The 72,089-nt window shown below is 34.0% G+C and overlaps 7 protein-coding genes and 1 pseudogene across 8 annotated transcripts; 4 read left to right on the top strand and 4 right to left on the bottom strand.

The window, feature by feature from the left end:
• Positions 1-13,188: 13,188 nt before the first annotated feature.
• LOC112040581 (pentatricopeptide repeat-containing protein At4g21065) lies at positions 13,189-16,084 on the top strand. Of its 2 annotated transcripts, XM_024073471.2 has the most exons (3): positions 13,189-13,264; positions 13,719-13,815; positions 14,566-16,084. In XM_024073471.2, exons 1-3 carry the CDS (start codon positions 13,237-13,239, stop codon positions 15,737-15,739), a joined length of 1,299 nt encoding a protein of 432 aa, XP_023929239.2. In that variant the 5' UTR covers positions 13,189-13,236; the 3' UTR covers positions 15,740-16,084. The 2 variants fall into 2 exon arrangements, with proteins under 2 accessions (XP_023929239.2, XP_023929238.2); XM_024073470.2 differs by having other exon boundaries at positions 13,248-13,264; positions 13,719-16,084.
• Positions 16,085-19,788: 3,704 nt separating this feature from the next.
• On the top strand, positions 19,789-29,743 carry LOC112040582 (probable phospholipid-transporting ATPase 8). Its single transcript, XM_024073472.2, has 11 exons — positions 19,789-21,037; positions 22,449-23,785; positions 24,826-24,936; positions 25,026-25,302; positions 25,512-25,600; positions 25,683-25,791; positions 25,871-26,080; positions 26,207-26,332; positions 26,834-26,932; positions 27,216-27,407; positions 28,296-29,743. The coding sequence occupies exons 1-11, from the start codon at positions 20,645-20,647 to the stop codon at positions 28,896-28,898; spliced, it is 3,546 nt and encodes a 1,181-aa protein (XP_023929240.1). The 5' UTR covers positions 19,789-20,644; the 3' UTR covers positions 28,899-29,743.
• Positions 29,744-30,064: 321 nt separating this feature from the next.
• LOC136062502 (protein FAR1-RELATED SEQUENCE 5-like) lies at positions 30,065-30,736 on the bottom strand. The gene has a single exon (XM_065761591.1). It carries the CDS (start codon positions 30,734-30,736, stop codon positions 30,065-30,067), a length of 672 nt encoding a protein of 223 aa, XP_065617663.1.
• Positions 30,737-34,327: 3,591 nt separating this feature from the next.
• Positions 34,328-34,858, bottom strand: LOC112040612 (protein FAR-RED ELONGATED HYPOCOTYL 3-like). Its single transcript, XM_024073498.2, has one exon. It carries the CDS (start codon positions 34,856-34,858, stop codon positions 34,328-34,330), a length of 531 nt encoding a protein of 176 aa, XP_023929266.2.
• A 9,132-nt stretch (positions 34,859-43,990) lies between these two features.
• Positions 43,991-44,863, bottom strand: LOC111994131 (uncharacterized). The gene has a single exon (XM_024025987.2). It carries the CDS (start codon positions 44,861-44,863, stop codon positions 43,991-43,993), a length of 873 nt encoding a protein of 290 aa, XP_023881755.1.
• A 121-nt stretch (positions 44,864-44,984) lies between these two features.
• LOC111994130 (uncharacterized) lies at positions 44,985-46,136 on the bottom strand. The gene has a single exon (XM_024025986.2). It carries the CDS (start codon positions 46,134-46,136, stop codon positions 44,985-44,987), a length of 1,152 nt encoding a protein of 383 aa, XP_023881754.2.
• A 16,094-nt stretch (positions 46,137-62,230) lies between these two features.
• Positions 62,231-63,178, top strand: LOC111994129 (putative pentatricopeptide repeat-containing protein At3g05240; annotated as a pseudogene).
• A 433-nt stretch (positions 63,179-63,611) lies between these two features.
• LOC112025139 (cytochrome P450 705A22) lies at positions 63,612-66,063 on the top strand. The gene is made up of 2 exons (XM_024057800.2): positions 63,612-64,613; positions 65,224-66,063. Exons 1-2 carry the CDS (start codon positions 63,663-63,665, stop codon positions 65,875-65,877), a joined length of 1,605 nt encoding a protein of 534 aa, XP_023913568.1. The 5' UTR covers positions 63,612-63,662; the 3' UTR covers positions 65,878-66,063.
• Positions 66,064-72,089: the final 6,026 nt, after the last annotated feature.

Raw genomic sequence — 72,089 nt, 5'->3', positions numbered from 1 at the left:
AAGAATTTCTCATCTATTCTTTGCTGATGATAGCTTGGTATTTTGTCGATCATCATTGAAGGAATGTAATGAGCTACAACGAATCTTTTCCCTATATGAATCTGCTTCAGATCAGCAGCTCAATAAAGCCAAGACTGCTTTTTTCTTCAGCAAGAATACCCCACGTGCATTACAGGAAGAGATCCAGACTAGATTTAGGGCCCAAGTCATTCGCCAACATGAAAAATACCTGGGCCTACCTTCTTTGGTTGGAAGATCCAAAAAGAATACTTTCCATGATCTCAAAGACAAACTTGGCAAAAAATTATCAGGGTGGAAGGAAAAGCTATTGTCGAATGCGGGTAAGGAAATACGAATAAAAGTAGTAGGCCAAGCAATTCCCTCTTACACTATGAGTTGCTTCAAACTACCGGATTCCTTGCGTGATGAGCTTACTGGAATGGTTCGAAAATTCTGGTGGGGACAAAACAATGGGGTGGACAAGATGGCTTGGCTTAGTTGGGAGAAGATGTGCACGGCTAAGGAGACTAGCGGTATGGGATTCAGGGACATCAAGGCTTTTAACTTGACATTACTAGCCAAACAAGTGTGGCGACTTCAAACATGCACTAATTCCCTATTTTACCGCGTTTTCCAAGCCAAATATTTTCCAGATGAAGATTTCTCTTATCCACCTTGGGCACTAAACCGTCGTATGCTTGGCGAAGCATATTCGCTGCACAACAAATTGTCCGAAAAGGAAGCCACTGGAGGATAGGAAATGGAGCAAAAGTTCGAATATGGGGTGACCGTTGGCTTCCCTTGTCATCTACCTACAGAGTAGTCATGCCATGCCCAGGTGCGGGTGCTAACTCACTAGTGGTAACATTAATTGATTACCAGAGAGGGGAGTGGGATTTGGAAGCCCTCCAAAGCACCCTCGTGTCCAAAGATGTCGAGTCTGCCCTCTCCATTGCACTAAGTCTGACTTTGCCTGAAGACCATCTCATTTGGGCCCTTACTTCCTCGGGAAAATTCAGAGTGAAATCGGCATATAGACTTGCACCGAATGAGAGAACTGGCCATGGAGCAGAGGAAAGCTCAAATGCTACGTGCATGAAGGAGTTATGGAGGTTTATTTGGCGATTGAGGGTCCTTAATAAAATTTGGAGCTTCACGTGGCGTGCATGCAGAGACATTCTGCCCACGAAAGCCAACCTTTTCCGTCGAAAGATAACACCAAACAACATCTGTGAGGTGTGTGGAAAGTTTGAGGAAACGATAGGTCACGTGCTCTGGCACTGTTATCATGTGAAGGAAGTGTGGAAGGAGGTTGGTTTGGACACGAACAAAGTCATGGACAAATGCCCTGAGTTCCTGGACTTGGTGTGGTATGCCCGAAATGTGAAACATTGGTCAGAGGAGGACATTGGGTTGATGGTGATGACGACGTGGGGTATTTGGACAAACCGGAATGAGGTGCGCCATGGAAAGAGTAGGAAGCCTGCACCTGTTCTTGCTTGGTGGACAAATAACTACTTGGAGGATTATTTAATGGCCAACCATTCCACTCGGCCCTACAAAGAATCAACGGATGCATCGTGGCAACTTCCCAAACCTCCATGGTACAAAGTAAACATGGATGGTGCAGTATTTGCTTAGCAGAGGGAGGCCGGCGTTGGGGTTTTGATCCGAGACCACTACGGTGCGGTGGTGGCGGCATTAAGTAAGAAGCTGAAAGCTCCTCTTGGTGCTCTTAAGGTGGAAGCTAAGGCAATGGAGGAAGCAGTTTCATTCGCATGGGATATGGGGATCCAAGACTGCATCTTCGAAAGTGATTCTCTAACAATGGTGAACGCTATGCTTCGCCTCACAGACCCACCCTTGGCCATAGCTAATAATGTTGCTAGGTCCTTGTCCTTTCTTTCCATGTTTTGTGCTGTCAGTTTCAGTCACGTGCCTTGGTCTAGGAATAAAGTTGCCCACATGTTAGCACAGGTTGCTAGAGGCTTGTCTGGTTTGCATGCTTGGGTTGAGGAAACACCGGGTTGTATTGAGAACTTGGTAACCAGGATGTATTGTTTTTGTCATAGTTTGAATAAAAGTCATTGTTTTCACATCAAAAAAGAATTACGACACCTACTCATTAAAAGAAATTCACTAGAAGTGTTTTTACACTATTATTTGTTATATAAAAATAATTGACTTAACAAACATCTTGAGTTATTTAAAATTTTCCATAATGCTTATTTATGTATAAAAAAAATAAGTGAACTCCCTTCGAGATGAGAAAGAGTTGGTCTATCATAATTTCATGATTGTGATCTTCTATTATTTTATTTTATTTTTTCAAATTCTTTGTGAGATAGAAAAATAGAAATGATGACCGCCAAGAGATTTGAGGGGGAGTGAATATCTCGGGGGTTTAGAAGTATGGGATTGTATCGGCTAGTTTACTATGAGGCGTTAGGCATCAAGTCTGAGGGGGAGTGATTGCGACACTGGGAAGAGAGTTCGTAAGGAAGTAAAAGGTCAACTATGACGGGTATTGGGTGGATTTATTATATTTACTTCTTTTTTCTTTTCTTTTTTTAAGAATCTTTTAGATATACAGATTTACAACAAATGGGGAATTTGCTACCTTAATAAGGTGAAGGGGATGGTAACGATGATAGACTAGATGAGAGAAAAATGGAGGAAAAATATATTAAATTATGTTGTACAAAGTTTAGTTACAAAATTAGTTGTAATCTAAGGTTTTTTTCTCAATTTGAAATATTTAGTAATGTTAATGATACTGAGTAAGGTTTTAGTCTTAAGTTACAACCAATTTTGCAACTAAATTTTGTATAATTATATTTTTCCATCCTAGATTATTACCCTGATTACCCTTATCTTCCTAAATTATTAAACGCACAATTAAACTTCCAAAGTTAGAACTATGTTTCAATGTCTCATATGCCATTTGTTTTAGTGTTAAGTATGAAAAAAAAATTTAGCATTTAAAAACTAATTTATCCTTCTCCAAAATGAATAGCAGAATGGTAAATTGGTCTTTCAAACGTTAAAGGGTTAAGTGTAGTGTATTTTTTAAATTGGGGGTCAGTTATGCATTTTAATAATTTAGGAGGTCAAGTATAGCTATAATCAAGGTGATAGTCTAGAGTGAAAAAATGTAATTTGCCCTATTAAAAATACAAGTTTTGAAAACTATAATATGTTTAAAGAAGAATTTGAACTTACATATCTATACATACATATTTAGAATTTGACAAAACAAGAAAGATAAGAAAAATTAATTTTTGTGTTATCCCTTTTTTGAGGTGAAGAAAATTTACATGAGTAGGCCAAGGTATTTTGCTATACCTACAATGGGATTTGAACTCAAACATAAGGTTCAAAACAAAAATAAGAAACATTTATAAAACAGGCTAAAAAATTTATTAAAAATTATTTATCTGAAGAAAAAAAAAAGGAATTCCAATAAAAAGGACATTGATCAATAAATTGGCTAATTAAAGTTTCCTATGATAATCACTTACGCTTTTTAAGAAAGATGGTAAAGATTTTGTAAAAAAAATTAGGCATAAAAGTATAGGACGGTATAAGACAACTATCAAAAAGTTTGAATATTGAAAACCACAAGATAATGTTGAATGTTTATTGAAGGTGTTGGATTTTTCTTCTTCCTTTTAATTATTTTATTATTACTTTTTTTAGATTTCAATTTTATATGCAATAAGTTTACTACATGTAAGTGATCACACAAGTAGTGGCATTTGAATTACAATTTTGCTACCTAAAGTTTTGTGTAATATGATAGGAAATATTATCTCCATATGAATAATTGTTGGTTCCAACATCACCCCCACTCAGATAGTAGGATCCATCGCCAATACCAATACATGAATGAGTGATTATTTTGAACTTTGAAGTGTAAAAATGACATTGATATAACGATCTTTTATTTCTTACTCAATACAAAATTATAATTATATTACCCCACATTATATACTTAAGAGATAAGTTTGTCTTCTTCATTTATTATTACTATTATTTTTAGCTTAGTTTAGAAGCATATATCAATACTAAATATAGCCCACCCCCTGAGTCATAGTTTAGAAGCATATATCAATACTAAATATAGCCCACCCCGAGTCTTGAACCCGAGACTCCCTTAGCCTTAGGTAGTTGCTTAGGGAGGTGCCATTAGACTAACATGGTCATTGGCATGTAAAAATACATGGCGAAAATACTATTTTTGTCCTTACCTTTTGACTCTATTCCCGTTTTGGTCCCAACTTTTTTATTTTACCGCTTTTAGTCCCTAAATGAAAAAAGCATTTCATTTTTGTCCCTACCATTACTCACTTAATAGAAATATCCTATATGACAAATAGAGTGCACTGTTGACACAATAAATGCTGATGTGTTCATTAAATGAAAAAAGCATTCTATTTTTATCCCTATGGTTACTCACTTAACAGAAATATCATACGTGACAAATGAAGTACACTATTGACACAGTAAATGTAGATGTGTCAATTAAAATAATATTAAGAAAATTTATTTGGCTTTTAAAAAATGCCACATCAGCAATTTAATTTTTAAAAAGTCAAAAATTAAAAACTTATAATCTCTTAATTTTAATTTAAATTGAAAAAAAAAATCAGTTTTAAAGATTAGGAAATTTTTGTTTGCATAACTTTTTTAATTTTTTAGAGACTTTCTTGGTAACCAAACACAACATTAGAACTCAAGCTCATATTAACTTCAATCAACAATCTGACCCAACTCATATTTTCCAAGCTCTCTCTCTCTCTATGAAATACTCCAAGATCTCACTCTCTCTACAAAAATCTTCAATATCAAATGGAAATCTCTCTTTCTCTCTCTCTCTCTCTCTCTAAGTCTTGGCCAAAAACCCAGCTCTCTCTCTCTCTAAACCCACGGTCTAAAACCCAACCCTCTCTCTCTCCCTCTAAATCTTGGCCGAAAACCCAACTCTCTCTCTCTAAACCCATGGACAAAAACCCAAACTTTCTCTCTCCAAATTCATGGCTAAAACCAGGAATGGCTTTCTCTCTAAACCCATAGGCTAACTAAATAGGCAACTTCAGATCTAAGGTTAAAAGTGGTGTGTTGGTTGTTGAATTTAAGGTTGTGCAGTTCAGGGATGGACTCAGGTAGGGGCCCAGTCCCCCTGGCGGAAAAAAAAAATAGTAGGTTAATTTTTAGATACAAAAATGAAAAAACAAATGAAAAAATAAAATAAAAATGAGAGGCGAGAGAGACCTAGAATCTGAGACCAATCTTGCTGCCACCAGCAAGACCCATCTCCCTGCCCTGACGTAGACCCAAACGGCCACACCAATGCCACCACGCAAGACCCATCTTGCTGCCGATTACTCGATTTGCCCTGTCCAGCTTCGTTGCTCAGCCTTCACAGTTCACACTCAAGTATTTAATCTATCCTTCAAAACCTAATATAATGATTGTGAATCTTAGAATCTGTTCTTGTGGTGTTTGTGTTTTTACTAATGAGCGTTGATGGTGATTGTGAATTGAATACATGAATTTGTGATTGTGTTTGTGACTCTCTGTCTCAAAGAGTTTTTTTTTTTTTTTTTGATGTTTGGGTTTGTGAGTAAAGTTATATTATATATATATATATATAGAAGAGAGAGAGAGAGAGAGAGGAGCGTAAGAGATTAGAGAATATATTAGTATTTGACTATTTTTGTATGGTAGTGTGAGCAATAATAGGAGACAAGTGACAGAAAGATTAGTGATTCAACTTTCAAGAAAAAAAATGGTAAAGTTAGAAGACTGGGTGAATGATAGAAATATGGAGCCAAAGACAAAGAGATAAAGGCAGAGATACAAAGACAAAGATAGGAAACAAAGACAAATCGTGTGATATAATAAATTGTCACACAAATTTAAGAAAATAACAATGATTCACTTGCGCCTATTCAAAATAACCTTCATAACAAAATGAAAAATTATTTTTTTACGAACTTTCTGATGTTATACACTGAAAAGGATATAGTTTTGGCATTTGGTTTGGATTCAATCATAAATGATTTTTAAAATTTAAAAGAGCGTCGAGTTCCCTTTTCATGGATAATGTATTAAGAAACAATAGTGTTTTGTGTTTTTTATTTTTGTTGGTAGATGATTGCATCTTAGTATATTAGGAAACAATAATTTTTGTGTATTTGTCTTGGTTGATACTTTGTTAATACTATATGGATGTGTATTTGATTTTTTTTTTTCTTTTGCTTATCTTCAGCCCCCTAGCTTGAAATCCTAGGTCTATTCCTGTGGCTGTTTGTGGTTTCTAATATGGGGTTTTGTTCATTGATTTGAGATTTGAGTTTNATATTAATAAAAAAAAATATATATATATATATACACACACTTAGGCGCTCCTTACTTTGTAGCTTGGGCCCTCTCCAAATCATGAACTATTAACCCAGCCCCAGTAAATCTTAAAAAACAAAAATGTAAATCCAACAAAATGTAAACCTAGTCTAAATGAAAAAACAAATGAAAAAAAAAAATAAAATAAAAAATTGAGAGGCGAGAGAGACCTAGAATCTGAGACCAATCTTGCTGCCACCACGCAAGACCCATCTCCCTGCCCTGACGTAGACCCAAACGGCCACACCAATGCCACCACGCAAGACCCATCTTGCTGCCGATTACTCGATTTGCCCTGTCCAGCTTCGTTGCTTCCACCCTTTTGTTCATTGATTTGAGATTTGAGTTTTGTGTTTGGTTTCTCAAAAAACATAAGAAAATATGGGTTGAGTTTTGTGTTTGGTTGTGCCTGGAGGCCAAAAATTTGGGTTTGAGTTTTGTGTTTTTGTGTTTGGTTTCAAAGCATAAGAAAATCTTGTTAAATGTCTTTGTGTAATTGTTGAATGTCTTTGTGTTTTGTAAATTTTTATGGTCATGTCTTTTTATTTTGTAAATCTGAGTGATTTTATGGGTTTCGTTGCTAAGAAAATGAAAGAAAATAAAAGAAAGTCTAGAATTTTTAATTTTATGGGCAAGGTTAGTTGGGGAAGAAAATGAAAAACACATGTTCTGAGTTCTTCAAAAAAAAAAAAAATATTTATTTATTTTTTTTTAAAGAAGGTTAGAATTTTTTTATTATTTTATCTGATGTGGCTTTTTAAAATATTAAAGTGCTAACGTGGCATTTTTTAAAAGCCAAATAAATTCTTTTAATATTATTTTAATGGACACATCAGCATTTATTGTGTCAACAGTGTATTTCGTTTGCTATATAGGATATTTTTGTTAAGTGAGTAATGATAGGGACCAAAATTGAACGCTTTTTTCATTTAGGGACTAAAAGCGATAAAATAAAAAAGTAGGGATCAAAATGGGAATAGAGTCAAAGTGTAAGGACGAAAATGATATTTTTACCAAAATACAATGATAAACCTCGTGGTTCTTAGCTTCCTTATGATTGTTGGCCATCAAAAATAATTAGATAAGTAAAATATTACATCTTATTTACTAATAGCAATCCACTTTCACAAGAATGACAGTGTCTAGAATTGATATGAAAACTTTCCTTCTTCATGTGATATTTCCCATTGCATTGGATTATGGCATTTCTCTTTTTTCGATTGCTACTCTAACCTTAATCCACACTCACTTATCTTTGTTAATTCAAAGAAAATACATTTTATTCCCAGTATTTATTGATAACTCACTTTTCCTCCACCTCCCTTAAAAGTTACAATGACTTTTAAGTAGAGTTGTGATGTGTCTTTGTATTAAAATCTATTTCTCTCTCTCTTGTGTGTGTGTTTGTTTGTTCCTCCAAAAAAAAAAAAACTCACTTTACCTCCTTAACTTTTAGAACATTGCACTAGACCCCTTAGAGCATTCTAGTTAAGGATGCTAAATATGCTAAAAGCTAATTTTTAGCACCAATACACAAAAAAAAAACCCACTCCATCAAAGATTTCAAATGTCAAAAATTTTGACACACAACTACAGTGAGCTGTTATCAATAATAGTTCACTGTGGCACGATTGTAATTTTTCTTATTTTATATTCTCATGTCTCTTTCTTTCTCTCTCTCCATGTCTCTTTTCTTTTTTCTCTTTGCCTCTCTGTCCTATTTGTCTCCCTCTTTCTCTATTCTCTCCGACTCCCTCTTTCTCACAGCGACAGTCTGCCTCGCCAGAGCCACCGCAAGCCTCGCACTCTTCAAGATCTCCTTGGCCCACCCCGCAAGATCGCCTCACCGGCTCTTCAAGGTTGCCTCGTTGGAGCCACTGCAAGCCTCACACTCTTCAAGATCGCCTTGGCCCACCTCGCAAGCTCGCCTCACTGGCTCTTCAAGATCGCCTCGCTAAAGCCACGCAAGCCTTGAGTCATGGGTATGAGTGGGTGGGTTTTGTAAAATCGGATCTGGGTTGTGAGTGGGTTTCGGCAACCTTGAGTGGTTTTATGGTCGTGGTATGAGTTGATTAAGTGGCTTTAGCTTATAGGTTGTGGTTGATTGATTTGGTGGTTGGTTGTTATGGGTTGTGTCGTGGGTTGAGGTCGTGTGGTGGGTGGTTTTTATTTTTATTTTAATGTGCTGTTTGTGGTTGTGGTGGATCTGGCTGGTGGTTGGTGGCGATGATGGTGGGTGGATGTGTATGTTTTTTTTTTTTTTTTTGGTTAGTTGGGGCATGGGTGGTAGGTTTGTGGTAGTTGTGGTATGGGTGGTGGGTTTTTGCTGGGTGGTGAGTTTTGTGATGACAGTTGGTATTGTGGTGGGTGGTGCTGAGAATAGAGGAGAAAGAGAGAGACAGAGGACAGAGAGATACAAGGAGAGGAACAATAAAAAATAATAAAGAAAGAATATATTAAATGAAGTGTAAAAAAAAATAGAAGTTTTGATGTAAGCTATATAGTAAGTGATGTGTTATATGTTATAAAATTGGTTTTTTAGATACTAAATGCTAAAAATTTTAAGATCTTTGGTGGGAATGCTTTTATATTTCTTGTTCAAATTGACAGAGTTGGAAATAAAATAACATAAATACCATTTTGACCTTTCAATGCTTCAATCACTTAATAACATTTTTTTAAAACAACAAAAACAGAGGTCTAGATGGATTCCACCACTGCATGATTTTTTTTTTTTTTTTCAAACTATGATGGAGTGGTTTTCCCTATTGAGAATAGATCGCGCATAGGCATGATGATTCGAAATAATAGGGGTCTTGTTATGGCATCCCCAGTACAACAATTACCCCAAGCTTATCAAGCTATTGAGATTGAACCCATGGCAGCAAGCAGAGCTATGGAGTTTAGTAGGGAGATAAGAGTAGCCAAGGTTATTGTTGAAGGAGATTCGACAATAGTGGTGAAAGCTCCATGTTCTAGTGATACAAGTTTGGCCTCATATGGCTTATTGGTGAAGGATACTACTCTTTACTTAGTTTCTTTTCAGAATTGACTTACTCTTATACTAGGAGAGAAAGCAATAGAGTTGCTCACAGTTTGGCTAGACAAGCTGTGTTTTTTTGAGATAGAATAGTGTGGATGTAGGATGTTCCACCCATTACTTCTTATTTTGTTTAGGCTGATAAAGCCACCTNTTGATTAAGTGGCTTTAGCTTATAGGTTGTGGCTTGATTGATTTGGTGGTTGGTTGTTATGGGTTGTGTCGTGGGTTGAGGTCGTGTGGTGGGTGGTTTTTTATTTTTATTTTAATGTGCTGTTTGTGGTTGTGGTGGATCTGGCTGGTGGTTGGTGGCGATGATGGTGGGTGGATGTGTATGTTTTTTTTTTTTTTTTTGGTTAGTTGGGGCATGGGTGGTAGGTTTGTGGTAGTTGTGGTATGGGTGGTGGGTTTTTGCTGGGTGGTGAGTTTTGTGATGACAGTTGGTATTGTGGTGGGTGGTGCTGAGAATAGAGGAGAAAGAGAGAGACAGAGGACAGAGAGATACAAGGAGAGGAAAATAAAAAATAATAAAGAAAGAATATATTAAATGAAGTGTAAAAAAAAATAGAAGTTTTGATGTAAGCTATATAGTAAGTGATGTGTTATATGTTATAAAATTGGTTTTTTAGATACTAAATGCTAAAAATTTTAAGATCTTTGGTGGGAATGCTTTTATATTTCTTGTTCAAATTGACAGAGTTGGAAATAAAATAACATAAATACCATTTTGACCTTTCAATGCTTCAATCACTTAATAACATTTTTTTAAAACAACAAAAACAGAGGTCTAGATGGATTCCACCACTGCATGATTTTTTTTTTTTTTTTCAAACTATGATGGAGTGGTTTTCCCTATGAGAATAGATCGCGCATAGGCATGATGATTCGAAATAATAGGGGTCTTGTTATGGCATCCCCAGTACAACAATTACCCCAAGCTTATCAAGCTATTGAGATTGAACCCATGGCAGCAAGCAGAGCTATGGAGTTTAGTAGGGAGATAAGAGTAGCCAAGGTTATTGTTGAAGGAGATTCGACAATAGTGGTGAAAGCTCCATGTTCTAGTGATACAAGTTTGGCCTCATATGGCTTATTGGTGAAGGATACTACTCTTTACTTTAGTTTCTTTTCAGAATTGACTTACTCTTATACTAGGAGAGAAAGCAATAGAGTTGCTCACAGTTTGGCTAGACAAGCTGTGTTTTTTTGAGATAGAATAGTGTGGATGTAGGATGTTCCACCCATTACTTCTTATTTTGTTTAGGCTGATAAAGCCACCTTTGATGAATTTGAATAAATGATGTCTTTCTTAAAAAAAAAAAAAAAAGTCACTTAATAACATATAGGATTTTTATGGGCAACTAAATAAACTTCAATGCTTATTAAGTTTAAGAAAAAAGATTTAAATTGTTTTTTGTTTAATTTTAATTAAGTTTTGAATTTTCATCGTCAAGCATGACAATTCTGAAAAACATATTAGATGTAGAAAGCAAATGAAAAAAAAAATGAAAGGTATATTTTGTCATTTTAATATCATATTTTGTCAATTTAGATAAATATGAAGTTGTAATCTAGTCCAAAATAAAAGGGTTGAGTGTAACATTCTAAAAATCAAGAAGGTAAAATAATATTCATTTTAACCACAAAAATGAATTTTTTATTTTATTGATTTACTTTTGCCTTTGCTTCTTTAGTATTTATTTTAAAACTCAGAATGGTTCACTCTTTCTTGGTGGTAGCAAATTTGCAATTTATTGCAATGAAAATTAACTTGTACCATTTTCTCTCTCTAACACTTCTAGAAGCCATAAGTCGATGGATCATTCCATTCTTTCCTAGGAATACAATTTTGTGTTTGACATACATTGTCAATTGAGTTACTTGCGTTTTGAAACTCGGACCGGATCGTACAGTCCGACCAGAAAAACCTTGAACCGCTCATTTTTGCAGTTTTTTAGCCTCAAGAACCCCTCTATAGGAAAAAGCAGGGACCCGTGCGAACCGGGTCGGACCTTACGGTTCTGGGAACCATGATTAGACCACTTCTCACGGTTCCCTACTTCCCTTTGAATTTGAACCTTAAAAAAAAAAAAAAAAAAAAGCTTTAAATTTTGCTCCCTTCAGAGTAGGAGTTGATGGTGGAGAGGGCTAATTGTTAGAGCGAATGGTTTTTGTAGAGGAGATCAAAGGAACAAGGGATTTCGACGGAGGAGGAAGGACGACTACTGCCGAAGCTTGCGTCTGAGTCTCGTGATTGGTTGAATTGACGAACTGCCATTTTTCCCCCCTAAAAAATGGTGGTCCAAAAGAACCAGATCTAAAGTCACAGCTCACTATGGACTTTGTTCTTCACAGCACAGTTCCACAGTGGACTAGATGACATCTTTACTTTGTGATTTTGGTCTAAGAGGAAAGAGGAACAAGAGATTTAAAGGAGAGAGAGAGAGAGTTTGGGCGAGATAGGAGCTTTTTTTTGTTTTTTGTTTTTTTTCAAAGGTAGTGTTGATACTTCATTTTTCAAAAGCCACGGTTAGATGCTCAAATGCCTAACAGCTAGCCACCTTGAAACTTTAAACCTTGAGATTTGGAATTATCATTTATTACCCCTTTAAAATTGTACCGTTCCTAATTTGTTCAATGGTTAATAAATAGTTAAAATATTTTAAAGGTGCTGTACATCACTCGTTAATGTGATAAAATTTAAAATAAAGTATTCACATTTTTTTAGGGATATGGAAAAAATTGAATATATATTAAATGTGGGTTAGTTTAGATAGAGAAAGTCAAATTATTTTGTAAAATCATAGCTAAAAAGTAAAACTTTGCCAATTTCCTATGCAGTTGGAATTTGTGATAGATCATAAATGAACCACAGCTAGTTCATTAACAGGTGCTAGCCGGCACCTGTTAACAAAGTCTATATTTTAATGGTATAAATCATGGCTTTTAAAGATATTGTTATGTTGACTAATGTACAAATTTATTAAAATATTATAAATGATAAGAAAATACCTATTTAAAATCCATAATAAACTATAAAAAATACATTTTATTTTTAGTAGTCTCCAAATACTTGAATTTCTTTAAATGTTTAGTCAAGATTATTAATTTTTATACATTAATTTTTTATTTATTTCATATTAATTAATTATTAAATTAATTATTACGTTAGCACGGTTCGACTTCAGTTCAAATTCAATCCGACCTCAAAAACCTTGAACCTCTCCCTTTTACAGTTCTTTGAATGGCCTGAGTTTCAAAACCATGCATTTCATATCCTTTATGATTGAGAGCTTTTATTCAAATATCAAACTAATATGTTATTTTCAATAGATAAAATTATAATACTTAATAGCACCTTGATTGCCTACAAAATTAGTCTTATATAAAGTTACTTAGATAAGTTAAACTTGGTGGTCAAAAGCTTTATAGCTCAACTGACAATTTTTGATATTTTCAAAGGAAACATCCAGGATTCGAATCTGTCTTTTCTCGTTGTAATTATTGTAACGAATTATCCAAACAAAGGAAAAAAAAAAAGGACTTAGGGGCTTTAGTTTAACAAAAAAAGAAAAATGAAAAAAAAAAGAAGGGTAGGACTGGGTGGGCCTTAATAGCATCCATCAAAATGAACACTAGTTGTAAGGCCAACCCAGCCGAATCGCTATTCACTATTCTCCTACATCGTTATTTTTGGGCCTTTATTAAGCCCATTTCCCACGCTATCTCAGCCTTTTACAGTGTTCTTTTTTCAACTTTTTTGATCACAGAACAATGTTGTTGTTCGCATAATGTTTGTTCCGCCAACAAAACGTTCAGGTAATTCAAACTTTCACCTTAGCCGTCTGTTTGGTTGCCTAGAAATTTGAGAAGAGAAAATAAATATTGATTCTTCCGAATTTTCTCGTATTTTTCTCTCAATTTTGATTGCAATCAAGTGGGTCGTGAGCTTGCATTGCCCATTTAAAGTTTGTCCATTTCTTGTTGGGTGCTTTGATAGGTTAGGATTATGCATCAAAATCTGAAATATATTTTTACAGAATTCGAAAAAATTTATATTATTTGGTAGTATAAAACTAAATTTCTAGCCGTTGATAATATTCATGGTATCAGCACTTTATTTTTTGTTGGCAAAGAAGGTGCTTGTTGAAATGCTTCATATAGTTTAAGTACGTCAAAACTTGTTGTACATTTGTGTGTGTGCGCGTGTGCTTTAAATGTTAATGTGGTGCTGAAATTTGATTTTTCTACTTGGGGGTTTGGATTTGGTTAGAATTTTACAGTGGCAGGATAGGTGCATTGCTAGACTTACTGGAAAGCCTGCCTTTGAAAGAGTTCTGGAGAGGACGAAGAGGAGCGCGAAAGGTGGAGTAAGTGTATTCTCTACACATACTACTAGCCCTTTTATTATAGAAACATAATCTGATGCACTCTAACTGGTCCTCATTTGTTCGCTCATCCATATTACATTATTTGACACCAACCTTAGCTCACAACACTAGGAACCACTTATCTTCCTTGCCAAACTTGAAACAAACTTACACAGAAAACCCAGTACCATACATTGTCAAGAAATGCATTGCTCACTTGCAGTTATGTGCCTCCTCCATATTCAAACTGAAGCAAATCCATGCCTTCTCAATCAGACATGCTGTCCCACTGTCAAACCCAGAGATGGGCAAACACCTCATCTTCACCATTGTGTCCCTCTTAGCTCCCATGTCTTATGCCCAACACATATTTGGACAGATACAGGGTCCCAACATTTTCACATGGAATACCATGATTAGAGGCTATGCCGAGAGTGAGAACCCGTGGCCAGCCATTGAACTTTATCACCAAATGCACGTGTCCTCCATAGAACCTGACACACACACATACCCTTTTCTTTTAAAGGCTGTAGCCAAGTTGACTGCTGTTAGAGAGGGGGAAAAGATACATTCTATTTCTGTAAGGAATGGATTTGAGTCGTTGGTATTTGTTCAGAACTCATTGGTTCATATGTATGCTGCTTGTGGACATGCCGATAGTGCCCACAAGATGTTTGATTTAATGGTTGATAGAGATCTTGTGGCTTGGAATTCTGTGATTAATGGGTTTGCTCTTAATGGGATGCCCAGTGAGGCTCTTACACTTTTCAGGGAAATGGGTTTGGAGGGTGTCCAGCCAGATGGGTTCACCATGGTAAGTTTGTTGTCTGCTTGTGCTGAGCTTGGAGCTTTGGCATTGGGTAGGAGGGCCCATGTCTATATATTGAAGATTGGTTTGAGTGTAAACTTGCATGTTAATAATGCCCTTTTGGACCTTTATGCAAAGTGTGGGGGCATAAAAGAGGCTCATAAAGTATTTAATGAGATGGAGGACAAAAATGTGGTTTCTTGGACTTCTTTGATTGTTGGGTTGGCTGTTAATGGGTTTGGTAAGGAAGCACTTGAGCTCTTCAAGGAGTTGGAAAGAGAACAGTTGGTGCCAAGCGAGATAACGTTTGTTGGGGTCCTGTATGCTTGTAGTCATTGTGGAATGGTGGATGCAGGTTTTAAATATTTTAAGAGGATGAAAAATGAATATGGCATTGTGCCTAGGATAGAACACTACGGTTGCATGGTTGATTTGTTAGGTAGGTCAGGGAAAGTGAAAGAAGCATATGAATATATTCAAAACATGCCATTGCAACCCAATGCTGTTGTTTGGAGGACCTTGTTAGGAGCATGCACAATTCATGGAAATTTGGCTCTTGGGGAGGTTGCAAGGGCCCAACTCCTACAATTGGAGCCTGGACATAGTGGGGATTATGTACTCCTCTCAAATCTTTATGCGGCAGAGCATCATTGGTCAGATGTGCAAAAGGTTAGGAGGATAATGCTTACCGAAGGAGTGAGGAAAACTCCTGGGTATAGCCTTGTTGAGTTAGGGAATCATGTTTATGAATTTGCCATGGGTGATAGTTCTCATCCTCAAAGTAAGGATATATATGCGATGTTAGCAGAGATCACAAAGTTGTTGAAATTGGAAGGTTACATGCCTCATACAACAAATGTGCTTGCAGACATAGAGGAGGAGGAAAAGGAGAATGCTTTGTCTTATCACAGTGAGAAAATTGCAATTGCTTTTATGCTCATTAATACAGCACCAGGGACCCCAATTAGGGTTGTGAAAAATCTGAGAGCCTGTGCAGATTGCCATCTAGCAATTAAACTCATATCAAAAGTTTTTAAGCGAGAGATTGTTGTGAGGGATCGTAGTCGGTTTCACCATTTCAAAGATGGTTCTTGTTCTTGTAGAGATTACTGGTAACTGAAGGATACTTTGTAACTGTTGGCTAAAATCATATGGTAGAGGTTTGCATTCATATAAGAAAGATTTTTTTGATAAGTCATTCACATGGATGAGATGAAGCTGCTGCTGGAGATATGCCTGTAAACTTCACTCACTTGTTACCCTCTCCTCGTGTTTGTGTGATGCCAATCTATGCTTAACTTGGAGATTATTGCTATTTCTGATGGTAATTGATGCCTACTTTCTTTACTTGTTAGTACTCAACATTGTTAAATTGTGAAGGAAAACATCAAACTTCTACCTTGATTGTTAATTTGTTTGTCCTTATCCTAATAATATCCACAAAGTGATGTTATGTGTCAAGCTTTAATTATAATTTTTTTTTTTAAACTTTGATCTGCTGCATGCATTAAGTCAGCAGTTATAATTGTAATGCTGCTACTATCTGCCTTTGCAACAAAACATAATGCCATTGTACTGCATTAGACTAATATTGAGGACTGCATCATTCATTATGGTCAATGATGTTCTTGCTGCAATAATTTGTTCACAAAGCACACTTCAAAAACTCTTTTGTCATGGATTTTGGAGATTCATATTGCAATAATTTGTTCATAAAGGAGAAATTATGCATCTAGCAATATTTGTACTCTACTGTTTCCTACATTTTGACTTTAGAGAAAGTCTTGTTCATTTAGGGATATTGAATTTGTGGAGGAATGTTAGTCATTGGACAAATAGTATGAGTGATGGTGTAGTTAATAACCTTTTTAATGGTAATGCTTTACTATAGAAGTTTAAATAGAAAGAGATTCATCTTCTTTGAGTGCTGTGTCGCACGCTACTTTTTACTTCGGAATTAGTGGGAATCTGCCCAGAACCATGATCATCAGTGAACAATTATTGCCTTATGAAAGCAATGGGGTATGCACAGTTGGGAGTTCTCAGCATATTTTTCATAGAGGTATGATCTTTATAAGGTCAATTACGAGCAAGAGATGATGAAATAAATGAATGGAAAACTCGATGGAGACTATAATTTTTATTTTTATTTTCATTCTGGTTGTAAATTAGATTTCCATTAGTAAATATTGTGTTAAAAGTTGTTAATGAAACTGGTAGTGCTAGCAATTTAGCACAAATATAACTGGGCAACATGAAAACAGACAAGATGTATTTGATGAGTTGCAATTTTCTGTGAGAAGAGATATATTTGTAATCTGAACTATTCAAACATGGGACTTTTTCCTTGAAGTCTTGTACTTTACATTTTATATTTCCCAAGAATAAACGATGGTAAAATTTATACTACGAGTAGTACAAATTTTGGAAGTTGGTATTTGTTAGTATCTTATGATTTTGTTTCCTCTGAACCCGGAAGAAAACAACACAAGTATTATATTTCTTAGTATGCAATAATTTTTGTAAACATTATAGTTCAAGCTTGAGATAAGTTTTTTCAATATTTTTTATTAAATAGGGTAATGGAAGTCAAACTCCTATTTATTATATATAAATGAGCTAACAAAACTATTAAATATAAATCAAATACCTTAATAGGATATTAATAATAAAAAATAAAATAAAATAAAATAAAAATATAGCTAGTAATATTAAATAAATAAATATGTAAATAGAATACAAACATTTTTAAAAATACATTATGTGCCTTCATGTCTTATTTTTGAAATATATTTGTTACAAGTTATCCTTTTTCCTTTGCAGGAAAAATTAGAGAAGCTTTACTTTACGTTCCTCACAAGTGCAATCACTTAGGTGCGATTCTGTGATTATAGGGTCTACCTCTACCCACTGTCATAGGAAGTGCCAATTGCTACACAAATAGTCAAATAAGAGCATCACCATCAGGTCTTCGATAAAAAATGCAATTTTGACACATCAAAAACTTATTTATTATTTTAACACATCATTTTACAATTCACCATTTATCAGATGTTCTATTCTACAATTCAATGCATTAAAATAATATTAACACAATACTAGCCCAAACAGCCACCAACCAAACACCACTGCCATGACTAGTTGCCACCAACCAAACACCACTGCCACAACCAGCTGCCACCACCCAAAACTACCAAAATGAAACCCCAAAATCAACCCCCACCACACACAGCCTGCCAGCAACACCACCACCACCCACAGCCCACTTGCAACCACAACCACCAAAAACTTCCAAATTAAAGCCCAAAATCAACCCACCACCACCACCCACAGCCCACTTGCAACCACCACCACCCAAATTAAAGCCAAAAATCAACCTAAAAAAAAAAAAATACAAAAACAAAAAATGTTGAGATGAACCCGTAGCTGGGCAAAAGTAGCTTGGTGAAATTGGCCTCGAGGCATGATCGGTCATTACTAGCGAGATCGGCCTCGAGTTGAGCAGTGGCGGTGAGATCAGCCTCGGGCTAGGCGGCGGCAGCTTGGTGAAGTCTGCTACTCGGTGAGATTGGCGGTAGATGAGGACTACGGTGTGCTCTAGAGAAAGGAAGAGAGGAGAAGCTTAGAGTGAGAATGAACGAGGAAGAGAGACTCAGCGCAGATGTGAGAGAGAAAAGATAGGTTAGAGAGGAGAGAGTAAAGTAAGAATAAAAAAATATAAAAAATTTATACCATTTTTGTCCGTGCCGTACCACACATAAGAGGGTACTGTAGCATGTCTCAAAATTTTGACACATTTAACATATCTCATGATGCTCTTTTTTGATGTTTGGTGTGTCAAATGCCAAATATTTGGCATTTGGCACAGTTGATGATGATGCTCTAATGATTTTTTTTTTTTTTTTGTCGATATGACCAAATAATGCTATTATTTTTATCTTTCGCACATAGTTTCTCATCAAGTCACGACTATTTTACGTAACAGATTATAATTGATTGTTTGTTATTATATATGGACTCATTAATTTTTCTCCCATTACTTATAGTCTAATATATAAGATAATTATGACAACGTGTATGATACTAATATTATTGATTATTATCAGACTTTAGAGCTACACATATTTCACATGTGTAGTGTCGAGGGAACAAACTAGCACAATACATCTTTTGGCATAGTTTGTTAAGAGAATTGATAGTTATATAATTTGAATAGAGGAAAATTCTAATATAATTGGGTCTACATTGACTCAAGATATATTAATTTATCTTATTCTTAATAAAGTTATTATATTCCTATAAAAAAAAAACATTATGAATTTTCACCGAGGCAAAGATACACCATGAACCACAAATATGTCATATATATATATACACACACACACACACACACCAAGAAATTTGGAGTTTTGGACCATTTCCGCTAGTGATACATTTTAATATATACTTTTTTGAGGGGATATTAAATTTTTTTTTTGAGAAGAATATTTTAATATTTTTGATGTGGAAGAAGAGTCCTATTAAATTAATACAAATCTTTTTATAATTATATTATCACTATTTTTATTATAAACAAATCACAATAAAATACAACAAGAGTTATTATACAAAATTCATATTTATAAATTTAATCAGCAAACTTAACGTACAATACCCAAACAATTATAATGTAAAGTGTTTTACACGGATGTTCCCATACTTGTTTTTTCATTAATTGTCGTTTTACCATATGTATAAGATACTTATTTTTTTGGTAAAAGTATAAGATACAAGTACTATAGACTATAGTCAAAGGACAATGTATCTACTATCTAGTACTCTAGTGTAGCAGCCTTGTCCCCAAAAATTGTACACAATCAATATTCATTTCAGCTAATTACCAAAAAAATGACTTGTATTTCATTTTTTTTTTTTTTATGGATGTATTTCATTGATAAAATAACCCAACACAAAATAAATTAGAATTAATAACTAAAAAAATAAATTCAGATTAAATTTGCTTTTATCTTCAAATGCAATTTTTTATATATCAATATTTATCAATTAAACATATATATATATATATATATTATTTTTTTTTTTCTCATTTCGTATCCATCTTTTTTGGCGTGTTACACGGGTGTTAAGAGAGAGAGAGAGAGATACGTCTGTAAGTCCCAACACTATGGACTACGTGTAAGCACAGAATCGTGACATGTCTCCCTACAGTCTTTTACGTGAACTTCAGCTAGATTTCTTGAGAAACACCTTGTACTTGTTTTGTTTTTTAAGTCCAGGGGCAACAATCTCCTGCTTCGCTCCTACTTTATTCTCTCTTTGTTTTTCTTTTTCTTTCTCTTTTGCTTTGTTTTAATAGAAGCGGCAAAAGAAGCTATTACTACTACTACTCTTCTAGTATATATCTCATACAATAGAAACCTCACTTTTCTCTCTCTCTCCAACAATTTAGCTAAACTCCACGGGAAAGAGATCTCTCTGGAACTTCATAGAACTCTAATGTTTGCCAACAAATATTTGCCAGTTTTGTTTTGCCATATTACTTGCAATGTTTGGAGAGTAACAAGTCTGTTCTGTTGGTGATATTGAATGGAGCTTGGTGATATACTTTGTTCACAACTTCACATACTTTCTTTCCATGCTTGGCTATAGATTACAAACGAAGTAGTAAATGCTCTTGAACTTATTAATTTGTAGTTTTTATTTTTGATTGATTGCACCAATTATATGTATCTCAGTGGAATTGGTGCAAGTTAAATTACTTTTCTTGGGTTTTATATTTTTTCAAATTTTGTTGGTGATTTAAGGACATATGCATTAAGAGTATGTGAATATTTCTATATTGCAAACTATGGGGAATTAAGTTTAGAGAACTAGAGAAGTAGTTGTGAGTTGTGACAGGTTTGGTTGGTTGGTGATTGCTCTGGAAAGTGATAAGAGAGATGTCAATGTGGATGGTGATGTGAGGGATAGTTTGGTTTTCTTGGAAAAAAGAAAGAGACCCATTCTGGTTGAGGTGTGAAAATGCCAGAAGAGAGAAGGGAGAGGATACATTTTAGGAAACTCTATTCATTTGCATGTTTTCACTCTAAGTACGAACATAGCCATTCCCAAATTGGGCAGAAAGGGTACTCAAGGGTAGTGTATTGTAATGATCCCTATCATTCGGAGGCAGTTAAGTTGAATTACAGGGGAAATTATGTCTCAACTACTAAGTATTCCGCAGCTAATTTTATTCCCAAGTCTTTATTTGAGCAGTTCAGGAGGGTTGCAAATATATACTTTCTTGTTGTGGCTTGTGTTTCATTTAGCCCATTGGCGCCTTTTTCGTCTCTTAGTATTCTTGCACCATTGATAGTGGTGATTGGAGCTACTATGGCAAAGGAAGGCGTGGAAGATTGGAGAAGAAGAAAGCAGGTAATATTTGAAATCAATTTTATTTGTTGTGCTGTTCTGGATTTTGAATCTTGTAGATATCCTTGGACTTTTCATTCTGTATGTTGATACACTTGTTATAAATTATTACACACTGAAATATATTTTTGTCAAGTTTTGAGTTACATCTATAGTAAAAAGACTCTGTATTGGTTCAAACAAAGTTCGTTTAAATAGATATGCTGATATCATTAGAAGTGTATTGAGGAGCTGGGTGATTGGGATTGTGGTCATAAATTTTATTTAAGGAAATGGGCAATTAGCATTGGCTTCTTCTAATTGCCATTAGGACTAGGAGTGCAAAGGCATCAGGGTCCTTGATTGGGAGATTCATAATAAACAAGATAGTGAGCATACATTTCCTTTATTAAGTATTATTAGTTAAGTTCTGGTATGTTATTTCTGGTACTTGTGGTACCATATAAGTTCTGAAATAATGTGGGGTAATGGTCATAAATATTGTAATGAACCACACCATGATATCAAAACGCTTCTTCAAGATAAGAGTTGTTTTACGACCAAAATGGATGCTGCATGATTGGAATGAACCACATTACTATACCAATTGGATGTCATAATTAAACAGTACTTCATGAAAAATTTAAAATTCTAGGGAATCAGTTGAAGAGAATAAAGATTCTCACACATTTCATAAGATCATCCATATTGTCAATCTCTTATACCACCACTTTGAAGGCATAGAATGTCTAAAAAATAACTTTCGTAAGTTCATAAGTCATAGCTCTAATTTGAATCTCTTGAAAAAACACATAACTCTTAGCAACCAGACTCACTTCTACCATTCTGGTATTCAATAGTTGCCTTTTGCCAATGAGCTCTAGCTCAAATGGAACTTACTCCTTCAATAATAATATGGAGTGTGAGATCATGAGACCAAGACATCTTAGGTGTGTCTGTGTGTAACTTACCAATTAAAAGAAGTATTCAATAGTTGCTTTCATAATGTTCATTCTGATTGCATTGGTTCACAAACACTGCTTTTATCCATCTATTATTCTCTACCCTAACTTCTATGGTGGGCTCTCCAAAAAAAAAATGTAGGAAAGAAAGTGTTGCCCATCCAAACAAGTCATTTGATTTAAGGTATGGGTGCCACTTTAGCCTCAGGTTCTCTATGTGAGCATGATATTTCTATATGGATCACTTCGAGGGAATATTTATCTCTCTGTCTAATGATTCATTTTAGATGTGTCTTGCTATTCTAATCTTACCTGTTTTTTCGAAATGAATCCTCCTTTTCTTTCATTTATTTATTTTTTCATAATGTTCATTCTGCTGGAATTCTTTCTTGCACACCTACTCCATCCCTTTATTCTTTGGTATTCTTTTTCTAATTATGTTGCTACTTACTGAATGTTGAGAATGTTTTCAGGATATAGAGGAAAATAATCGAAAGGTAAAAGTGTATGGTAGTAATTATACATTCCATGAGACCAATTGGAAGGAACTTCGAGTTGGTGATATTGTAAAGGTGTGTAAGGATGAATACTTCCCTGCTGATTTAGTTCTGCTTTCATCTAGCCATGAAGATGGGGTTTGTTATGTTGAGACCATGAACCTTGATGGAGAGACCAATTTGAAAATGAAGCATGCCTTGGAGGTGACGTCCCATCTTCATGATGAAAATTCCTTGAAACAATTTACGGCAGTGATCAAGTGTGAGGACCCCAATGAAAAGTTATATTCATTCGTTGGAAATTTGTCTTGTGATGGCAAAGAATACCCACTTTCCATGCAACAGCTACTACTAAGAGGTTCTAAGCTTAAAAATACTGAATATGTCTTTGGTGTTGTTATTTTTGCGGGACATGACACAAAAGTGATGCAGAATGCTACAGATCCTCCTTCCAAGAGAAGTAAAATTGAGAAAAAAATGGATAAGATAGTCTACATACTTTTCAGTACTCTGGTATTGATTGCTTTTGTTGGATCTTTGTTTTTTGGAATTGAAACCAAAAAAGATTTCAGTGATGGAAACCTTAGAAGGTGGTATCTTCATCCAGATGATACAACTGTCTTTTATGACCCTAAACGACCATCACTTTCTGCATTTCTTCATTTCCTGACAGCCCTTATGTTGTATGGATACTTAATTCCAATATCTTTGTATGTATCCATTGAGATTGTGAAGGTTTTACAGAGTACTTTTATTAACCAAGATCAGCATATGTATGATGAAGAAACAGACAAGCCAGCACATGCACGCACATCTAATTTAAATGAGGAACTTGGTCAGGTAGGTACTATACTGTCTGATAAAACAGGCACTTTGACATGTAATTCCATGGAGTTTGTTAAATGTTCAATAGCAGGAACTGCTTATGGCCGTGGTATGACAGAAGTGGAGAGGTCACTGGCAAGGAGGAGGGGGGATCCACTGCCTGAAACTGGTGATGATGTTCAAGGGCATGAGGGTGAAAAGTCAGTTAGGGGTTTCAACTTTAGAGATGAACGAATCATGAATGGTCAGTGGCTTAATGAACCCCATTGGGATATAATACAGAAGTTCTTCAGGGTCTTGGCAATATGTCACACAGTGATTCCTGAAAAAAATGAAGAGTTGGGAGAAATTATGTATAGAGCTGAGTCACCAGATGAAGCTGCTTTTGTCATAGCTGCAAAGGAGATTGGCTTTGAGTTTTTTAGAGTGACACAAACAAGCATCTCATTGCGTGAGTTAGATTATGAGACTGGAGAAAAGGTTGTTAGGTAAGCTCTCATGCAACAATTTATTTAATTTAATTTTTTTTTTTTAATTTTTTCTATAATTCAATAGTTACAATGAGGGTTGGGGGATTGGAACCCTAAATGTCTCCATTAGAAAAACTATGAGGTACCAGTTGAGCTATAAGGCTCTTGGAAAGTTATTTAATATATTTTAGGTTCATTTAAGTATAGTTTCTACCTCCCATGCGGGTAGCTGCCTACAAACCTTTTGATGATTATAGGTAATTGCTCTATTTTGTCATATTTGAGATACCATGTTTTTATTTTGATGTAGAAAATTTATGAGGAAAGTCAGTCTGGTTGCACATTTAGATTAATACAATTTCCATCTTTCTCTGCTTTTGAAAACTGCAATCTGCCGCAAGTATACAATACAATTAATTTCATGATGTCTATAAGCACACAACTCATGTTTTAGTTTTTTTTTAAGGTCAGAAATATTTTATTTATAGAGTTGATGATGTCTGCAGTTGCATTATGTATAAAAAGTAAATCTTTTAGAACATCTAACAAGTTATTTTCTGCTCAATGATCTGTTAGGAAAAAGGTTTCTGAAAGCTCTTGCATTCATTAGGGAGACATCAAGATGATAAATTGAGTGAGAAAACTTATACTCTTATGAGGCCTTTTTGTGTAAAAGACCATGGGATGAGGGAGCAAAGAGAATAATAGAAGAGTGTTTATGTGAGAAAAAAACTATATTGACCCCTCATAGAGAGAGGCTAAACACCATTTTGCTTGTATGTAAGTTTCTTGATTTTTAAGGCCATTCCTTTTTCTTTTTTTTCATCTTTTTAAAAAAAAAAAAAAAAAAACTTAAAAATCAGGTTCATTGTTGTGTGTGTCAAATCCATGGCAGCTACATCTAGGTCAATCTTGAGACAAATGCCCAAAATGCTACCTTTGGACAAGGCGTGTCATTGTATTTTTCTTTTTATTGATCTCTGTTTTCTTGGACTTCTTTTAGTTTCCTTTTTATGTATTTTTGTTAAACATCATATAACTTGGTTTCTATATTCCAGAAAATACAAGCGTCTACATGTCTTAGAGTTTAGTAGTTCTCGCAAAAGAATGTCAGTGATTATAAGGAATGCAGAAAATCAGTTGTTTCTACTTTGCAAGGGGGCAGACAGGTTAGAACCTATGCATACTTGATTTAATGTTACATATATGAAGTTGCAGTTTGAGTCAACTGATTTCAATTTATTTGCATTTATTATAGTGTAATGTTTCAAAGGCTTTCAAAAAACGGGCGGCAGTTTGAGTCACAGACCAAGGATCACATCAAAAAATATGCTGAAGCAGGTCTACGGACCATGATAATTGCATACTGTGAGCTTGGTGAAGAAGAATATAAATCATGGGATGTGGAATTTTCCAAGGCCAAAACATCTGTCACTACAGAGCGTGATGTATCGGTGGATGAACTTGCTGATAAAATAGAAAGGGATTTGATTCTTCTTGGTGCTACAGCGGTTGAAGACAAACTGCAAAAGGGGGTCCGTATTGAAAAATTGCAGTTTCATTATTTAATTTTTAGATTATGCACTCACTGTAAGTTTAAGCTTTCTCTGCTGTCTTACTGTATGCCAATTGGAAGTTAATAACCATTAGGACAAAACCAGTTCCTCTCATTCTATTTTTGGAAACCTTGATTGCATTATTTTATGTGATTAGTTTCACTTCAATTGTGTTCTCCGGTGTTCAGGTTCCAGAATGTATTGACAAGCTTGCCCAAGCTAGAATTAAGCTATGGGTATTAACTGGTGATAAGATGGAGACAGCAATTAATATTGGGTATTGAAGCAAATTTTTGTGTAGAGATTATATATGTTATTTTTCTTGGAGTTACATATTTTAACTATTTTAATTTTTCCAGGTATGCTTGTAGTTTACTTAGAGAAGATATGAAACAAATTGTGATCACTCTGGATTCACCAGACATTGATTCCTTGGAAAAGCAAGGGGATAAAGGGGCCATTGCAAAGGTGCAAGATTTTGAAGTACACAAAATTTATTATTTTTTATTCTTTAGGCAGTAAGTTTCTAAATCATTGATTGTTATAGGCCTCTCTTGAAAGCATAAGGAAGCAAATTAAAGAAGGGATGTCTCAGATAAAGTCAGCAAAAGAAAGTGATGTCAAGTTTGGCCTAATAATTGATGGAAAATCCTTGGATTTTTCACTAAAGAAGGACATAGAGAAGTCATTTTTTGAACTTGCAATTAATTGTGCTTCTGTTATATGTTGCCGATCTTCGCCCAAGCAGAAAGCTCTGGTAAGTGTTATGATCATGCTAATATCGAGTTTCTGCTAGTTCAAATTATCTAGGCATCTTAAGAATGGCTAGTTACTGTTTTGGATGATGTAAGGATAATCTGATAGAAATATAAAAGTTATGCAGGTTACAAGATTGTTAAAAGGAGAAACAGGTAATACAATGCTCGCTATTGGTGATGGGGCAAATGATGTTAGCATGCTTCAAGAGGCCGATATTGGAGTTGGCATTAGTGGTGTTGAAGGGATGCAGGTAAACATATATTAAATTTTTATTTGTATGATGTGTACATCTTCTCTTTTCCTTAATATGAATCTTCATTTCACAGATGTTTGGAGTCTATATTATTATTTTTCTCATATCCCTTATCTTCCCCCCTTTCCCTCTTTAGCCGATGTATGCTCTTGTTGAAATTAATGAATGCTGGAGTTTCAGACGTTTCTTGCCCATTTCTTGTGATTAATGATTTATATTTGATTTGGATTTGTGAAAAGCTGCAAAAAATTAGTGCATATGAAAAGAAGTTCTGGTTAGAAACACTGCCTTTTCTTCTCTTTGTTTTGCTTTTGCTGACAATTAAAACTGGTTCAAACATTTTCCTTCTAGAGATTGTGTTTTCATGTAAAACCAGAGATAATATATATGTCTTATACAACCTATGTATGCACAAAGCATATGTTTTATTTGGTGACTGATTCAAGCTGAAAAAAAGTGAGGACCCAACTTCTGATTCCAAAAATTTCTCAACTGCAGGCAGTGATGGCAAGTGATTTTTCGATAGCTCAATTCCGATTTCTAGAACGTTTGTTGTTGGTTCATGGACATTGGTGTTACAGACGAATAGCAATGATGGTAAAATAGTTCTTCTAACTCAGCCACCCCTCCCCTGGCCAAAAAAAAAGAAAAATATTATCAATAAGTTGAGGAAGAAAAATAACTTTTTCATTATATTTGTACTAAATGTTCATTAATTTTGTTTTAACTATTTTTTTGGTGGGGTTTTTTTTTTTTTTTTGGGGGGGGGGGGTTGGGGGGAGAGGGAAGAAGGACAGAAACTAAGTTTGTTTACTTCTCTTGCTTTCCTTTCTTCATCTTCAGTTGACTTGCAGTATCATCTTCTGTTTGGTTAATGCAGATATGCTACTTCTTCTACAAGAACATAGCATTTGGGTTCACTCTGTTTTGGTTTGAGGCCCATGCTTCTTTCTCTGGTCAACCTGCATATAATGATTGGTACATGTCATTTTACAATGTCTTCTTCACCTCACTTCCCATAATTGCTCTTGGTGTTTTTGACCAGGATGTTTCTGCACAACTTTGCCTCAAGGTACAGAATTATTGCCCTTCTCCAGGCTTTATATACATAGTAAAAGAACTAATGGAAACCCAGGAAGAAAAAAAAATAAAGATAAGAATAAACCTGTTGTACCTTTAGCGTAACATATGGCCTGCATAATCATGTTTTACACATCAGCATATTATAGCTGCCGCATAGCATTGGGTAATTCCACTTAAACATAAGCAGTTAAAACAAATCAGTTCTTATCATCTATGCATTATTTAAAATAGTTGTTACCAACATCAATATTTTTCTGCTATGAAGGGTTTTCTATGTTATGCATGGTCTGCTTCTCTTGATATTGGGGAAAAAAAAACTCTCTTTGATTTACATTTCTCCAGTGGAACCTGCTAGAAGTATGTAATGCTTTGTAGCAGGTTATATTTTTGGAATACTATTGTTCTGTTTCTTATTTAAATTCTTCATGTATTTTACAGTGAGTAGTGCTTATTACACATTTTGACACAATTCCTCGCAGGTGTTTCTTCATTAACCATTTGCTCTGCAAATTTGATTCTATACCTGCAATTCCAATATTCTTTTTGGGTTATGCCTCCTCACTTCTGTTTCCCATATCTCTCTTTCCTGCTTCTCAAATTGATAGATTAAGCACACTAAATCTTTACAAGTATTCTTCAAAATCAAATACAGTGGATTCATTTAAGTTTAGAGGATGCCTAAATAGTATCATGACATGAAAATAATGTTTCAACTTATAACTGTGATTCTATATAAACAACAATGCAGGCAAGTAGGTATATCTTAAACAGAATACTCATTTCATATAATTTCACCTTTTTGGTTCCTAAATATTCCTTGAGAGCTTTATGTAGGAGCCTAAATAACCATTTATTTTTCATGCTTCTTTGTTTGCAGTATCCCTTCTTATATTTGGAGGGAGTCGAGAACATTCTCTTCAGCTGGTCTCGTATACTTGGTTGGATGTTTAATGGATTTCTAACCTCCATAATTATCTTCTTCTGGACAACAAAGTCGATGATTAAACAAGCCTTTCGGAGAGATGGGCAAGTAGTCGACTATGAAGTCCTTGGAGTCACAATGTATACTTGTGTCGTGTGGGCTGTAAATTGCCAAATGGCAATCTCCATCAACTACTTCACTTGGATCCAGCACTTCTTCATCTGGGGCAGCATTGCCTTCTGGTATAAATTCTTAGTTATTTATGGTTATTTGCCACCAGAGTTGTCAACAACAGCGTATAGGGTTTTTGTGGAAGCATGTGCTCCGAGTGTTCTCTATTGGTTGATCACCCTCTTAGCTGTCATTTGCACTCTGCTACCTAATTTTACCTTCAGGGCTTTCCAAACACGATTTAGACCAATGTACCATGACATGATACAAATAAATAATGAGTTTGAAGGTGTAGAGGCTGATGAATTACCTCGGCGAGTCAGGAAGAAACTACATCTCATGGAGAGATTGATGCAGAAGGAGAGATTGATGCAGAGGAATTCATGAAAGACAGTATTTTTCTTAGCTTATATGAATTGGGATATTTGGTGGCTGTATATGTTATGGTTGGTGTTAGAAGCATAGGTTGGAGCATGTAGGTAGAATCTATTAGTCTCACATTTTCATGTAGATTAGTTATCTGTTAGTCTCTCAATTTTGATTGCAATCAAAATTGAGCATTGCCCATTTAAAGTTAATCGCCAAATGCATTTGTCTTCCGTTGAACCTGACACACACACATACCCTTTTCTTTTAAAGGCTGTAGCCAAGTTGACTGCTGTTAGAGAGGGTGAAAAGATACATTCTATTTCTATAAGGAATGGGTTTGAGTCGTTGGTATTTGTTCTGAACTCATTGGTTCGTATGTATGCTGCTTGTGGACATGCCGATTGTGCACACAAGATGTTTGTTTTAATGGTTGATAGAGATCTTTTGGCTTGGAATTCTGTGATTAATGGGTTTGCTCTTAATGGGATGCCCAGTGAGGCTCTTACACTTTTCAGGCAAATGGGTTTTGGAGGGTGTCCAGCCACATGGGTTCACCATGGTAAGTTTGTTGTCTGCTTGTGCTGAGCTTGGAGCTTTGGCATTGGGTAGGAGGGACCATGTTTATATATTGAAAATTGGTTTGAGTGTAAACTTGCATGTTAATAATGCCCTTTTGGACCTTTATGCAAAGTGTGGGAGCATAAGATTATTGCTATTTCTGATGGTAATTGATGCCTACTTTCTTTGCATGTTAGTACTCAACATTGTTAAATTGTGAAGGAAAACATCAAACTCCTACCTTGATCATTAATTTGTTTGTGTCCTTACCCTAATAATATCCACAAAGTGATGTTATGTGTCAAGCTTTAATTATAAGTGTTAGGCATTACCTCACTCAATGCCTTTGCCATTGCAAGATCTTGATCCATAAAAATTGTTTTAGGTCTTTTACCTGCGTGTGCAACTAAGAACCTTTCAAACAGCCACTTAAATGATTCTGCTGTTTCATCATATAAAAGAGCAGCTCCAAAAACCGTTAACCCTCTATGGTGATTGAAACTGGTAAACACCCCTAAAGGTCTTAGCTCTTTATTAGTACCATAAGTAGTATCGAATGTCACCATATCACCAAAATTAGAATAATCAATAATCATTCTAGCATCAGCCCAAAAAATATTTGTAATCTACTTAACATTATCTAATTGTACTGCATATTGAAAGGATGGATTTGTAGTCAATTGTTCCTGAAAGTATCCTAATAAGCATATTGCTTGACCATATATCAAATTTTTTTGCTGTTTTGTTCTAAGATAATTATACTGATCAAGCTCAACGAATCCAAGATTAGTTCTCCCACAAGCCTCTCTACTCATTAACTTATGTGTTGCTTTTGGCTTGATTCTAGAAGAGGATGCTAACTCAATCAATCTTGCATGAACTTTTGAGATTTTCCGTTGAGATCTCATCATATAAATTGTTTCTGATAGATGAAGAGTGTGATTATGTTCTTCAATAAAATCAATCACTTTAAACTTTCCAATTTCTCGCACTAATGAAACATATAGCTTTACAGGACAATTAGTCCTTGTATCATCTTGGTTACGAGTGCGAATCATATTTTCTTTTTCTGGACCTCGAATGCCTTGCTTTGCACATACAAATCCCTTTGATGTTATTTTTTCATCATTCATATTTTTATTTATGTAATGCTTTCTAGCATCAAAGCCCATTTGCCTTCCAAATTTTAGCCAAAATTCCCATGCATCTTTTAATGTATCAAATTCCATACCAACTCTAGGACTCAAATCTTCATTGGCATCCATGACTCTAGGACTCAAATCTTCATTGGCATCCATGTTTTGAGAGAATTCTCTCACCATACTATGCAATGAATTAAAGAATACTCCTGTAATTAACAAACAAATGTACAAAAAATCAACTATTATAAATACAATAAGGAACTAAAAGCATAGAATTCAAGTAGAGAACCAAAGGATAGAAACTTATATAAGACAAGGAAACAATGAAAAACACATTGACAATTCACAAGTGATACTTCAAATTAGAATGCAAAAGACATCAGTAAAGTTATTGAGGATGATTTGTATTCATTGATCTTTGAGAGAGAATAAAGTCATAAATGATAAGTGTGGGGGAGTTTTTTGCTCTAAGGAAACTTATGAGTACTCCTTAGGCAATTTTTGCTCTAAGGAAATCCTTCCTCTTTGCACCTTATAAGGCACGAACCAATGAGAAAGAGTACCACTAGACCTCTATTGGTGGGACAAACAGAATTACTAAAATCGTCTAAAAATCTTATAAGACTTAAAGGGGTTCATTTTAGGGTTAATTGGAAGTTAAACAATTCTGGTATTAAGGGTTCAATGTAGCTATTGCGTATTGATACTAACCTACATTGTCATTGACTCATTTACAATTTCCACCCTAACCCACAATTATTTTTGCAATATCAACACCTTAATTCAAGATTAACTTGCAATGCCCGCCCCCATATCTAATATCAGTATTAAAATGCAAAATTTAGTATAGGCCCACTTGAGTGAACATTACAAATTAATTTTGATACATTAGAGCACACTACCACATAAACTAGCTCACTAATTTGGTAAATTCAACACTAATTTTGACTGGTAAACTGATCTCTAATCTGGGTATTGAATATATATTGATCACAAAAATTTATAGTTTAGGATGGACATTACAAATAATCCTATAGTTTATGGTGGATAGTTACAATAAACCCTGGTATCAAAAAGTAACTTTTTTCAACTCAAATTATGTTTTGCCTAAATATTCCAATGGATAGGGAAATTTAGCCAAAAATAAATGGTGATTTTCTTTTAGGTATAAGAAATAACTAATATATATCTTGGGCAAGATTAGAAAGTCAGCTCATTAAGGAAAAGAATAAAGAGTAGTCCACTTCAAAATAGTACACTATCATTCTCTAAAGCGTATAATAGGTGAATTCTTGAATTCTTAATTAATATATAATCTATTTTACAGTTCCTGTCCTCTCAATCATTTAAATATGAAGAATAGCACATTTAGTTCCAAAATTTTGGTAGGACTGAAAAGGTAAGCAAAGATTCAATATGCACAACTAGATGTAACAATATTCTGGTAATAGTTCCATGGGACTGGCCGCTGGATCATCAGCCCATCGTCTTTTACAAGAGGCAGTGATCCTGGCTTGGGGATGAAAGCTATTTGAACACCACCAGTCTTGTCCCATGAAACATGAGCACCACACCAATACTTTTAAGTACCAATAGAGGCCAGATGCAATTTCTGCAGCTGTGGTTCCTTTAATCCTGAAAGAGAAATGCAAAATTAAAAATTGCAGAATATATATATTGCTTTCTCTCATTTGGGGGAGAAGGGGGTAGCGGAAGATATGACTGAAAGAAAAACCAGTAGGAATCTTTCATAGCCAGATACCTACATATCCTTTAGAAGGGGTTAAAAAATAACTATTTCAATGGTGACATCTTCCGATGCACAAAACAATAAATTTAAAGGTTCAAAACTTAAGTTCAAATCAGTTCATCCAATGAGCCCAAAAGGAGGGGGAATGGGAGGGATTAATGATATCAGCCATAAAATTCTTGAAGATGAAAATTTCCAGAAATGGACAAATAAAGATCCTTAAAAAACAAAAACTGGTATTTGAGTTGGTGAACTCACCGAGTGGAAGATTCAAGTCCTAGATCGAGATTGAAGCGTGCATGGTGGAAAGAAGCAGAGGAGTTTGAGGTTGTTCTTCTGACTTCTGTCTTTCTGTGTTCTGTTGTCTTGCTCGATCTTCTTCTATGTATGAGCTGGGGCTATTGTGACAATGGATTGAAGGAGAGGCAGAGACGGCAGCTGCGCAGGGGAGAAAGAGAAAAAATTTTGATTTTCTGTTTGGTTACTCAAACTTTTACCGAAACAGTGGGCGGGCTGAAATGGGCGGCCTGCTGTGACAACGGATTGAAGGAGAGGAAGAGAATGGGTTGAAGAAAAGGCAGAGAGCAACCTCAAACGCAGGGGAGAGAGAGAGGGAGAGAAAAATTTGATCTTAGGTTGGGTTTACTCAGACTTACCGCGAGCGTTTGGATTGAGATTAATGTTGCGGCACGTTTTCATTTCACGTGCGAGGGAGTAATGCGGTACTGTGCCGCTACTGTGCGGATACTGTTCACATGAATAGTAGCCGCACTTGTTGACTTTTATTATGAACAATGCACTTTTGCACTGTTTACAGATCCACACATTTTACTTTTTATTAACTTTTTCATTAAAAATGAGTCTCACGGTATTATTTACCCATTTAAAAATTATTTTGTTACAGTGTTTTCAGTTTTCAATTTTTAGCAACAATAAGTTCAATCTATATGGACCACCAAAACAGTTGGCGGACTGAACTGATTTTAAGGGTAAAGTAATATTTTTGTTTTTGGTGAGGTGTCAATGTTGAAAGCCATTAGATTAAATCTATGGCTGACCATTGTAACAGGTTGTGGGGACCACAAGGATTATATTGCCGAAACTTCGTGAAAGGAGAATCTCTTTTTTTTTTATACAGATCTAGATTCTCTAGATTTCTTAGATAATCTACCAAATAGATTTTCTTAAATCTTTACTATTCTTTAATAATTTGATAGTCAAGATTCTGCCACATTATCATTTTACTAATAATAATCTTAATTATTTTGTTTGCAATATTATTTTATCATTTTAAAAATATTGTTAGTAGAATACTGATATGATAGAATCTTGATTATCAAATCATTAAAAAGTGGTTAAGATTTAAGAAAATCTAGCACCTAGAAAATCTAGAAGATCTGAATCTTTAATACTGATATGGCAAAATTTTGACCATCAAATCATTAAAAAGTGGTTAAGGTTTAAGGAAATATACTGACAAACTACCTTAGAGCATTAGCATTGGAGAATGCTAATGCCATATCTAAAGTATATTTAGCATTTCAAAGGCCAAAACGGAGTGCATCAGGAAATGCTATCAGCAGGTATTGTAAATTTTTTTACAATACTGCTACAGTACAATTCCAAAAGTGGAATTGTACTGTAGCAGTATTGTAAAAATAATAATAATATTTTATATATAACTGATGCGATTTTCTCTCTCAGCAGCTCCAAAAACCGTTAACCCTCTATGGTGATTGAAACTGGTAAACACCCCTAAAGGTCTTAGCTCTTTATTAGTACCATAAGTAGTATCGAATGTCACCATATCACCAAAATTAGAATAATCAATAATCATTCTAGCATCAGCCCAAAAAATATTTGTAATCTACTTAACATTATCTAATTGTACTGCATATTGAAAGGATGGATTTGTAGTCAATTGTTCCTGAAAGTATCCTAATAAGCATATTGCTTGACCATATATCAAATTTTTTTGCTGTTTTGTTCTAAGATAATTATACAACGAATCCAAGATTAGTTCTCCCACAAGCCTCTCTACTCATTAACTTATGTGTTGCTTTTGGCTTGATTCTAGAAGAGGATGCTAACTCAATCAATCTTGCATGAACTTTTGAGATTTTCCGTTGAGATCTCATCATATAAATTGTTTCTGACAGATGAAGAGTGTGATTATGTTCTTCAATAAAATCAGTCACTTTAAACTTTCCAATTTCTCGCACTAATGAAACATATAGCTTTACAGGACAATTAGTCCTTGTATCATCTCGGTTACGAGTGCGAATCATATTTTCTTTTTCTGGACCTCGAATGCCTTGCTTTGCACATACAAATCCATTTGATGTTATTTTTTCATCATTCTTATTTTTATTTATGTAATGCTTTCTAGCATCAAAGCCCATTTGCCTTCCAAATTTTAGCCAAAATTCCCATGCATCTTTTAATGTATCAAATTCCATACCAACTCTAGGACTCAAATCTTCATTGGCATCCATGACTCTAGGACTCAAATCTTCATTGGTATCCATGTTTTGAGAGAATTCTCTCACCATACTATGCAATGAATTAAAGAATACTCCTGTAATTAACAAACAAATGTACAAAAAATCAACTATTATAAATACAATAAGGAACTAAAAGCATAGAATTCAAGTAGAGAACCAAAGGATAGAAACTTATATAGGACAAGGAAACAATGAAAAACACATTGACAATTCACAAGTGATACTTCAAATTAGAATGCAAAAGATATCAGTAAAGTTATTGAGGATGATTTGTATTCATTGATCTTTGAGAGAGAATAAAGTCATAAATGATAAGTGTGGGGGAGTTTTTTGCTCTAAGGAAACTTATGAGTACTCCTTAGGCAATTTTTGCTCTAAGGAAATCCTTCCTCTTTGCACCTTATAAGGCACGAACCAATGAGAAAGAGTACCACTAGTTTGGTTAGTTTCCCACATTGGAAGGAAATCCTTCCTCTTTGCACCTTATAAGGCATGAACCAATGAGAAAGAGTACCACTAGTTTGGTTACTCTTTGCACCTTATAAGGCATGAACCAATGAGAAAGAGTACCACTAGTTTGGTAACGAGTACCACTAGTTTGGTTACCAAACTAGTGGTACTCTTCTCATTGGTTCATGCCTTATAAGGTGCAAAGAGGAAGGATTTCCTTCCAATGTGGGACAAAGAGTAAAAATTGCCTAGGAGTACACATGAGTTTCCTATGAGTTTCCTTGAAGCAAAAAATGCCCCCACAATAAGATTTTGATTTAGTTATTATTGAAAATATGCAAAACTTATTAACGCTGAAACAACTATCCATTTTTCAACTACTTGAATTATATGACAAAATAAGGTTTCAATCATGAGTAGACCTCTATTGGTGGGACAAACAGAATTACTAAAATCGTCTAAAAATCTTATAAGACTTAAAGGGGGTCATTTTAGGGTTAATTGGAAGTTAAGCAATTCTGGTATTAAGGGTTCAATGTAGCTATTGCGTATTGATACTAACCTACATTGTCATTGACTCATTTACAATTTCCACCCTAACCCACAATTATTTTTGCAATATCAACACCTTAATTCAAGATTAACTTGCAATGCCCGCCCCCATATCTAATATCAGTATTAAAATGCAAAATTTAGTATAGGCCCACTTGAGTGAACATTACAAATTAATTTTGATACATTAGAGCACACTACCACATAAACTAGCTCACTAATTTGGTAAATTCAACACTAATTTTGACTGGTANTAAAGATCCTTAAAAAACAAAAACTGGTATTTGAGTTGATGAACTCACCGAATGGAAGATTCAAGTCCTACATTGAGATTGAACCGTGCATGGTGGAAAGAAGCAAAGGGCGGGCTGAATCAACAATGGGCGGGCTGAACTGGTACGAGGCGTGGGGGTTTGGCTTCAAATGGTGAGTTGATGGAGAGTGATGACAAAGAGAGAGGCTTGGCTTGTGTGGACTGGTACTAGGCTGCTTAGATGAAGGAAGAGGAAGAGAATGGGTTGAAGAGGCAGAGAGCAACCTCAGACGCAGGGAGAGAGAGAAGAGGAGAGAGAGAGAGAGAGAGAGAAAGAGAGAGAGAGAGAGAAATTTGATTTTAGCTTGGGTTTAGTCAGACTTACCAAAAGTGCGGAAAATGGCGGGCTGAACTGATTTTATAGGGTAAAGTAGTATTTTTGCTAATTGGTGAGGTGTCAATGTTGTAAGCCATAGATTAAATCTACGGCTGAGGAAAGAGGGTATTGCACACCGTGCAATACCCTAGGTATTGCACGGGATATAAGCTAGCAGCCTAGTCAGCCAGAAGGTAGCAATCCAGATCAGTATGAAAGTTCCATTTCTTTGCTGTTTTCTTTCTCGGGGAAGCTCTGTAAAAAAAAAAAAAAAAAAAAAATCTAAAGAAAGAGGCTCAAGAGAACAGAGCTCCTGATATTCCATTTATTCCATAATTTCTTGATGTCTTTATAGATAAGGATTATATTCTCCTGGTTATTTCCCTGTAAGCAATATTTGTTATTGCCCTCACCAAAACTAACTTATAAAAATTTATAATTTTTTTAAAGAGATTATTGTCAGAGTTTGTAGCTCGATATATAGATGCAGATTTTGTATCTAATATCTAAAAAAATGAGAATATTTTTTTAGATATAAAATGCAAATTTATATACAAATGCAAAGTTTGTCAATGCATTTTTTTTTTTTTTTTTAATATCTAACATGTAAAAGGGGAAGTTGAAGAAATTCAATTTACAAAAATTTAAAGTATCTCACGTTACGCCAAATGGTGTAACTTAAAATTGAAAGAATATCTAAATTTTGGCACAAATTTATAGTCCCTACAATAATCTTCATATATTACTTCTAAAATTTATAAAACTAATCTCATCTAATATATATTCTAAAATTTATTAAATAATCTAATCTAATAAATATTCTATACAATTATATTAAATTTTATTCTTTTTTAGTTTTTACCTTATCGGTTCACCGCATGAGCATATAGCTAGTCTTTTTTTTTAAGAATATAAACTTATTTTTTCAACAATGATCTTTATTTTTTAACAATATTTATCTTACGTCTTTAAATTTTTTTCCATGAATTCGTGTGATACTTATGTTATTTTTATTTTTCATCCCTGTTTGATTTAAGTTTTTCTAGCAATATTAATGGTATTTTCAAGAATAATTGAAATATATAAAATATTTCAAGTTTATATTGTGCAATGTTATTTTGGAGATAAAAATATAATCATCTATATTTTATAGGAGTAAGTCAAAAATAAATATCTCATATTGGTACAAACCTTATCAAACCAAACTTGAGCATCGATACATTCTTAGGCATTTAGATTCTAAAAAATTATATTCCCAAGAATTTATATTCTAGATAGCTTAGTGATTCCCTTCCAAATGGCATAATAGGATAACAAAAACAAAATTTATACTACTTGATAACTCTTTATCTCAATAATATTTTGTTATACCCACTATTTGATTAAATGTTTTTCCTTTTATTTTATTTTATATTGCAATAGTTACAATAGGGGAGAAGAGAATTAAACCCTAGAAACCAATTGAAATACAAGGCTTTGTGCACAATTTTATCATGTAATTAACAATTATGCTCGCCAAATATTAGGTTGATTGTGCATTAAATTAAAACTCTTATCTATAAGTGCTAAAAATAACAGTTTTTTCAATTCTTAAACATGCTAAACTCTCTTTAGAAAAACAATATGCTTAACAAATAAGCTTATAGATTTAATAGCATACAAGATTATAATATGAAATGATTCACCCTAGTAAACAACAAGTTGTAGACAGTCACTCGATTACATAGAAACATAATAAATTCTAATTGAGGGTTTTAATATTTTCTAATTTTAGATTCTTGAACTTATGTGTAAAGAAATTTGCTGCAAAATAAGAGTGTAAGTGGAAGAACACTTACCATGAAATTAGAAGGATACTTGACACCAAATTGAAGTGCAATTATAGTCTAATTTCAATTTTTTACTGTGCTACCACTTTAATATATTATATAGAGATAGAATTATTGTCAAATCTAGTGCTTACAAGTTACCTATCAACTAAAAAAGAAAAGAAAAAAGGTTTGACAAAATAATGATTTAATAAAAATGTAATTAGGTGGTGTAATTTTTATTATGGTCCAATAATGTAACTTGAACCAAATCATTTGAAAATAATATGTCACGAAAATATATTGTTAACTCACGTGTGAATTTTGTTAATTAACTTTTAACACAAGTGACATATTTTCACCACAATTCTTGTAACTTTTAATGGAAAATTTCATTCTCTTTTATTAAGAGAATTAGAGTTTAAAGCTCCTTTCTTTCATTATTATAACTATCGAATTATCAAAAAGAAAAATATAGAATCTCCTTTCCTTGGAAGTACAGGGTGGGGGTTGTGTAACATCCTAGCTCCTTTAAAATAAAAAAAATAATAAAAATAAATACACCTACCCCATTCACTACCACCACACATCACACTCCCTTATCTCCCTCTTTGGCCGGTCAAAGTAAGTGTTCCTTTACACTTCTTTTTCTTTTTCTCACAAACACACACTCCTCTCTCATCGGTACTTATTTCACAGCCACCTCCACCATTTTTGCCGGCAAAATTTACCGGAAAACTACATAGGAAAAATGAAGACTCACTCATCTCTATTATTTGAGGTAAAAACTCCTATTTTTTTGGAAGGTTTATATGCTTTGGCTAGAAGTTCTCTTCATCTAAGCTTTGGAAACGATACTCATGTGATATATGAGCTTCTTGGGTGATATTTTTGTGATTATGTATATGGGATTTTGATTTGGTGGACTTATTTGATGAGTGAGTTTATGGTTTTTAGAAATGGTGACTAATTAAGGTTTATTTATGGTGGAAATTTAGGGGTTTTGAGTTATATCATGTGATAGTAAATCTAATTTTTCCATTACTATTGGGTTTATTTGGAGCTAGTTAAAGATTTAAATTGTTTGTCTTGGAGGATATTATGATTTTGGTGTCATGGTTCTCTTGATGATGTTATATAAGTCTTGTGGAAACTACTTATAAAGTGTTGAGGTTTTGATGTTAGAGATAATGCCTTGAATGATTTATAAGTATAAATGGGAGTCTATACCTTGTAAATTAAATTGTTGAGAAACTTTAGACATGGAATACATTATTTGTGAGGTTAAATACTTAGGTTTGCCTAATTAATTTCTTATTTAGTGATCTCTAATCCATAGCTAGATGCTTGGTATTGTTTAGGTTCTAGTTAATTTCATTTGGAGCTTGAAGAATTAAGCTTTTGTGGGTTGCAAGGTAAGTAGCTCTATAATGGGATTTTTGAAAAATAATCATGTTACATAAAACGTTGTTTTGGATTAACCATATTTTTGGGAAATTGTTTATGGAAACCATATTTTTCCTAAAATGTTTCGTGTTATAGTCCGTTACATATATGATTACTTATGAAAGTGCCTTATAATTTATATTGCATATGGGGAAATGCATGAATTGTTGACATGGAAAATATAAGCATCTTTGATTAATCCTTTGATAATGAATTCATGGATTTTATGGTATACTAGAAAATTTAAAGATGCTTACCTTGTCTTATTACTTGAGAGATTGATGCAAAATATTTTGACAAGAGAAATAGTTTTTAAGGACTTCGAGAATATTGTGGATATCTGGTTATTAAAATATCTTATGAAATTACTTGGAAGTAAACTATGTATTTTAAATACATTTAACTTGTGAACTTTTGATGTCGGTTTGCCCTTGTGCTATGATGTTTGGTGATTACCACGTCTTTATGACGTGTGATTACCTCGTCTTTGTGATGACAAGTCAGGTTAGAGCCTTTCACTTGCATGACATAGGTAAATCCTTGAGTGTGTGGGTATGGTCACTGCCTATAGGGCCAAAAGATCACATGCAAAAGAGGTACTGTTTGAGCTAGGTAGGGCCAAGAGACCACATGCAAAAGAGGTACTACATAGTGCATTATCCCCTGCTACCCATTGGGGGATTGGTAAATTCTTGAGGGTGTGGGTGAGTCTAGGCAGGGCTGATAAACACATGCCAAAAGATGTACATATCATGCAAGTATGTTTGGGTTCTGACCTGTTTGTGGCGGTATGTCTTGGTGACATTTCGATCTTTGTGGCACCTTGACATGTGGCCTTGGGTGAGGTTTCTAGTTTTGAAATAATATTGGATATTTTTTGGCTCATAGTGAATAATAAGTAATTTCATAGTTACTTTGGGAAGCTTGGTATTGCATTGTGTTTATCATTCTTGTCATGGTGTTAAGGGAATTTATTTTGCAAAATTAAATGGAAATTCCCAAATGATAGCATGTTTTGTAAAATGGTCATTATCATGAAACTTGCATTTCCCCTACCTCCATTAATTATGCTACTTATTGGACTCTGTTTCATCCCATTCTTTTACAAACTTTTTCAAAGTTGGCAGCAATCATTTTGAGACAGATTTTTGTGGCTAGCAGTAGTTAGGTTTTTGTGGCTAGTAGTATTGATGGAGGCTAGACTTTTGTGATGATGATCTTTAGATGATGTACATCCTAGAGTAGGCTTGACTCATTCTTTTGTATCTAATAGTGGTGATAACTTTTATTTCCACTGTTGGGATAAGTTATAGTGATGTGTAATTATATGTATTCAGATCTCTATTCTTTTGTAGCCAATTGTCCTATAATTATTGCATAGAGCTCTAACTTACTTTGGGAGTATCTTTAATGAAATTATTATGAAAATTTTTTATGTTGGTACTTGTAATGAATTGTTTGGATTGAATTGTCAAAAATGTAAAATCTACAAGTACCTTTGGAATGTATTTCTCATGCTTTGGACCCCTTTTGAGTTTGGGGCGTGACAGGTTGCACCATAAAAATAAAGATCGGAGGGTGACACCATGAATTTCAAACTCACTAGATGAGTGTAATTATCAATTAAAAAATGCAAATGCTATTTAACAACTAAATAGCCCCAATAGTAATGCATTTAATATCTATATCATAATGTTGTGGAAGCAATAATCAATACTTATAGACCACCGCACACCCTTGGTGTGATGGTCACTCTACAAGTATGAGTGCTTGTGGGGTGTGGGGGGGCAAGGACCAGGATTTAAATTTCCAAGAAGGAGCTTCACACACATATACACTTAGATTATACTAGAGTAGAAATTCTATCTTGTATCAAAATAATAATAATAATCAATACTTACATGAACAAGAATCCAATTTATTCTTCAAAACATCTCAAGGGAGTTTCTAAGTTAGTTTTAGTTTCTCAGTTAACCTTGGAGCTCATCGATAACTTTTACTATATATATAACTACTAGAGGAATGTCACCTTTCTTGATTAAAAAGAATGCCCTATTATTTCATCAAATTATGGTTATGCCATTGTGCATGCAAAAATATCTTCTCAAACACAAAATAAAAAAGGAAAAAAGGAAAACAAAAAGATAAGAAAGTGGGAAGGTATTTATGCTTGTCAGCTTAGATTGATATGCCATTGAACATGAATTAGATAAATGTGTGATGGGTAAGTCTCTGCCCAATCTCAAATTAATTGTTTATGTACTAATTAAACTGAATTGCGTTATATACATGTTTATGTGTGTTGAGCTATATGGAGCTTAGTCTGCACATAGCATTGTAACGTTTATGTACTAAGACAGAGATGTTGATAAAATTAAAACCTATAAAAAAATAGCATTTTTGCTTCTCAAAAAATAAGAACATTTTTTTAAACTCAAATTTTTTTTTCTTTTCAAAATGGAATAAATAATATTTGATTGACATTTAATTTAAAATATTTATATATATTAAAAAAAAAAAAAAAAAAAACCTACGAAAAGTTATCGCATTGAAACGATCTTTTGTGATTAGTATTGCGGTTTGTGGGTGAACAGTAATCTACAACGTGAGCTGTTTACTTGCTCGATGCTGTTTGTAGGGGGATTAAACTGTGTAATATGCATTATTTTCTATATTCTTCGAGCTTTATCTGTTAATTTATAGCTTTCCAAATGTGTACAGTGTAGTAAAACCCACTTTTTTTCAATTTGCAAGCAATCAAGTATCTGTGCAAATTAAGATTACTTGCCCGGTAAAATATTCTTTACTTGGCATTTGGAGTTCTTGCCAAGATTTAGCTTTAGGTTCTTAATTGTTTCTCCAAAAAAATAAAAAATAAAAAAGAAAAGAAAAGAAAAGAAAAAAGAAGCAAATTAGCAGATGTCTACTGCTGTTCTTTACTTAGCAGTTGAGGTTTGGATTCATTTGTTCAACTAAATAGTAATTTTTATGTTTGCATTTTTGAATTTTCGTTCTAATGTAAATTGGATTGGTTCCAGGTGATTAGTTGAGTACATCAATTTGTTTATATATTCTAACGAAGTTCAAGAACACTACCTCCGTTATCAATAACAAACTCACATCAAGATTTTTAATTTCTTTCTATTATAATATAAAAATATTACCATGTGCTATATTCTCTCCAACATAATTCGAAAAATTATATACACACGTGTAAATGCTACAAACTACAAATTCATACACATCCAAAAAAAAAAATATATATATATATATATATATGCATTTGAAATTGATATATTTCCAACTGAGATATAAATCATCACTAACAAATTCAATTCATAAATAAAACAAATATTTTTAATTTGAGTTGTAATGTTGTATATTTTTCCCCAACTTTTAAGAAGGCAAAAAAAAAAAAAAAAAATTGAATGATGCTAAAAATACTATAAATTTTATTATATAGGTCTTACAAATTATATAGGTCATACAAATTGTTGTGTCACTAATTATAAGAAATAATTTAAATATTGATTTATTATTTTGTTAAAGTGTTATCATTCACATTCATTTTCATATCAGGTTGTAAGTTTTTTTTTTAATAACTTTTTCATTAAAAAAAAGTATATATTAATGGAAATCCAAATAAATTACCATTAAGTGAATGAAAAATTAAAAAAATGCTACAAACTTTACTGTAAAAAACTTATTTATGTGCCAAGAAAATACTATTCTTGTTATATATAATTATTATATGAATTTTATTATTATATGCATTAAAGACCAAAATTATGAGGCCTCTTATTCATTTTTGGGCAATTTAGGCCGGAAAAAAAATGTTGTTTAATCTATTTGATGATTCGTTGGGCTAGAAAATCCAATACCATGTGGTGTAGTTCTTTGATCCCATTGGGCTTGGGGTTCCAAAGGCATGTCCCTTTTGCAGGATTGGGCTTCAAGGCCTAGTTCTTCAAGGCCCTAGAAAAGGTGTACCGAACAAGAATGGTTCAATGAAGGCATGAAAATTTTGGGCAAATTTGAATGTGAATCAATGATAAAATGCATTTTTTGTAGTTGCACACTATAAATCAAACACCCCCAAATTCTCTCTGAAATTTTATTTATTATTATATATTGATGAATCAGAGATAAATTTAACAGTTTTCTACATCCCTGGAGTACTGGTGGGTGCATATATATCAACAGCAGCACCACAGAAACCAAGCAGGGAATGTTTATTATTCAGTACATAAGCTGCAAATATATAAATATACTCATTTACTAACAACCAGCCTTGTGCGGATACGGGTCTCAACCCAAGACTCTCTCAACCCAAATTGAGCCATCAATAGCCAAACAAAAGTAAGAAGCTCGCCACCTTTACTTAGTTGTTGAACATGGCCATTTCCTCTGCTACGACTTGCAGCATATGACAACAATTCCACCCACACTTTGCTCATTACCATCCATCTCTGTTTGCCCAACGAATTAAGCTCTTTTGCCAACCTGGTTGCATCAAAAAGTGCTGACTTAGATAGATTTCCCTTCACAAGAGCAGGTTCGAGACTCGTGTCTACGCCATAAATACTCTGATAAGCCTTTTCCGGTTTATTCACCAGATCCGTTAGTTCCAATCCTTGTCTAAAGAATCTTTTCACTTCGGCCAAGGTATCCCTGAACCTTTGTTTTGCAATGCCTGACACTTCCGACATCAAATTTGGTTGCTGATATAAAAGATACATCAAGTAATTTGAGAGCCACCGACTAAACATGCATAACATGCGTTCGTCATCATCATCAGAAGGGCTGCCTACACTAGGAAGATTTTTGGTGCACAGCTCAGTAGCAATGTGCCACAATAGAAGGCTTTCATCATAAGCAACATCCTTGACGTAAGGCATTAATCGAGTTAACTTACTGTCATCATCTTCAAAGAAGACACCATTCTCGAGAATCCAATCTCCTCTAGCTGAGCTTATTCTCTTGGCTTCTTCATCATCATGAGCAGATATGGATTTCTCTAACAGCTCGTCGAAGATAAATTCCCATAGCTTCTCAGGTAATGGCGGAGACACCACGCTTCTCTTCAGAAAAAGGTCATTTTTCTTCTGTTCTATAAAATCCTTAATGTGCATAGATTTAAGCATGTTTGTCATCATAATTCTACTTTCTGAACTACTTTCTTTGCAACAATATGATAAGAAGTTGAATTGTGATAGAGTTTCAGACCACCTTTTAAACATTACTGGTGTACTTGCCTCCCGCCAATTAATTTTTTTGTGATGCCTCCGTGGTATCTTCCTCTGATTCCTTCGATTTTGGCTTCGACTTTTTGGTTTCCTTCCATCTTGGCCTCTTCAGACTAAGTAATTCACTGAAGATTTTGGATTGGATCTTGGCAAGACGGAAATATTTTGCATACTTGCCAAGAGAAGAAACAGTACTCCAGTCAGAAAACATCCATAGGAGGTGTGTAACCACATCCAGGCCTAAGACACCAAAGAACAGGATGTAGGTCAGTTTCAGATCGAAGCTCTTGAAACCATACTTGTCTTTTTTATGGAAGAGTGCCAATGCAGAGACAACAAACCCAAACGACATATACCGAACCATTTTTCCTAATTTGGAATTCGCCACCACCACCTTGGTATGGAGAAGATCATAAAATATGTTGGGCTGGATCTCTAATATTCTCAATGCATCCTCTGCTGTTCTTTTAGAGAAGAATTCTCGACTCTCCTTATGCTCACGGGAGCTGAACATGAGATTGACAATCAATCCCTTGTATATATTTGCAAAGCGATGTGCATACTGCACCAGTTCATTGTCACTCAACTTGAATCTATCATATTTGATGACCCGGGACTCTGTGTCTTTGAAAATTACAAATTGTACAGGAACACCGCTATCTTTATAGTGCTCGAATTCTCTCATTAGTTTCTCATAGTTGGGCCCTGGATTCGGATCTTTAAGTACGGATGTTCCAAAGCTATCCGAACTTGCAAGATACAACGCAACGATCCTCTCAGCATACTTGATGGTTCCAGCAAGCAGCAAGAGAAGTGTTGGGATCCACAGTCTGTTTTGATGAACTGATTGAATAAACACAAAACCAGTGGTGCAGAGTTGGAGAAAGAGCCAAATCAAGTGCCTATGCCACAACTCATTATCCTGCACAGCGAAAGACGTTATTCTGTCTTGCCCACCGACCATTAATAAAAGGAAAGGTACCCACAACACCAGAAGAAGACCAGTATCAGCTTCAGCCCCTTTGGCATCATTCCCTTTGTCTTGAGCAGAAGCATATTTCTCTTCAGTGTTAAAGACTAATCCAACAGCAAAGCTAGCAGCCCAGTCAGCCAGAAGGTAAGCTGACCAGATTATGAAAGTAACACATTTCTTTGCCGTTTTCTTTCTCATGGATGCAGTAAAAAGCAGAAAAAACTGAAGAAAGAGGCTAAAGAGAACAAAGGTCCTGATATTCCATTTCTCCCACAATTTCTTGACGAGTCTATAGAAAGCAGTTATTTTTTTCTCGTGGCGGCGGTGTTTTTCCTGTAAATAAATCTTTGTTATTTCTCTCCACAAATCTAACTTATTAAAAATTAAATTTTTTATTATAAATGATTGTGTCACAAACTAATTTTTACATATTTTTTATTGTAAAAAAATTTGTAAAATCGTTTGTGACTTTAGCAATTTTCATCAAGAAGAGTATGCTAGGACTACAAAAAAAATTTATAACTCTTTTAAAAAAAAATTGAAATAACCTTTAAAAAATGTAAATAAATTGAAATTATATTAAGGGAAAGTTTAGGCCTGGATGCCATAAAGGCATAGGTTTAGGAAAAAATTTTAGAAACTTTTCTTATGGGAAAATTAAAAAAAAAATTAATTTTTTTTTGTAGTTGGCTTTTAATATTTTCTTTGAAAATTGTATCAGAATTTTCTAAAACTATCCATTAATAAATGTCTTAATGACATTCGTTAATAAGACCCTTATATTAATAATTAGTGAGTTACTTGTCACTTTATGATAATTTTACCTAAATTAAATTATCTTAACATTAATTAAAAAAATACAGCACACATATTGAGATGATTGGCACAGAGTCTATCAAAAATAATAATAATAATAATAATAATAATAATAATTGGCACAAACACGGTGTAGTCAATAGCGTCCATCAGAATTTTCTAAAACTATCCATTAATAAATGTCTTAATGACATTCGTTAATAAGACCCTTATATTAATAATTAGTGAGTTACTTGTCACTTTATGATAATTTTACCTAAATTAAATTATCTTAGCATTAATTAAAAAAATACAGCACACATATTGAGATGATTGGCACAGAGTCTATCAAAAATAATAATAATAATAATAATAATAATAATAATAATAATAATTGGCACAAACACGGTGTAGTCAATAGCGTCCATATTGTATACAGCTTCCGGAATACTATAAATGCGTACTTTCTCCTCTCACATAACTGCGAGTCCCATTTATTAAATTTATGGTGAGACCCACAATTCATGTGAAAGGGAGGAAGTATACGCATTTATAGTACTCTCGAAGTATTCAATAATTTTCCACTGAATAACCAATAGGTTGTACACTTTCATAATATTAATATGGATACATAATAAATTCTAGTTGAATCTTTTTATAATTTTTTTTTTATATATATAAGATAGAAATTCTACTTTATTCTAATCTAAGTGTGTATGTGTATGAAACTCTTTCTTGGAAACTTGAATATCGACTTTTACTCCTCTCACACCTCACAAATACTTATACTTGTAGAGTGACTATTGCGCTAAGAATACTAAACTGTTGAGGTGGGTGGTGGTGATTTGGGATGGTGCTAGCTTGGTTTGGGTTTAGTGGTGGTGAGCCTAATAGCATGTGATAATGTTTGGTTACCAAAAAATTGCAAGACAGTACAGAAAAAGAAAATTGAGAAAAGGAACGTGAAAACCTAATTGGTTACCGAGAAATGTTAAGAAAATTAAATGTTGATATGGCTTTTTTTGGCGTGTAAAAGTGCTGATTATAAGTTGAAAATAGGCGTAAATGCATTTTTGGTCAGTATATTTTGACTCTATTTTTATTTTGGTCCCTATTTTTTTATTTTACCGCTTTTAGTCCTTAAATGAAAACAGGGTTCCATTTAGTCCCGGCCGTTACTTACTTAACGGAAATATCCTATGTTGCAAACAGAGTGCACTGTTAGTACACTAAATGCTGATGTAATGAATAAAATAAGATTAAAAATGCCACATCAGCATCTAATTTAAAAAAAAAAAATTAATTTATCAATTTTAACAAAATAAAAAATAAAACTATAGAATTAAAATTCAAAAAATACATAAATTTAGATCTGGGTTCATCTTCAACAAGAACACAATGAACACAAACCCAGATTTAAATATAAGAACACACACCCAAATTTTTAATATTATTATGAACCCAGATCTAAAATTACGAATTTTTTGAATTTTAATTCTGTTGTTTTCTTCTTTTTTTTTTTTCTTTTTTTTTTTTTGGTTAAAATTGATAAATTTTTTTAAAAAAATTAGATGCTGATGTGGCATTTTTAATATTATTTTATTCGCCACATCAACATTTAGTGTGCCAACAACGCACTTCATTTGCCACATAGGAAATTTCTATTAAGTGAGTAATGATAGAGACTGAAATGGAACTTTTTTTTTTTTTTTTTAGTGCCTAAAAGCGTTAAAATAGAAAAGTAGAGACCAATATAAAAATAAGGTAAAAATGTAGGGATCAAAAGTGCATTTATGCTTTAAAAATAACATAGAACAAATTAAATGCTATTAAAATATAGGGATTAAATTGATTATAACTCTAAAATGTAAGGCCAAAATAGTATTTTTGCATTTTAAAATTTTTATTCATGAATTTAAATTGATTATAAGTTAGCATAGATCAAATTGATTGCTATCAAAATTTAGAGACTAAATTAGCTGTAACCTCTCTCAAAATGTAAAAACTAAAATNAAAAAAAAAAAAAAAAAAAAAAAAAAAAAAAAAAAAAAAGGAGGCTTGACAAAATAGTGATTTAATAAAAAGTAATAAGGTGGTGTAACTTTTATTTTTATTTAATAAAAAGTAACAAGGTGGCTGTAACTTTTAATATGGCTTATTAAATGTAACTTGAACCCAATTGATTTGAAAATAATATATTTCACATAAATATATTGTTAACTCAAGTGCTAATATTTGCCAATTAGTTTTAACTTGATGGCATTACTATGTAAAAAGCCTTATACCTTAGTAGCATATTTAGTCCGCTCTCTTTTATTAGGGAAAATGATTCAAATCTCCTTCTCTCTCATGTTTGTAATTATTGAATTATTAACAAAAAAAAAAAAAAATGACATCTTTTTTTCTTGTAAGAAAAAGTGAGCGTGACACCTTTAAAGAAAAGCTAGAGGGTGATACCATGAGTTTAAAAGTCACTAGTTGTATGTAATTATTATTATATAAAAAATCCAAATGCAAGTTAAAAAACCCCTTCTCTCATTATTGTAACTATTAAATTATAAAACAATAAAATGTAACATCTCATCTCCTTGCAAGAACAAGATGGAGAGTAACACCTTTCCAAAAAGAAGAAGGAAAAAAGCTAGAGGGTGATACCATGAGTTTAAAACTCACTAGTTGTACTAATTATCAATTAAAAAATTCTAAATGCAAGTTAACTACTAAATAGGCCAAAAGTAATGCATTCAACATCTATATCACAATATTGTTGAAAGAATAATTAATACTTACAAGAATAACAATCAATTCATCCTTCGAAACATCTCTAGGAACTTTCCAAGTGAACTTTAGTTTCTAAGTTAACCTTGGAGCTCATTTATGACATCCTCTATATATAAGGCTACTAAAGGATGTCATGTTTCTTGATAAGAAATGTTCCACGTGATTTCATCTCATATATATATATATATATATATATATATATTATTATAAATATGCCATTGTGAAAAAATATCTTTTTCTCTTTCTCTAAATAAAAAAAGAGGGTCTCTGGTGTGGGCCTATCGACCCCACGCCACGCAACGGCAATGGGTAATACCACGTGTACATTCTGGAGCTATCACTCAAACCACTCCTCTCTGGGTGCTGGAACAAGAAATCCTACCATCAAACCATACCCGATATGATGTAAAAAATATCTTCTCAAAAAAATAAAAATAAAAAATAAAAATAATAAGAAAGAAAAAAGAAACAGACAAAAAATTGGGCAAGGTATTTATGCTTGACCACTTTGAGTGATATATATACTTCCTTTTTGTCTTTTCTCTAATATTTTATTTATTCATTTATTTTCATGTCTAGACTTAATGATATCGTATCTTTCCCTTGAACATGTCTACAATATCCTAGAGTACGTAAATAAATTGGATAAATGAGTGATGAAAAAGTGGACCATTCTTACATTAAGTGTTTATATACTAAGTGATTATATATGTGATTATGAGAACCCCAATTGTGACTTGACTAGTCCTTATGGGTTATGGCATATATGTGGCTAGCACTTGCCTGGGTCATGACAAATAGTACAAAGACAACCTAGTAACGCATTATGGCTCAAGGAAACTATAGCGCGAGGACCTAACAAGAACGTCAGGAATTTAAGTGGGGAGATTGTGATATTCCTAAACAATGCGGATGGATTGGATAAGTGTGAGTTGTGCAATCGTGTTTTGAGTCTTAGATTAGATGTTTATTAGGTCAAATTGGGTTCTAAAAGTTGCACATAGCCCTGATTGTAACTTGATATTATGCACAAATGTGAATAGCATTTTCTAGTGCCATGCTAGCATTTACTTTACAGATTGTTTTACCCATCTCTCTAGGTTATACTTATACACATAATAGATTTCACTTTTAGGGTCCATTTGATACAACTATTTAAAAATTATCACTTAAAAATTTTGTTGTTTTAATATCATTGAATTAAAAAGACATAATTGAAAAATCGGTTGAGCACATAGTAATATTGGCTTTTTTTTTTTTTTTTTTTTTTTTTTTTTTTTTTTTTTTTCAGAAGATATATAGTAATATTGATAATGATAATTCAAGATAAAAAAAGTTGATAATGATAACTAATATTTGCTTGGGTTTATACACATGAAATTCTACTTTCTAAAGTCGCCACCCATATTTCACCCTTCTTTTTTAGGATTTCTACTAATACGTAGTTTTGAAATTATTTCTTAATTTAAGATAAAGCAAGAATCCCTTTTAACAGATAAAAATGATAAAAATAGAGACTATTTAACTGCAAGATTCACACAAAGCCTTATACTTGCATTTAAATGTTATTAAGAATTTTTTTGCTGTCATCTTTTGCTTTTTTAATGAACTGCAAGACTTTGATAAAATAGAGAGTGTTGAATATTAGCTCTGATACCATGTTAAATGGAGAATATTATAAAACGCAATGTGTTATACCATGTTGTGTATGCTAAAGTGGATGCGGAAGATGAAGCATAGAATAGGAACATCAAGAACACGAAGGTTACGTGGTTCAGCCTTGACGGCCTACATCCACGGAGGAATCCCTTAAGGGCTACATCTTTATTGTGTAGGAGTGTAGTACAATAACCTGTGTTACAATGAACCCTAACATGAGTATATATAGGCGACTAAACCCTAGACTACTAGTACAAGTAGGACTGGGCTTGGGCCTATTACATTGGGCTAATATATGTCTAATATATATCTCTAACAATCAAAGAAGATTCTCACTTGCACATCACCATCCCCAGGAACACGGCCTCCAACGGCGTCCTCACGCGCCTCCACGCGCCGCCAACAGCTCCGGTAAACCTCCCACGCGTCGCCTCAGATTCCTATTTCCAGGTAGTCTTATTGGTACACGCGCCGTCCCTACGGCCTCCACATCGACCGATCAACAAAACCTGAAATTTGGGCAGCCATCTGACACCGCACGCGCCCTCACGCGCCACTGGGATTTCGGGCTTCTCCTCCACGCGCCGGTGGACTTCTCATGTTAGAGATATATATTAGACATATATTAGCACATGCTTCTCGACTAAACCCTAGACTACTAGTACAAGTAGGACTGGGCTTGGGCCTATTACATTGGGCTAATATATGTCTAATATATATCTCTAACAGAGAGGAAATTACAAGGAAAAAAAAATCTTTAACTTTTTAATGTATTTGCTTATGCTCTCTCTCTCTCTCTCTCTCTCTCTCTCTCATATGTGATCCTTTCCTTTTCCTTTTTCCTTTTTCCTTTTTCCTTTGCTTTAGTCTTGTTACTTTAACCTTTAATTTATTGACAAGATTTCTTAGCATGTGATTTTATAGAAATTCTTTTTCATAATTTGATAGTTATAACAAGGGTTGAAGGGATTTGAACCCTGAACGTGTTCATTAGAAACACCTAGAAGTACAAGTGGAGGTAAAGACTCTTTGATGAATTTATAGAATTTTATATAAAGTGGAATTTTTAAATTTTGGTGTTAGAGTTTAATATCTAACATCTAGCTAGGATCTAACTTTTATTATATAGAATTAAATATAATATTTTATGAATTCAAAATTTAGATTTAAAGTCAATAAACTTATAAGAGTATTATGAGGTTACTTTTTTTTTCACATTTTCTTTCACAATGTTTGAACGGTCTTATGTCATTGGAGTAACACCATCTCCACATTTATGCACCCCTGATATAACAAGTCATGTGAACAATTGTGCATTGCTTCTAAGACTTATGGGACATACAATAATTTTTTATTTTTTTATTTTTTGATAATGTGAGTTCTCTAGAGAACAATAATCAATTAATCCACACTACTGGTATTGCTCGCAACAGCTTTTATTGCATTGGTTTCGAACTTTGCCACACTCCATTCTCGTCGAAAAGGCATAGTGATCCTAGGCATTTGACTCTCTCCAAGTAAACCAATTCTAAAAATAATTCTTGCAGTTCTTTCCAATTCGTCTTCATTTCACTCAAGTACTTCAAACGTAAAGTCTGCACCTACCAATTTGCCAAATTTGCCTTTATCCAGAGTTGTGAGGTTTCCTCCTCTTATGTAGAGTTTCTATAGCTCTTGTTGAATTTGGAGAGAGAGAGAGTTGAAACTAGGTGGATGATGTAGCTCAACAGGAGCGTAGCAATAATAAATACTATACTCCAGTTTTTAAATATATATAAAATATAAATGATCTTACGGTAATGTGAAATATTTGGTAATTTTAGATTAGTGAAATCTTGTGTCCAAATAAATGGACCGAACATCATAATGCAAACATTACCTTAATAATGTCATAAATATTACTACCAACTAAAAGCCCCCTTCCTAATAATAAAAATAAAAATAAAATAAAACTAAACTCATTTTATGCTTGCTTAATTTCTATTCTATGTTCTTCTTGCTTTATGTTTTAATTTGTTGCTTTCCCTACAGACCCCCACCCTTTCTCAATTTGCAAGCAATCAAAGTATCTGTGCACTGGTATTAGATGTCTGGGAAAATATTCTTTACTTGGCATTTGGAGTTGTTGCCCTGCTTTAGCCTTTAGGTTCTTGATTAAGTACAAAATGGTGAGCTATTATGCATTTATATACTTTTCTTCAATTTGCAAGACAAATTCTCTTTTCGTGTGGCTGAGCTATCTGTTGGTCACTTGGAATTAATTCGGAGTTCTTTTCTTCGCTTTTTCTTCTTCGTAGATTGCTTTATCTCTTTTGTGCGGAGGAAAGATGTCTACTGCTATTCTTTACTTAGCAGTTGAGGTTTGGAATCGTTTGTTCAACCATATCGTAATTTGTATGTTTGCTTTTGAAATAGTTCTTTATGTAAATTTAGTTGATTAATTAGTAGAGAATACATCAGCTTGTTTATTCTCTAGCATAGTTAAAGAATGTAGGATATTAATTTGTATGTCCAAGTCCAAGTAGGTTTTTCATTCCATTTTAGTAATGAAAAACTGATGATTTATCTCAATCTTCATATGGAAAGTGTCACTACTTTTTTAGATGAGGTATAGTGAAAGAAACAAGAAGAAAATTGGCCATACTAGAGTGATACGAAAATTAACTAGAGGGGTAAGAAAGCTTTTATACCACAAGAGAAAGAGGTGAAATGTCGCCCCCACAGGAGAGAATTTTTTCAGTTTTTTTTTTTTTCTTCTTCTTCATTTTGTGTTTTAATAACTAAAACCGTGAGTTTTAACACATGTTTTCATTATAGTATGCATACAGTATGTGTAACAATCACTTCCCACAGTCCAAAATGTCAAAAAGGAATAGCTAGTCTTGGATTGTACGTGTGTGTGGCTGTGTTGCTTGCTAATTCGTTGGGCTAGAGAGCCCAATACCGTGTAGCATGGTTATTTGGTTCTATTGGATTTGGGGACCTAATGGCGTGTCCCATTTGGAGTGTAAGGTTGAAATTTATCAATTATCTTGTTGGCTTTATTCCGTGCCAATTTGTTTGTAATTTAGCACTTAGTAGCCCTGTATTTAGGTAGGATTCATGTAAGGGTAATGTGTGAAAAGAGTGTGAAGAATTGCTCAACTTTGTACAAAGAAGCAGGGAGTTGCGGCTAGGACTCGCGACTGACTCGCGGCTTGCAAGTCGTCAAATGCTGTGCACGTGAGAAGCATGCAGGAAGGTGAAGGGTCACGTCAGCTGTCGCACTACATGATAAAAGTCCCAGGTTGGCTAGGTCTTTATCTCGCGACTTAAACTCACGACTTGGACAAGTCGCAAGGCCAAGCCGCTAACCAGCTTTGTTTGGGAAAAACTGACTCTTCGTATTCTAAACACACACCACTATATATAGACCTTTATACCCACGAAATGTAGAGAGCTTTCAGAGAGAATTTTGTGAGAGAAACCCTAGAGAAAAATAAGATTGTCTCATCCCTAATCTTCACTAAGAGACTCTTCAAATTCCTCTACTCTCTTCCTCTCTATTGTTACATCCTTGAGAGGTTCTTGACCAAATCATTTTCTCATCACACCCACGTTTGTGAGAAGGTTCATTTGGTGCTAAGGGAAGCAGTTTGAAAGGGATCAATGGTTATTGGTTGATGCTATGGGTTATAGCGGAATCCGGTAAGCTAGAAAAGAAAAATATTCGGCGTAACCTCGTTGGAGCAAGAAGCTTAGAGGGTTTAGGTACCTGGGTAGATTAGGCTTGGAGGGTCTAATATTGTTCATGTATCTCAATTACATTTTCTAGTAGATTATTGACCGCTTGGAAGGCGGCAGAGAGGTTTTACACCAAGGGTTTCGGTTTCCTTTTCGATAACACATTGTGTGTTGTCTTTGTGTTTGCATCTCTCTTCCTTTATCTTTACATTTTATTTTCTGCTGTGGATGTGTTTATTAATTGGCTTAGATTGTTTATCAATTCTGAGTTTGGCTTGTTCATGTTCTGCACATTAATTATTTGATAATAAGCTTGAATTGATAATTTGTAATTTGGGGTCTAAACGTTCATAGTGTTTTCAACGCTATTTGAACTTTCAATTGGTATTAGAGCGGGTACACTTATTGTGGTTTAAATACCTTAGTGTGATCCTTGACCCCTTATTTTTATTTGCCATGGATTGTGCTATATATGCCTCTTTGTATGATTTGGTTGGTGATGAATGTAACATGCCACGTGTTTGTGACAATGCCTCTATGAGTGATAATTCTCATGATTGTGATGCTATGTTACATGAATCTTTGGATGTAGTTGATATTCCTAGCATCAAACCCTTGAAGAAAAATGCTAAGCAGTTTCAAAAGAATTTGAGCAAATTATTTTGTGAAAATGATGATTTGATTGCTAAGTTCAAAAATCCAACAAATTGATTGAAAAATATAAGAAGCTTGCTGTAATTTCTCTTCAAAAGCTGAAAGAGTTTGAATGCTTGAATATAGACTTAGATGTTAAACTTGTTTTGTCTAACAAACTTGTTGATGAGCTAAAATGTGAAAATGAATCTCTCAAGATGCATGCCAAGTGTTTGATTGTTGAACATATTGTTAAAATTGATGATAATATATGTTGCAATCATGTTGTGGTACCCGATTTTGTGCCTAATGTGTGTTCTATATCTAAGGACAAATCGGTGTACATTCCTTCACATAAAAGAAATCAAAAGGTGGAGAGAAAAGCTATTAAGTCAAAGCCTCCATTAAGGCTTTGGATGGATCTAAGTTTGTTCCAACTTGCTACCATTGTGGTGTGATCGATCACATAAGATCTCAATATTCTAAGTTGAAGAGAGAACAAAAACATGTTGCTAGATCCCTTCCCAAAAAGCCTAGTGGACCTAGACACATTGTTTGTCACCATTGTGGTGCTTTTGGTCATCTAAGACCTCACTGCTCTAAGTTTCATGCTCTTAAAAGAATTAAAAGAAAAGAGAAACTTGAGCTTCTTGGAAGTTATGCTATGAAAGCTAAACCGGATTTGAGTAAAAATAGCATGTTGTTAAAGAAAGTGTTTAATGCTTTTAACTCCTTGACTATGTGCATCTCCGGTTCTCATTCTTCCAACCTTTGTCTCACTTCTCTTGAGACACTCATTCCAAACAATTGTTCTGTTTGGATGAGGAAGGGTTCCTATGGTTGAGCTTTTGCTCTTTTGGTCCTTGATCTAATTTTTTCGATCTTTGTAGGACCCTTCATGCATTGATTGTCATATCTTCATGCATTTGTGCTTTTTGTATTTATTTGTATGCATTGCTTTTGTTTTGATCTTCTTTTATGTTTTAGTTTTGTGTGAGTAAAAATCCAAAATCACATAAAAAGTGAAAAATTCAAAAAGTTTGATCGTATATGTTTGAGCACATATCACATGTGAGTTTTGCCTTGTACCTTCGTACAAATGGCTTTATGCATTTACGAGCTTAGCTTGTTCTTTATGCACTTATATTTTTATGGGAAAAATCTTGACATCTTTGTGTGATTGTTGTAAATCGATCTTTAAGCTTGTTATGAATGATTAGTCAATAGTCTTGTTAGTTTTGAGACATGTATAGACTTGTGCCTATATATCTTCCCACTCTTTATTTTATTGTTTTTACTTAAAGAGCTCACTAAATGTAAATATCTAAATGAAAAGAGATATTGAGCTGCAAAAGCCTGTCGCACATACTAGTATTTGACTAGAAAAAAGGGAAAGCGACCAAAATAAAATGTATAATGCCCAAAAAGCCAAAAGCTTGTTCATCAAATTGAAATATCAAAAATTTCAGGCATTGATCTTAAAATGAGATGTATTGATTCAAAATGGATCAAATGTTATGATCTATTCATAAGCCAAATGAGAAACTTCTAAGATTTGTAATCTTTTTCTTGTATGAGGTCATATATGTTCATTTCTATAATTGAGATAAACCACTTGTTTTAGCACTAGTTGTGTATGACTTGATTGAATTGATCATTGAAATTTCACTCTAGACTATGGACTATTCCACACTTGATACGCACACATAACACACATGCCTAATGTTCAATAAATGCCTTATTCATTTGTTCGATTGTACTTGTTTAAATGTGATGTATGTGTACTCATCTTTATATGGATCAATCCAAAAATATTTTTGATCATTTTATATGTTTTTGAAAGTGATTTTTATCACTCTTTGTGTTCATGCTTAGTGCTTACATTGTTTTTTCAGTGTTTAAACATGTTCTGGGTTGAAAAACAAGTGTCAGAATTTTTGGCAACTCATTTTGGCAACTTGCAACCTGCCAAACCAAGTCGCGAATTTTGGCGGCTTGCCCAGCCGCGAGTTCACACAGAATGGTTTCGCGGCTCACTGGTGACTCGCCCAGTCGCCAAATGCCAGAAACAGCTTTTTAAAGGGCTTTTCGTGGGAAACTTGTTTTAAATCTCTCCTATCCTATCATAAACCCCTCTCTCACTATTTTTTCATCAAAACCCAATCAATTTGAATGGTTTTTCATTCCATTAACATCTTTAAGGTAATTTGAAACTCTTTTCTGTGTTTTGGATCCTTGGATTATGTTTTGGTGAGTTTTGTGCTCTTAGCTGGGATTTTCATCATAGGGGTTGGGAAAACTTATTTTTTGGTCAAATTTTTGTATGGAATTGGTTTCTTTTAATAATTTGCTTTGGATGTTGGCCCCTTGTGGTAAAAAAATCATGTATTAAGGGTGATTTTCATGATGTTCATGCATTGTTTTACATTGTAATTCATAGTGTGCATGCTAGGTGTTTGATAAAATGTCTCTTAGACATTTTCTTGCTTGTTTAGACTCCGATGAGTATCAAACTTTGGGGTTTCTCATGTTTCCTCATTATGAACATGTTTAGTTCATTGGTTGTGTATTTAACATACCTTATCCCACATGTGCATTTTCCATGCATTGGTCATGCATTACACTTTGCCACCTCTTGCACACACCTTGCTACCCTTGTCATGCATTGGTTCATACATTATTTCTTTATCCTAGCATGTCATGTCTTAGGTTTAAGTTTCATTTTCTCATTCATCTTGCACCTCTCATGCATCATAATCATTGTTCATATCTTCATCTCTTGCTCTCGTTTCTCCTTGACCCTTTGTCTATTCTTGACAAAAAGGGGGAGAGTATACTTTAGAGAGTATATCGGAGAGTTTTTGTCATTTCTATATGACCCTTGTGCACATTCTTAGGGGGAGAAATTCTATTTTTCGTGCACATTTGTAGGGGGAGAGATATTCTATAGGGGAGATGCATATACCAAGGGGAAGAAAACATTGAGCTAATAAGAAATTTTTGTTTTAGTATTTGGTGTTTGATCAAGTTGCTCACATGTTTCACATCATGTTTACTTGATTGCAATTTTCTTGTTACATTATACTTGTCATTTTATTACTTGCTTTACCTTGAGGGTCTAATGTGTTTTGTGCAAGTGTTTCAGGTTACAGGTATATATGTTTCAAGTGCATCATAGCTTCTCATTATTTTGAAGGGGAAAGACTTTAAGCACTTTTAGTTTATTTAAAATACTTTATTGTTTGTACCTGTTACCTCTGTAGGTTTTTAAGGTTCTTTGTTTATGGTTTTGTACCCATGTTGCTTTTGTAAGCTTTTAGGGTTTGTTTCTATGCACTTTGTAGGCTTAATGGTTTGTACCTTGCTTTATGCAGCCTTTGCACTTTGTTAAATTAATACTTTTAACTAAATGTTATGCATTTCCTTTTAAGTACTGTCACTCTTGTGCTCTTGTAGGATTTTTCTTAGATGCACATACTTCATGTACTGTGCATTAGTTAAGTATTGGTCATTCAAGTGATTTGCCTTGTGTTTATCAGCTTGAATGTCCGGATGTTCATTCCAAGTGTGAATGAGCATTGTGATCACTTGTTCATAGTTATTGCTGGTTTAGGTCTTGCATTGGTTTATTGTTTTATTCCATTGTGCTTGATCACATTGTGCTTACTCCATTTGCATTACAAGTTTTCTGCATACAATGAACTTATTATGTTGTTGTGTTTCAGGAATACTTGTTCTTATGGTTCAAAAGCTTCACAGATTCTAGAGTTAGGTATGAGTGAGTTTTCCAACTGTTTCCAACTCACGCGTTAAGTCTAGAGTTTGTTATAGGGTTTTGTCACGGAATAACCAAAGGGGAAGATTGTAAGGTTGAAATTTATCAACCATCTTGTTGGCTTTATTCCGTGCCAATTTGCTTGTAATTTAGCACTTAGTAACCCAGTATTTATGTGAGATTCATGTAAGGGTAGTGTGTGAAGAGAGTGCGAAGAATTGCTCAACTTTGTGCAAAGAAGCAGGGAGTCGTGGCTAGGACTCGCGACTGACTCGTGGCTTGTAAGTCGCCAAATGCTGTACACGTGAGAAGCATGTGAGAAAGTGAAGGGTCACGCCAGTTGTCGCACTACATGACAAAAGTCTCAGGCTGGCCAGACTGTTATCTCGCGACTTGAACTCGCGACTTGGACAAGTCGCAAGGCCAAGCCGCTAACCAGCTTTGTTTGGGAAAAACTGACTCTTCGTATTCTAAACACACACCACTATATATAAACCTTTATACCCACGAAATGTAGAGAGCTTTCAGAGAGAATTTTGTGAGAGAAACCCTAGAGAAAAATAAGATTGTCTCATCCCTAATCTTCACTAAGAGACTCTTCAAATTCCTCTACTCTCTTCCTCTCTATTGTTACATCCTTGAGAGGTTCTTGACCAAATCATTTTTTCATCACACCCACGTCTGTGAGAAGGTTCATTTGGTACTAAGGGAAGTAGTTTGGAAGTGACCAATGGTTATTGGTTGATGCTATGGGTTATAGTGAAATCCGGTAAACTAGAAAAGAAAAAGGTTCGGCGCAACCTCGTTGGAGTAAGAAGCTTGGAGGGCTTAGGTACCTAGGTAGATTAGGCTTGGAGGGTCTAATGCTATTCATGTATCCCAATTACATTTTTTAGTGGATTATTGACCGCTTGAAGGGCGGCGGAGAGGTTTTACACCGAGGGCTTCGATTTCCTCTTCGATAACATATCGCGTGTTGTCCTTGTGTTTGCATCTCTCTTCCTTTATCTTTGCCTTTTATTTTCTGCTGTGGATGTGTTTATAATTGGCTTAGATTGTTTATCAATTCTGTGTGTGGCTTGTTTATGTTCCGCATATTAATTGTTTGATAATAAGCTTGAATTGATAATTTATAATTTTGAGTCTAAACGTTCATAGTGTTTTCAACGCTATTTGAACTTTCATGGAGGGTTGGAGACTTGGAGTTAAGAGGCCGAATTCCTCTCTTCCTTCTGCTACATTGAAAACATGATTTTATTTTTTATTTTTTATTTTTTTAATGCTAGGTCGCGTCACAATACTAGCTATTTCGATGAGTGACAAATGCATAAATGTCATCACATGAACAAATAAATCTCTAATTGAGGTGAATGAAAATTTTGACATTAAAAAAAAGGCCTACGGGCACGTGTTACATATGTGCGATGAGGTTAGTCATATGTAGTTATAGTTTGGATCACAACAATTTATATATATTGTAACTAGAAACTTCTATAAAAATACACATTGCTATAAAAATGAAGGGTTTTGAATAAGTTACAAACTAAGCTATCTAAGTTCATACAACATTCTTTGCTTTTGATATTTATAGTACTCTTATGACCTTGATGGTTTCTTCTAAAAATCAAAGTTTACAATTGCTCCCACTCTTCTTAATCTATCATTTCAACCTGTAAAGAAATCAAAAAGTGGGTCACTAGGGACACTTATTGGTTATTGATTAAAAATAATAATAAATCCCAAAACAATTTAACCAAACTATTTCAATTTTTCCATTTTTTTTTTCATGATTCTCGGTTCATAGCATAAAAACAAAAAACAAAAATAAAAAGTGAATATGAAATTATGAAGAAAAAAAATGGTAAAGCAAAGAGATGAGCAATTGAACAAAAGTAAAATGATAGGATAAAAAATGAAATGTAAAATTGGGAAAAAAAAAATGACCATACCTTTATCCGAATCAATTTTACTTGGGATTTTTTTCCTTACGTCTTCAAATGATATATCCAATACAAAATAAATTTGTATTCTAGAACCCGAAACTATGGGGGGGGAAAAATGATAAATGAAGAAGACAAACAATTATTCAAAATTGAATGATAGAATGAAAAACATAAAATAAAAAATCGTACCTTAATCTTGCGAACATGAAGGTATACTAATCCTAACTACATCGTATACGATTCCAAAATTAGAGCAGCTAGGCGCATAAAAAGAATAAATAAAGTCTAATAAGCTCATTAGTTTTTAAACTAAAAAAATCAAATACTTAAGCACTTTCGAAAAGTAAATATGAATGGAAATTTGCACTGTTAAGTCAGATAATTAAGTAAGAAATCATTTTCAATCTAAACCTTGTTTTCATAATCAATCAATATTCAAGTATGCTTAAAGGAAAAAAGAACAAAAAAGAAAAAAGAAAAACCCACCTAGCATCAAGATCTTAGGCATAAAATGAAGGAATTGGAGATTAGTGCAATGAAGATGGAAAAAGCTACTTGATGGGTGTGGTAGTTTTCTTATTTTAAAAATGATCACATCTAATCGCGGTGATAATAATTTTAAATGGGAAGGGTTTTGAAAAAAATTGTGGAGTTTTATTTTTATTTTTTTTTTTCAAGTTTTAATCATGGTTTTTACTTTTGAATTTGGCCAGGGAAAAAAAATGGTGAAGGGATAAAAAATAATATTTTAAAGATATGTAGTTTAAAATAGATAATTTGAGGTGAGTTAAAAAAAAATAAAAATAAAAATAAAAATAAATGGGGTTATCCTTATACTAAAATATATGTATGAAATTATGAATCTTTGCTCTGAGCAGATGCAGCTGTTAGCTACATCAAGAAGCAACTATATATGTCTAGAGAAAGAACCTGAAGATCTTCCAATTTTATATGTGATATCTCTTTGCTCAACAAAGAAGCACATGAAGAAATACTATGACTTCGATCTCTCTTCCTTAGAAAAATCCAGAACCATAACTGAGTTGAAACAATTACGAGGACTAATGATCACTACATCAAGTTATCAAAAATGTAATCCCTCTCAGTAGGCTTGTTTATTTTTTGCGCGAATGTCAAATCTGGAGACATCAATCATGCAAAGCAAGTTTTTAACCAAATTGAGGTGCCTAGTTTATACATTTGGAACTCCGTGAATGAAGGTTACTCTAACAGTAACAACCCAAATTAGGCTTTGTGTATGTACAGAGAAATGCAGCAAAAGGGTTACTCCCCAGACCATTTTACATTCCCTTTAGTGGTCAAAGCAAGTTCAATAATAATTTATCCAAATTATGGAAAAGAAATTCTCAATGGCATTGCGAAAACTGGGTATGAATTGGATGTGTATGCTTCTACTAGTTTATATATGTGTCTTGTGCAGATATGGAAGCAGGGTTGAAAGTATTTGAGTTTATTCCAAAGTGGAATGTGTTGGCTTGCACTAGTCTAATTGCTGTGAATGTTAATAAGGTTTGGCCTATAAAGTCCATAGAAGTGCATAAGGACATGGAATTTTGGAATAACCTAATGAGATTACCTTAGGGAATACATTAGTTGTATGTGCTCGAAGTAGAGATAAAGATACTGGAAACTGGGTTCATAGTTGTGTTTGCCAACTTGGATGTGATCCCTTTGAGTCAAATTTGAATTTCAATGTGATACTTGCAACTGCCATTGTGGATATGTATGCAAAATGTGGCAACTTGAGATATGCAAGGGACCTGTTCAACAATATGCCTCAAAGAAATTTGGTCACTTGAAATTCCATAATTGGTGCTTACAATCAGTACGGTTGTGCAGTGGAGGCATTAAATCTATTGTTTGATATGCTGATTGTTGGATTTGTATATAAATTAGTGCAAATATTTTAATTGTAAAGTAACCTTATCTCACAAAGCTATTACTAAACAAAACAACAACAATTGCTTAGAAAACATTTCAATGATAAGCTCACCTAACATTTCACAAAGTCAATACTAAACAAAACAACAAATATTTTATTCATAAACGATACCTTGTAAGTTATAAAGAAAATCTTATGTTTTGCTTAACACGAGTTGATTAGGCAAGTAAAAAATTACAGTCAAATTAATTTAATTAAGAAAATGACATCCCATTGAATCCTTTGCTTCCAGCCCAAAACCCAAAGCCCAAAGAATATATTGTCCTTTTAACTTTTACACTACGTTTGGTTGTAGCATGGGTAAGGGAAGAGAAAGAAAAAGTGAAAGGGAAAGGAAAAGAGAGAAAATATTTTCTTTTGATGTGTTTGGATATAAGAAAGAAAGGATAAAAGAAGATGTGAAAATTTTATATACGGCACAACTTGACAGGACCTACTCGGATCCACAACCAATGTTATATAACTTGGTAGGAAACAAACTACTACCAGCCATAGCCACCATGATTGATACCCAATTCTACTTCCTTGGCTTCCTCTCCTTTATTTCTTTAACCTTTCTAATTATATCCTTTGTCAACAAAACTTCCAAGCCAGTAACAACCCATCTACGTCTCCCTCCAAGTCCACCAAGCCTTCCTGTCATTGGCCACCTTCATCACCTCTATGGTGCACCCTTGTGCAAATCCTTGCAAAGCCTCTCCAACCAATATGGCCCTCTTCTATATCTCCAGCTGGCCGCGGTACGATGCCTGGTTGTTTCTTCAGCTTCCATGGCCGCCGAGATATTCAAAACCCACGACTTTGCTTTTGCAAGTCGCACAAGTTTTGCTTTTTCGAAAGAATTGCCACTTGCAAACCTTGGACTTTTCACTTCCCCTTATGGGGATTATTGGAAGTTCATGAAGAAGCTTTGCATGATAGAAATGCTCTCACTTAAGCAGCTTGAGCGGTCACATTCCATTCGACGTGAAGAAATAGTCCAATTTGTGCATGTGGTGCTGGAGAATGCTAATAAAAAAGAGGTGTTTGATGTGGGTGATGAGCTTATGAGACTGACAAACAACATTGTAAGCAGGATGTTAATGAGCACTAGGTGTTCAGAGAAGGGTGATGAAGCTGATAGGATTACGGAGTTGGTGAAGGAGTCCTTTAAGGTTTGCTCAAAGATGTGTTTTGGGGATGCCTTGGGACCTCTAAAGAGGTTAGCTTTCTGGCTGTATGGGAAGCAGGCCATGGATTTAAACATGAGATATGATGAGATTTTGGAAAGGATGTTGAAGCAACGTGAAGAGGGTGGGAAGAGGGATGAGAATAAGGATATGATGGATGTACTATTAAAGGTGTATCAAGATGACAAGGCGGAGATCAAGATCACCAGGAACCATATCAAGGCTTTGTTGCTTGTAAGTTAGGTTTTTCCCTCCCAACCTCAGTTTTCCTTTTCTTGAATTCTCTAACATTTTATTTGGTTATTGGAAATATTAGCAAAAGCTAATTAAAACTAAAATGCTTAAGAACTAAATGGATCAAACTTTTTTCACAAGCTCTTAAGGTGATACAGTTGAAATTGCTGTAATACTATTTTTATATTAACCCTCATTAATATCACTTTTATTTCGCACTAATACAACAGAACACATCAACATTTGTGATCAAAATTGAGAGAAATTTTTGTGTACAAACAGATCGTTTTCACATTAGTCACTTTGAGAATATGACATCATATAGAAAGAGGATGATTTAGCCATTGATTTAATTTAGATGGCGTATTGATTTAACTGGACAATAGAAATCTTAGAAATGTCATATGGCATCTGATTAATACTTGAAATCAAGATATAAGATTTTTATATTCGAAAGTAAGAAATAATTTCTTAAATCGTTGAGATTTGTACATCTCTATATGTTAAGATTATAATTATCCAAATAGGAAACGTGAGGCTTAGAGAAGTATAGTAAGAATGGAAGGAAAGCATGACAAAACTAGATTGAAATAAATTGCCCTTTTTTCAGGACCTTGTTGCTGGGGGCACTGCTACGTCAGCAGAGGCCATGCAATGGACAATAGCCGAGCTCATCAACCATCCCAAGGTATTCAATAAAGTCAGAGAGGAGATAAAATCTGTAGCTGGTGCTAGACTTGTTGAGGAGTCAGATATCCCAAGCCTCCCTTACTTGCGAGCTGTTGTGAAGGAAACACTAAGATTGTACCCACCAGCCCCTATTGCACCAAGAGAATGTTGTCAAAGTTGTAAAATAAAAGGATTTGATGTGTCCCAAAAAACTATGGTGATTGTCAACTTGTATGCCATAATGAGAGACCCTGCTTTATGGGATAATCCAAATGAGTTTCGGCCAGAAAGGTTCTTAGTTTCCTCTAAGGAACAAGATAATTTGGATTTTAATCAAAACAAAACTGAGGAACAAAATTTTAGTTTTATTCCTTTTGGGGGCGGAAGGAAATCGTGCCCAGGGTCAACGTTGGCACTCAACATGATGCATACTACAATTGCAACCATGGTTCAATGTTTTGACTGGGAGTTTGCTGGAGAAGGAGACAATGCTAAGATCAATATGCAACTTGGAGGGGGCTTTTCTTTACCCATGGCTAATCCACTTATGTGTCTTCCTGTTATTCACTTCAACCCATTTGTTTCTTCGAGATAAGTTCTGAAGAATGGCTTGACTCAGTAAGTGTGATTGACTGTTTAATTTTGTGTTTAAATAAGAACTTTGATGTGGGATTGAAAGCATAATTTAGACATAAATTTCAATAATGGCCCCTCTAGATTTTCTTCTAAAAACATGTAATGTATTTATATAGTTAATTAATGCACTTTTTATTCACTCTAATTACTCTTACGTTGTACATAACTCATTAAATTAAAGTGTATTTAATGTAAACTATACGTAATTTAATTATATTTTATTTTTATTAAATTGATTTGTATATTTTTAGACATGTCAAGCCTTTTTTTTTTTTTTCCAAAGATGTAAAAACTTATTTGATGTAAATATTTTTGTTTACATAAGAAAATATCATATGTAACCTCAAGAAGTTGGCTTAGTGATTCCTAAGGTCTCAAGATATTCATAAGATCCTGGGTTCGAAACCTCTTACCGCATCTTAGCGCCACCTTCAAAGGATTCCTCCCTGTAATAATCTGGTGTGTGTGGGAAGGGGGGCTGCACATGTCCAAGAAAATAATCAGATACTCGAAGAGGTTTGAATACCCTTATTTATCAAAAAACAAAAACAAAACAAAAATATACCCTTGTTTATCGAAAAACAAAAAACAAAAAATATATATCATATGTTAAATCAAAATTACAAACATTTCATGTATAAGAAATAAATAAATATTATATATAAAAATATGTGGACATAAATAAGAATTAGTAAAATAAATCAAGAAAGATTTAGAACTCTTACTTTAAGGTGTTTTTCCCCTTAAACAATGAGAGAAACTCATCCTTGAAACACATGACAATGTATGGTTGGGGTTGTCTATTTAAAGTTATATCAAAAAATGTTTTGACTAGAATATAAGCCTCATGCACTATAAACTAAAATATGAACTAGACCTAATTAAAAAAGATTCTATTCCAAAATGGATAAAAAAAACTAACTTATGGATATAATCATGAAAAAATTAATCGAATAAAAAAAATTATCTTATAGTTTTCATATTTATATTGCAAGTAAAGTTTTATTCTCAGTTTCTTACAACAGACAATAAAGCTTATGACCAATGGCGGAAACTTTCGTTCATATGTAATATTTGGTTATTTGTACGAGGATGAAGTACTACATTACTATAATTTTAGAGTATTGAATAATTACTTAAAATAGAAAATTATTCGCTACTCCTTGAATAGAAGGACGCGGTACTCGCTCTTCTCGCGTGAATGGAATATCTCATCATAAAATTAATTTGTAAAACACATTATATGTAAGAAGAGAGAGTACCAATAAATATTCCTATAAAAATGGAAAACTTATTAAATATTCCTATAAAAATTAGGTTGACGTGGTATTCTTTCTTCTCAAGTAAACAATAGATCCCCCCATGAATTTATGAAATACACCACAAAATGGCTCATTCCGACTGGTCAAAAGGGACAACGCCAATTGAGTAGGACAAATTGGTCGATGATCATCTTTATTGCTAGTGATATATCTCAACATCATCATTTCCTTTTCTTCACTCTTCTATCTTTTTGCTCCCCTACCGACCCTTAAATATTTTCTAGACTTTCTAGTAGATCAAAGATTTTAGTCTCTAACCATGTCAATTTTTGTATCATTTTTTTCAAACAGATACCCTGTTTTTTTTCTCGTCGTTAGCTGGAAATTTAATGAGCCAGCCAATAGTCAAAGGAAAATGGTAGCTGCCTACGGGTAAAACTACGGTAAATATACGATATTTATTCTGATCTGACAATATTAATTAGGGAACCTTGATTTACTTATTTTACCCTCATATGACAATATTAACGATCATGAGAATGCTTTGTGGTTAATGAATACCCTTAGAGCATTTGGTAACAGACCATTTTAGGATAGCTTTTGTAAATATTTTCTAAATGAAATTCTATTTTGAGTTCAAACGTTTTGGATGTTGTATTTATTAGTACTCCATCATAAGTAGTACTCTATCTCTGTTATTTTTTTGGTTTGATTTTTATTTGAGTTAATACTTAGGTTTTTTGGAAGTAAGAATTTGAATTTATATCAAAACACAATTTTGGCCGCTAATTACAGTTCGGCATTTGGTTCATTTCGATCTATTTTGATCCAATTTGGTCTACATAAGTCCAATTCAGTTTATTCGGTCCACGTCGGTCCGTTTGGCTCAATTCAACCCAACTCACGGTGGATTTGTCAATATTAATTACAAATCGGCATTTGGTTCAATTCTGTCCAACTCACGGTGGATTTGTCCATCAAGTTTCTCCTTTGGTTCTACCCTCTATGTTTTATTTTTCTCCAATCCATTTCTATGTCATTAACTATCAAAAACCCAAAACAATATTGGGAGAAGCGATTATGTAATCTACCAAACTAAGAACAAAAGAAAAAAAAAAAAACTAAAAAAATCCTGAAACTTTTCAAAACTAGATGTATATATCCACCCACTTACTTCTTGTGATGATAAAACAGAGGATTTCATGCTCCAAAAAAGATAAATAAATCGGAATAGTTTAACTACAATTCAAACTTAAATGAATATCTCCTAATTCATAACAAACAGCAAGAAAATATGAACTAAAAAAAATAAAAAATAAATAGAACTCTTTCTTATGATTTTTTTTTTTTTACCATTTCACTCCTTTCGCTACTAAAAGGTAACATAGCGCATGTATTGTGTTTTGTCCCAGAGCCTTGTATCTAGATTATTGTTACGAACCTAGTAGTTCAAGTGGATCTCCTAAGAAGATTGCCTCCAAGAGTTTATTTCAATAAAGGACTCCTTCAGTTGCGTGTGACTAGGATATTAGATTTCTTTTCTTTTTTTTTTTTTTTATTAGAAACTTGTAGCTTTATTACAACAAAGATAAATTCCGTGCATCATTAGTAATAGTTGGTCAATTAGCGATGGATTTTCTTCTATTCAGGTTACAAAATTATCACTATTGACTATATCTTTGGCATGTTTAGCCAAAATATGTGTTGGCTTTTTACAAAATGCCAAAATATGTGCTAGCTTATTACCTTAACGCCTCACATGGGATACTTGAGCTACTCTAAAATCCTAGAGTTGATGATATACAGTAGCTAAGATATTTGAGATAATCGTAGGTGATGTGCATAAACCCAAAAGAGCAACAAACACGATCCTGGAGTCACATTCAAGGATCACTTCCCTTGTACCAACATCCCAAGCAAATGAAACCTCAACCTCTGTAGTTTTGGCCTCAATTTCCAAAGGTCCTAGTGGCTGTTGAACTTGTTTGCTTAAAAATGCTATCACCCTACCTTCATGGCCTTGAATTACCACACCCACACCATCCTGGCCAGATTGACTAAAAACTGCTCCATCCACATTCACCTTATAGTAAGGAGCAATTGGAGCTACCTAGGATTCCTGCATGTTGTCCTTCAGCTGGGAGATAGAGTGATTCACAATTTGAAATTCATCCAGCAACATCCTAGCTTTTTGCACTACCAAAGTTGCAGATTGCCTTGGACTCCCATGCCTAATTGCATTTCTATTATGCCACATACTCCATGCAATCATGAAGAGCATCTCCAAAACATCATTCCTCACATGTTGGAAAAATATAGGATACCACACCAGATCCGTCAATTCATTATACTTGACTACATGAGTTTTGAAACAAATGCCAAACTGGACCTAAACTTCACGAGCAGCCTCACACTCCCAAAAAAGATGACCACTAGTTTCTTTACGCGACCCACATGCTTCACATATATCATCATCAATAACCTACTGATTACACAAGTTCACCTTTGTGGGAATGATATTTTGGCATACTTGCCATGCAAAAGATTTCATCTTATTCGATAAATTTAAGCCCCAGAGCCCCCTCCAAAACGATTTGTGATTCTCACCATTCGAAGTTCCTTCCATGCGTGTCTCCATAGATTCAGCCACAGCAATCTTGTATGCACTACAAACAATGAAGTTTCCCTTTGGAGTGAAGGTCCACACTAACCTGTCTTGTGGCATGCGAACACTCAAAGAGATGCTTAGGATGGATTTAACATCGGTCGGGATGAATACTTGTCTCACTAACTGATCATGCCATCCACTAGTCTCCGAGTCCATAAGTAAGCTAACCAATGATTGATCTGGTAAAGTATTCGATCTAGTAAGCACCTTGAAAGTAGACGATCCATTCAGCCATTTATCCATCCAAATATCAATTGATACGCCAATACCCACTTGCCATTTACACCCCTTCTTAACAATATTTTGTGCCACCAAAATACTCCTCCATGCATAAGATGGATGAGATCCCAATTCTACCCCCAAGAAAATCGCTATCTGAAAAGTATTTAGCTTTTAACACCCTATAAACCAAAGATGGCTTATTGGTTTGAATCCTCCATCCTTGTTTGGCTAAAAGTGCAAGATTAAAAGCTTTAATATCACAAAAGCCTAAGCCACTCTCCTTCTTTGGGGTACAAACTTTATCTCAACTAACCCAAGCCATCTTAGTTTTTTCATTTGTTTGTCCCCACTGAAATTTTCGAACCATGTCAATCATTTCATCGCATAGAGTATTTGGAAGTTTAAAAACACTCATAGCGTACATAGGAATTGCCTGAGCTATTGCTTTAATTAGAATCTCCTTTCCAGCCTGTGACAATATTTTTTCCTTCCACCCTGATAGCTTATTGTCTAACCTCTCTTTTAGTTGCCGAAAGGTGTTACTCTTGGATTTACCTATTAAAAGAGAGGTTAGACAATAAGCTTTCAGGTGAAAGGAAAAAATGTTGTCAACGTTTAGAAGGATAGGTGTTATAGTTATCTAATTTAGCCAATGTTTTTACCATTTCATTTATATCTTCTAATTAACTCATCTTGGTATATCTTCCACTGGTTAAACTAGAATTTGTAAACTTTCACTATTTCTGTCTTTCCTTAAAATTTTGCTTTTGCTGTGTTTTTATGGAAAGCGAGTTCTAAATTTTCTTAGAAAATTATTGTTTTCTCTGCTCTACTGTGTTCATCTTTTAGATTTGTTCTTTTTCTTTGAAATCTTCTTCTTGGAAAATTATTGTTTCGTCGGCTTTAGGTATTGCATGTATATAATTAGTTTTTCTCTTTAATTGTTTTCTGGTCCTTTGATAAGCATTGAGCCTTTTGGACCTTTGGTACATCACATCGGATAACCCCACTCCCAAAAAAAAAATTTTTTTTTTTTTTTTTTAGAAGAATGATCCCAACATAGACAAAATTTCCCACCAAACAAAGAAATCTCCTCCAAATCATAAATATGTTACTGATTATTCTATTAGGTGAGCCTTTCAAATTATTAACAGAAAGAAAAAAAATTTTAATTAATAATTGAAATACTTAATTATATACGATAATCAGTTAAAACATATAATTACGTTAATCAGTTGAATAATTTCAACATAATTAAATTTTCACCCAAAAAAAAAATGTAGATTACTGACTTGATCAAAAATACAAGCAGTTCTCAAAACTCATCTCACCACTCCATACCTTTCTCACGCCGAGTTGCAACATAATTAAATCTCATTCTTCCTTTCATACCCCTAAAATTCAAAGATAACAAAATGTCATGATTATATATAATACAAAAGATAGACAAATCTTATACGAGGCTTTTTTTTTTTTTGGTAATTTACTTATTTATTGGGAGAATCAATCTTATACAAGGTTGATGAAGTCAATACCGTACCGGAAACACTACCGGTTTGGCCAGCGGTATGATATATTTCGGATACCGGTCAATACCGGTGTACCATTTCGGAATTACCGCTATTTTTTACTATTTTATACAACATACAAAGTTATATTTCTAATATCTTTGTATATTTCTAATAACTCAATATATCACTTTGGCAACTTTTTATATTTTTTGATAGAGTTATCAACATATAAATATATAATAATGAGAAGTACACTTACCTCAAATAAAATAAAATATTTAAATCATCTAATAATTTAAAATTTAAAATAATTATTTAATCATTTTTAATTATAAGTATATCTATTTCCAAAAAAAAAAACTTTAAATATTATAGCAATATTAGTATTATAATATTTCACATAACTTTTATCATAACTTGTTATATGATAAGTTGTGAGAGGTGAAAAAAATTGTGGGTGTATGTGGTTCACATTTTCATCACTCACAACTCCTCACACAATAAATTA

Source organism: Quercus suber, unplaced genomic scaffold, assembly GCF_002906115.3.
Source record: "Quercus suber isolate HL8 unplaced genomic scaffold, Cork oak 2.0 scaffold_421, whole genome shotgun sequence".
In the NCBI taxonomy this organism is placed as follows: Eukaryota; Viridiplantae; Streptophyta; class Magnoliopsida; order Fagales; family Fagaceae; genus Quercus; species Quercus suber.
The sequence above is the reverse complement of the archived record's forward strand: the minus strand, read 5'-3'. Positions and strand labels throughout refer to the sequence as shown.

What these genes read in the sequence shown, in the direction of transcription:
- LOC112040581 (XM_024073470.2), top strand. Translation starts at nt 13,871, where the DNA reads ATGCACTCTAACTGGTCCTCATTTGTTCGCTCATCCATATTACATTAT.
- LOC112040582 (XM_024073472.2), top strand. Translation starts at nt 20,645, where the DNA reads ATGCCAGAAGAGAGAAGGGAGAGGATACATTTTAGGAAACTCTATTCA. An exon ending in ACTGGAGAAAAGGTTGTTAG is followed by an intron (nt 23,786 to 24,825) that starts GTAAGCTCTCAT and finishes TCTATATTCCAG; the next exon opens with AAAATACAAGCGTCTACATG. An exon ending in CTTTGCAAGGGGGCAGACAG is followed by an intron (nt 24,937 to 25,025) that starts GTTAGAACCTAT and finishes CATTTATTATAG; the next exon opens with TGTAATGTTTCAAAGGCTTT.
- LOC136062502 (XM_065761591.1), bottom strand. Translation starts at nt 30,736, where the DNA reads ATGGATGCCAATGAAGATTTGAGTCCTAGAGTCATGGATGCCAATGAA.
- LOC112040612 (XM_024073498.2), bottom strand. Translation starts at nt 34,858, where the DNA reads ATGGATACCAATGAAGATTTGAGTCCTAGAGTCATGGATGCCAATGAA.
- LOC111994131 (XM_024025987.2), bottom strand. Translation starts at nt 44,863, where the DNA reads ATGCTTAAATCTATGCACATTAAGGATTTTATAGAACAGAAGAAAAAT.
- LOC111994130 (XM_024025986.2), bottom strand. Translation starts at nt 46,136, where the DNA reads ATGAGAAAGAAAACGGCAAAGAAATGTGTTACTTTCATAATCTGGTCA.
- LOC112025139 (XM_024057800.2), top strand. Translation starts at nt 63,663, where the DNA reads ATGTTATATAACTTGGTAGGAAACAAACTACTACCAGCCATAGCCACC. An exon ending in ATATCAAGGCTTTGTTGCTT is followed by an intron (nt 64,614 to 65,223) that starts GTAAGTTAGGTT and finishes CCCTTTTTTCAG; the next exon opens with GACCTTGTTGCTGGGGGCAC.